Source organism: Camellia sinensis, chromosome 10 (assembly GCF_055761805.1).
Source record: "Camellia sinensis isolate YWXY chromosome 10, ASM5576180v1, whole genome shotgun sequence".
NCBI classification, from domain to species: Eukaryota; Viridiplantae; Streptophyta; class Magnoliopsida; order Ericales; family Theaceae; genus Camellia; species Camellia sinensis.
The window spans coordinates 2,617,999-2,686,556 of record NC_138970.1 but is presented as its reverse complement, the minus strand read 5'-3'; the positions used below and the strand labels follow the sequence as shown (position 1 = coordinate 2,686,556).

The 68,558-nt window shown below is 41.1% G+C and overlaps 2 protein-coding genes and 1 long non-coding RNA gene across 11 annotated transcripts in view; all 3 read left to right on the top strand.

Moving 5' to 3' along the window:
* Window positions 1-30,539: 30,539 nt before the first annotated feature.
* Window positions 30,540-34,181, top strand: LOC145801473 (Chaperone DnaJ-domain superfamily protein). Its single transcript, XM_082893119.1, has 3 exons — window positions 30,540-30,967; window positions 32,063-32,131; window positions 33,398-34,181. Exons 1-3 carry the CDS (start codon window positions 30,698-30,700, stop codon window positions 34,013-34,015), a joined length of 957 nt encoding a protein of 318 aa, XP_082749245.1. The 5' UTR covers window positions 30,540-30,697; the 3' UTR covers window positions 34,016-34,181.
* Window positions 34,182-59,818: 25,637 nt separating this feature from the next.
* Window positions 59,819-60,657, top strand: LOC145801472 (uncharacterized). Its single transcript, XR_014343048.1, has 2 exons — window positions 59,819-59,954; window positions 60,376-60,657. It is a non-coding gene; the product is annotated as an uncharacterized LOC145801472 (long non-coding RNA).
* A 3,323-nt stretch (window positions 60,658-63,980) lies between these two features.
* Window positions 63,981-68,558, top strand: part of GDH1 (glutamate dehydrogenase 1) — a 5,822-nt gene continuing 1,244 nt past the window's right edge. Inside the window, exons 1-7 of one of the 9 annotated variants that reach the window (XM_028254446.2) lie at window positions 63,981-64,245; window positions 64,644-64,758; window positions 66,343-66,468; window positions 67,124-67,237; window positions 67,388-67,609; window positions 67,754-67,828; window positions 68,168-68,284. In XM_028254446.2, coding sequence (XP_028110247.1) covers window positions 66,361-66,468; window positions 67,124-67,237; window positions 67,388-67,609; window positions 67,754-67,828; window positions 68,168-68,284 — 636 coding nt within the window. In that variant the 5' untranslated portion in view covers window positions 63,981-64,245; window positions 64,644-64,758; window positions 66,343-66,360. Of the gene's footprint in view, window positions 64,343-64,643; window positions 64,759-66,264; window positions 66,469-67,123; window positions 67,238-67,387; window positions 67,610-67,753; window positions 67,829-68,167; window positions 68,285-68,558 lie in introns of all 9 variants that reach the window. The other 8 variants (XM_028254450.2, XM_028254453.2, XM_028254448.2 and 5 more) reach the window with 8 other exon arrangements.

Here is a 68,558-nt window from a genome sequence, read left to right as displayed (position 1 = left end):
GCCATTTGCACTTTGGGGTTATAGAACTTCAATCCGGACGTCTACAGGGGCAACTCCTTATTCTCTTGTTTATGGTATGGAAGCTGCTCTGCCAATTGAAATTGAAGTACTATCACTGCGGTTTATGGCTGAGTGTCAAATAGCAGAGGCCGACTGATAACATAGTAGATTTGAGGAGTTAATGCTATTTGATGAAAGAAGGTTGAAGGCATTGCATCATGTACAGGGCTACCAACGTAGAATTGCTAAGGCTTTTAACAAGAAGGTTAAGTCTAGGAATCTCAAGGAAGGAGATCTGGTGCTCAAAGACAACCAAGCTCTCATCCATGACCCTAGGGACAAGTTTAGACCCAATTGGACTGGTCCTTGCATCATCAAGTCTATCTGGTCAGGAAGAGCAATCATTCTCATGGACTTAGATGGTCTGGAATTTTCCCAGCCGATCAATATGGATAAGTTGAAGAAATACTATCCCTGAGAGGCTCGCTAGGCCAAAAATCGGGAAGGGCGACCTAGGCAAAAGTTAGAGTATAAAAAATTAGAACATAAAAAATTAAAAATGAAGAAAAACTGAGCTTGCAAGGTTAAAAACCCTAAAGGGCGACCTTGGCAAAAGTTAGAACGCAAAAGGAGAGAGTTAATACTCGAGTGAACCTGAACCGAACTACGTATGGCCTAATTTCTATCTTCGGGATACGTAGGCAACTTCATCCTGAAGTTCGGTCATAATTAATTCCAGCTCAACTGTCCTGTCCATTTTGTTGATCAAGTCATCTTTATCTGTTATTTACCTGAGGGTTCGGTTGTGATCTTTACTTTGAGAGAAAAGCTGGGTACAATGCAGAGTAGTGGTATTCAATCAAGGGGCAGTTATGATCTTTTGATCCAACATTATATATCTTGAGGATTGATTCCGTACGTGTCAAGTGGTGATCCTTTTCGAAAATGGTTTTTGAGAATTTTTGATAAAAGTTGATTTTGTGCAAATTTTACCTTTTACAATTTAGACCATTTTTGGATCAAAAGAAAAATTTTCAGCACTCACAACTTTAATTTCATTGATTTCAAACTTAAAGTTCTCCAAATCTCTGATACAAATCACAGTTGCTTTTATTACAATCAACAAAAAAAACTTGAAAAGAAAGGTAGAAGCAATAAACTAGTGGCATAGAAGGAGCAGTGCATGATAGCTAGACAGCACTGACCGACCTCTTTTTGAAGCCCAACCGGGTCTAGGTAGTGGGCTAGACCAGTGCAGATGCAACAAAAGCTGGCCCTTTGTCCTGGCATGTTGAGGCTATGTTTTGAGTACTGTTTGTACCAAGTGTCTTTTAGTACTTGCGAGTTGTTTTCATTTTTTTTTCCTGTTATGGAGTTGCATTTTACATATTTGTCCGGTTGTGGGTCGTTATCCGATTCAAGAACAAATGCACGAGCAGGTATTCACAGTTTTAAGTCCTGTACAATGCTACCATTCATCGCATGCCATTCATCACACATTATACGAGGAGATCATCCAAACTGGTGGGTCCAACCCCGATCATTGTTTTACAAAGCAATAAAACAAAAAAAAAGTCTTCTAATACAACAAGTCTATCTGAAGCTAGTGTTTAAACTACAAAGAAAAAAAATAATAAAACCAAAAAAAAGATGAGGAGCTTTGTTTTTTTTTTTGTTCCAATAATTCATAATTTGTTCTGTTATATTGTGTGTTGGTATTCTGTCATATACCCATACTATCGAGTTTTTATCGCTGGAATGCATTTTCGATGAGCGACCGACCAGGTGATCAACTGGTATTGCTTTGTCTTACATCAATTTTGTGTCTATTTTATCAAGTTTTGTCATTTCATCGAGTTTTGATTTGTGCTATGTGGGAGCCAAATAAATAGAAGATTCGAAGGATGCGCGCTCCGAAAATTAGATACAATCCGGCTTCATATTGCGTGACCAGGACGCCGAATACGTGAGTGAAGCCGAATAGATGGAGATCAGTAGCTCCGAATAAAAGAAAGGGCAATGATCAAAAAGTAGGCCTTGGCCCCAAGGATAAAAAAAAACAGGTATAAATACAGGAACAACGGTTATAGAAAGGTATGTAAGAATCACTTCACAAAACTGGTAAATAGGCTATCCTGAGCGTCTGAACTAACTTGTCCGTCGGAGTGCTAATTCCGGCACCCCCGACCGGAGTGCTTGTATCTTTTTAGGTGACTAGCTGAGGATCACTAGCGTCTCCCAGGATCCGAAGAGTATTTCCAAACCACTTCCCCACAACTGGCGCCGTCTGTGGGAATACTCAAACATATCCATGGCAGGCGTGATTGAAGATTCTCCGCTAGCCACTGACGAGACCGCACAGAGAGTTGACCTCATTCCAGCAAACTTGCTTGGACCAAAAACCATCGCGGCAAGACTTGCCTTGGACCTCTGCTTATCTTCAAACCCAACGCAAACGATAATACAAGCGACCATGGCACAAGCTAGGCAAACCCAACAGAGGTTGGCCAATATCATCGCTGAGAACGAACGTCTTCGTCGCGATCTAGCCTCGGAAATAGCAAAATCTAAACAAACGGTGCCCAAGGCTTCTGAGCGACCCCTAAGGGCAGATCATCTCAAGGAGTTGGCAAAGGACGAACGTCTCCACCAATGCGTCCGGAAGAGTATGGTCGAAACACCTGCCCGTCCGGAGGATGCATCTCCGCTTGACACCGTTCATATGATATACAGCTTTCCAGCGGCCCCGGCCGTACATGCAATCTAATCACATCCAGGCCCCCAACAGCAACTCACGCCAGCAAAGCGGCCCCGAGAAATGCCAAGTATCACCTTCGACGATTCTGACTTGATCGGTGTAACACTCCCCCACATCGATTCGTTAGTTGTTGAGCTATGTGTAAACCGGTTCACCGTCGAACGCGTTCTTATCGACCAGGGCAGTACCTCGAAGGTTATGTATTATAAAACCTTCACCAAACTCGGATTCAACGAGTCAGACCTGACTCCATCTCCTTATCCACTATTCGGCTTCAATGCCACTCCAGAGTACCCATTGGGAAAAATCAGCTTGCCCGTTCGAGCAGGTTCCAGAATGGTGGACGTGGAATTCTTGGTCGTCAGGCTGCCATCGCCGTACAATCTCATTATGGGGCGATCGTGGTTGTATACCTTGCAAGCCATCCCAAGCACCTATCATCAACTGCTACGTTTCCCAACAGAACATGGCATTGAGCAAATCCGCGGATCCCAAAAATCGGCACAAGCATGTTATCTCCTTGCCGCCAGAACGCCAAAGGAACTGCAAGTAAACTCCATTGAGGTGCCGAATCGGGAGATCCTGGACGATGTTGGGCAGTATCCAAATGAGAAGGCCACAGAAGATTTAGACCGAGTTGACATTGATGGCAGCCCAGAAAAGTTCTTCATGATCGGCGCCTCTCTGAATCAGGCCGACAGGCAGCAGCTGATCTCTTTCTTGCACAATAACCTTGACGTCTTTGCGTGGACTCCGTATGAAATGCCGGGAATAGATCCGTCAGTTTCACAACACCATTTGAATGTCGATCCGAAATGTAAGCCGATCATTCAGAAAGGCCGACGGTCAGCCGCGGAATACACTGTCGCTGTTGTTGAAGAGGTAGACAGGCTGCTTGATGCTGGGACAATTAGAGAAGTCACTTACCCTACATGGCTCTTCAATACAGTGGTGGTGAAAAAGAAAAATGGGACTTGGCGAGTGTGCGTTGACTTCACGGATCTGAACAAAGCTTGCCCCAAAGACTGTTTTCCTCTACCCAGAATTGACCAGCTCATCGATGCGACGACATGCCACCAACGCATGAGCTTCCTCGATGCTTACAGAGGCTACCATCAAATCGCCATGATGACCAGGATAAAACTGCCTTCCTCACCCCAAGAGGAACCTATTGCTACAAAGTTATGTCCTTTGGGCTGAAGAATACAGGGGCAACCTACCAAAGATTGGTCACCGCCATGTTTAAAGAGCAACTCGGCCACACTATGGAAGTATACATCGACGATATGGTGGTCAAGTCCAAAGAAGAACAGAGTCATATAGCCGATCTAGAAAAGACATTTAGCATCTTACGCAAATACAGAATGAAACTGAACGCTTCCAAGTGTGCGTTCGGAATCGACTCTGGCAAATTCCTGGGTTACATCGTCAATCACCGAGGAATCGAAGCCAACCCAAGGCAAGTCACAGCAATCTTGGAACTCGGCTTCCTCCGCTCAGTAAAAGAAGTCCAAAAGTTGATGGGGATGGCTGCTGCACTCAACAGGTTTATCAGCCGGTCTACGGATCGCTGCCGACAATTCTTTCAGACACTACGGCAGGGGAAGGCTTTTGAATGGTTCACTGAATGCGAAACAGCTTTCAACGGACTCAAGATCTACCTTCGCTCAGTACCTCTCTTGACAACACCCGCAGCTGGTGACCCGCTCATCCTATATCTGGCAGTTTCTGATAGGGCCGTCAGCGTCGTAATGTTAAAAGAATAGAAGGGGGAGCAACGGCCAGTGTATTATGCCAGCAAGGCAATGGTTGACGCCGAAACTCACTACCTTCTACTGGAAAAACTCATCTTAGCCCTAGTCATGGTGGCAAGAAAATTGATGCATTACTTCCAGGAACATAGCATTGGGGTGCTAACAGATTATCCCCTCCGATCAGTACTACGAAGTGCAGAAACATCAGGACATGTTTCAAAATGGGCTCTTGAACTCGGCCAATACGACATTTAATTTTTACCTAAAACTGCAATCAAGGGGCAGGTGTTGGCCGACTTTGTTGCCGAATTCACCGGCGAGCTCGCCAACCTTAAACTTGATGAAGCTCGACCAAAGGCTGAAGTTCTACCAAAGCCGAACTGGAAAATTTATGTCGGGGATATTTGGCAGTTGTACTGTGATAACCAAAGGGGCAGCGGCGCCGTAGTTGTAATCATGTCTCCAGACGGCGCAGTAATTGAGCAGGCCGTCAAGCTTGGCTTCGAAGCATCAAATAACGAAGCCGAATACGAAGCCCTTCTAGCCGGTCTGCTGAATGCGCACCTTCTCGACGCTCGGCGTCTGCTTGTGTTTTGTGATTCAAAATTGGTAATCAATCAGCTAAAGGGGAAATACGTGGCAAGAAACGACCGTATGGCGGCCTACATGAAAACGACCAATTCCTTGTTGGCAAAATTTGACCATCACGAACTGAACCAAATAACACACGACCAGAACACACATGCGGATGCCTTGGCATGCCTAGCCTCCGCCATCAATTCTGAGATCAAGCAGACCATCGAAGTAGGTTTTGTTCCGGAGCCGAGCATTGGCCCTCCGAATGAAATCCATGTCAACATTATAGAATCCGCACCAAGCTGGATGGACTCCATTGCTGCATTCCTCTCCTTTGAACAACTCCCAGAGGACAAAAAAGAAGTACACAAGCTGCGAAATAAAGCCCTGCGATACTATCTGGATCCGCAAGGAGGGCTTTACAAAAAGTCCCTCTCTAGTCCATATTTGGAATGCGTGCACCCCGACAAAGTGGAGGGGCTTCTGACAGAGATACATGAGGGCAGTTGTGGTGCCCATTTTGGCGGACGCTCCCTGGCCCATCGAGCTATAACGCAGGGATACTATTGGCCAATAATGAGAGCTGACGCGGAGAGTTATGTAAAAAAATGCGAACAGTGCCAAAAGTTCTCCCCATTAACCCATCTTCCTGCCGAAGAGTTGAATTCTATCACCAGTCCCTGGCCGTTTGCTCAGTGGGGACTTGATATCATATGACCATTGCCCAGGGCCCCAGGGAACAAGCGATTCTTAATTGTCGCGATAGACTACTTCACAAAATGGGTCGAAGCGGAGGCTTTGACACATATACGAGATGCCGACATTAAACGCTTTGTATGGAGAAACATCATAACACGATTCGGCAGCTCTCATCTCAGACAATGGCACCCAGTTCGATTGTGGCGTATATCGAGAGCTATGCAGCAAATATGGCATTCGACCTTACTTCTCGACACCGGCCTACCCCCAAAGCAATGGTCAAGCCGAAGCCTCTAACAAATCCATCTTGGACGGCATCAAAAAGAGGCTGGAAAAAGCTAAAGGCAAATGGGTGGAAGAATTGCCGAGTGTATTGTGGGCTCATCGTACTACGCCGATGAGATCCACTGAAGAAACGCTGTTTGCTCTATGCTTCGGAACGCAGGCAATCTTACCCCTGGAAATCGGCCTCCCAACTCTGAAATCGCAAGTTTTTGACATGGGCCGAAACGACATGATGCTTGCCCTGGATCTGATCCTCATTGAGGAACGAAGGGACCGCGCCCTTGCATCCATGGCACGGTACTAACAGCAGCTCGCCAAGTCATATAATCAGCGAGTTCAGTTGCGCCGATACACGCCAGGAGAGCTTGTCCTGAAGAAGGTACTTCCAGCCGACCGGAGACCGGTCGATGGGAAATTGGGTCCAAACTGGGACAACCCCTACCAGATAGAATCCATCGCAGGAACAGGGGCATATCAGCTCTCAGACATGTCAGGAAGAATCCTGCCACGGCGTTGGAATTCAACACATTTACGTAAATTCTATCATTGACCCGACTTGTGGGCTTGATACTTGTACATGTTCCACCTTTGCAATACAAAGTTTCTTGCTTTCGCTAGCCTGCTCCCAAGCCTATTAAGGCCGGTTAAAGTCTTCGGATTCGGAGCGCCCTTCGTGGATATCACGATTGGCCAAATTAAAGTCTCTGGGTTCGGAGCCCCTTTCGGTGCATGACATCTTAGGGCCGATTAAGTCTCCGGATTCGGAGCCCCTTTCGGTGCATGACACCTTAGGGCCGACTAAAGCCTCCGGATTCGAGCGCCCTTTGTGGATATCACGATTGGCCAAATTAAAGTCTCCAGATTCGAAGCCCCTTTCGGTGCATGGCACCTTAGGGCCGATTAAGTCTCCGGATTCGGAGCCCTTTTCGGTGCATGACACCTTAGGGCCGATTAAGTCTCCAAATTCGGAGCCCCTTTCGGTGCATGACACCTTAGGGCCGATTAAAGCCTCCGGATTCGGAACGCCCTTCGTAGATATCACGATTGGCCAAATTAAAGTCTCCGAATTCGGAGCCCCTTTCAGTGCATGACACCTTAGGGCCGATTAAGTCTCCGGATTCAGAGCCCCTTTCGGTGCATGACACCATGGGGCCGACTAAGTCTCCGGATTAAGCGCCCTTCGTAGATATCACGATTGGCCAAATTAGTCTCCGGATTCGGAGCCTCTTTCGGTGCATGACACCATAGGGTCAACTAAGTTTCCAGATTCGGAGCGCCCTTCGTGGATATCACGATTGGCCAAATTAAAGTCTCCGGATTCGGAGCCCCTTTCGGTGCATGACACCTTAGGGCCGATTAAAGCCTCCAGATTCGGAACGCCCTTCATGGATATCACGATTGGCCAAATTAAAGTCTCCGGATTCGTGGTTCATGACACTTTAGGGCCGATTAAAGCCTCCGGATTCGGAGCGCCCTTCGTGGATATCACGATTGGCCAAATTAAAGTCTCCGGATTCAGAGTCCCTTTCGGTGCATGACACCTTAGGGCCGATTAAGTCTCTGGATTCGGAGCCCCTTTCGGTGCATGACACCTTAGGGCCGATTAAAGCCTCTGGATTCAAAGCGCCCTTCGTGGATATCACGATTGGCCAAATTAAAGTCTCCGAATTCGGAGCCCCTTACGGTGCATGACACCTTAGGGCCAAATACATATTCACATAATCGTTCTTAATTCAAGCCGGTCAATACATGTTTAAATATTTACGCCACGTAACACAAACCCTGGCAAAAAGTTGAAATAATACGATTAATTAAACAGAACATTTCAAGACCGAATACAAACGTTGAAAATAAAAGAAATTCTATTTATTCGGCGCGAAGTTTATTCATTCGGCGCCCTCATCGTCGCTCTTCTCAATTTCGAAATCGAAATAAGGAAAGTAGTGGCGATGATACAGGGGCGAGGCCGAATCAATGCCCACGGCTTCGAGAGCTTCCTCGGTTTGAAGGGCCTTGATCCAGCCGTGCTTGAATCCACGAATTTCACATCGGCAGACCTCCTCGGCAAGGTCTCATTTGGTCTTCTCTATCCCGACCTTCAGGCCGTCCTGAAACCCCTTTTTATAACTCGAGGTCCGTTGGGTCACTCTCTCAACAACCAATTTAGATTGATTGACTGCCACCGACGCACTCGTTCGAATATTCTTCAGCTCTCGAAGCTTACGCTCAGCCTTTTCTACACGAATCTCCATACTGCGATTCCTTTCGTCCCTTTTCTCACTCTCACGTTGCGCTTCCCACAGAGCATGCTGACTTCGTGAGCAGTATATAGTCCTTTCACGGCCCCATGAATGCCGTCTCAAAATACTTCGAAATCTTGACGTCCAACCATCGATTATTGGACTTCCGGCGGGAAGATCTGTCGAGCGAACTCGACTGCTACACCTGGGTCTTTAATGATAGAATCCGCCTCCGTCATTGGTCTATTCCTCACAAAAACCACAAAACTCAACGGTCGTGGCATCGCATCAGGCTCGATTCTCGATCGCGGGCACGGAGAATTTCCCTGTTGTTGCCTGTCCTTTCGGGGCGATACGCTTCGATGACTAAGGGGCTGCTGTGTTTCCCGATCCTTGGACGTTCTTCTTCCCGTACGCATAGGCTCGTTACTGCGACTCATTGCGGCGTCTAATTCAGCCAATCTTCGTCCCTCCTAAGTTGCCTGAATGGAAATAAGTAGGGCCTCTAGCGTGCACCCGCACCACTTATCCTTCAATGTATGCAGCTCTCCCGAGACAACGCCAGTAATCCCAAACGTCAAAAGTCGGATGACAATTGTCCAGCCCACGAGTTAAGCCATTCGGTTTCTCAAGCTCGCGCCCTAGCTAAGGCAAAGACAGATTTACTAATCTGGTCCGCTATGTTTTCAAGCGCAAGCGCCGATCAATGTGTGCCTCAGCCAGCCCACGAGTTCCGCCATTCGGCTTTCCAACTCCAAAAGCTCGCGCCCTGGCTAAGGCGAGGGCAGATTTACTAATCTAGTCGGCCAAGTTTTCAAGCGCAAGCGCCGATCAATGTGTACCTCAGCCAACCCACGAGTTACGCCATTCGGCTTCTCAAACTCGCGCCCTCGCTAAGACGAGGGCAGATTTACTAATCTGGTTGGCCATGTTTTCAAGCGCAAGCGCCGATCAATGTGTGCCTCAACCAGCCCACGAGTTACGCCATTTGGTTTCCCAAACTCGCGCCCTGGCTAAGGTAAGAACAGATCTGATCGGCCAAATACCTAAGCTAAGCAGCCGATCTAACCATAACCGAAAGCAATAACATTCATCAACAACATCTTCCTTAGCTAGTTGAGCACAACTCTGGAAATTTTATATACTCAAGTTACCAAACAGAAAGCTACAAGATGAAAAATACTAAATTAAAACCGTAAAAATATATTCAAAAACAAACACTGACTGTTGTAAAAGATGAAAAATACTAAATTAAAACTGTAAAAATACAAGTCGGCCGGATCAACCATCGGAATCAGACTCCAATGGCTCAACATCCACTTGCTCATATGGTATTGGCACAATCAATGAAACGTTAGCAGCAGCAAGGGCTTTGTGCTAGCCATGTTTGAATCCCCGATTTTCAAACTTGGGGACTTGGTTCACGTACTCAGCGAGCCCAACATTTTTCCCAGCCTCGAATACTTTGGAAGACTCCGATTCGGCTGATTCCTTTGCCGTCTTCATTTCAACCAACTCAGCCTCCAGTTTGGAGATCGCTTTCTAGGCCAACTTGAGCACATCTTCGCTCACGTCCGCCTTCCTCTCGGTATCCGACCTCAATTGATCCTCGCAACGAGCCTTCTCCATCTCGGCGTCGGCCCTTGAGGCTTCCTTGTCCGCCCTCAACGCTTTGACCTCGGCCCTTCTCCTCTGGCCTTCAACTTCCTTGCGTAAATGACCAATCTGTTTGAAGGCGTCGCGATGGCGACGGCCCATATCGGATATCTATCCGACGGTCTGTAGAACAAGAATTTAGAACCATAACTTCAACAGTATTTGGATTAAGTGAAACTAAGTTCGAATATGTACCAAAAGTGCCGATTGGGCGGCCAGTGCTGTCGCATCTAGATCAGTTTCCACCCAGAAAGCCTCCTTGTCAGATGGCAAAGACACGGACGTAGCCAAGCTAAATGCGACTTCTGGGTTTTTAAGCGCCGAAACATCAGAAGAAACCAGCACGTTTTTTTATGATCGGCTGAATGACAAAAGGAACGATCACGTCCGATCCCTCTAATCGAGGACGTTTGCCATGTTCTTCTACGCCAGCTTCAAACTCGGCGGAGTGCTTCTCTGCCTCGACTTCTTGGTCGGCCTGCACGATCAAGGTAGATTCGGCATCCTGATTTTCCGCCGTCTCCACCTCAATAACGCGGAAGGACTCTGATTCGCTAGCAGGCAGGGAAAATTGAGATGTGATGGCGGGTGGTGCTTTAGACGGAAGGGCCTCCGCTCTTCGCCGCGCGGCCAACCTTTCCACATTCACCTTCTTGGCAAGTTTTGTCAGGCTTAACCCGGTCATGTCTTCGAGGTTTGCAGCGGGAATATCCTTTAAACCGTGAAAAATACCGTCAAGCGAAAGATCTCCTCGGCCCGAAGCAAATGGGAGATCGTCCGAATTCAATACCGCGTCAGATTCGATTTCGGACTGATCTGATTCGGTAACATTAGCTACACCCCGCTCCAAATCTGACCCTCCAAAACCAACCTGCCTCAAGTTTTTGAAGTCGGACAAAATGAGAGCAATGAGAGAATCTTCACCCTCCGGAACCGGGATACTTTCCACCGCCGAGAAGGTCGTATATGTCAGCTCGTAACGAAGCAGAATGTGGGCCGCCCTACCTTGTTTCTGAAGACTTCGACGGCCGAAATATTTGAGCGTGACTTTGATATCCGAAAGAATGGCGCCGTCAGTTGAAAACAGAACTTTCTTCAAATTTCTCCCTACACATGCCAAGCCGTAACATTTCAAAAAAGAGGCTTTACAACTAAAACGAACAAATAATAAAAGCGAGAAAGCAATCAGCCACCTGGCTCGCCCCTCCGTCTGGGAATATGGTCGGTGTCACGACCCCAAACCGCCCCTAGTAGTTTGGTGCCGTGATGGCCAGTAATCCAAGATTACCGAAGGCCAACTTTCAAAATTCACACACAATCAGAGTATAATATGTGGGGCTCACAAGTGCGGAAGCAATAATTCAAAATACAAGTGGTCCATAAGAGCAGTGCATAAGTCAAATGACATGGCATACATCTTTACATAGCTTTAAAACTTGAATACAAATAAAATAAAGTACAAGATACATGTTACATCTTGATAAAAGGCTTCTCAAGCCGACATGTTCAAAATACATAAGCTTCAAAATTGCCGACATAAACAAAAACACTTAAGCCACAAATCATGAAACATAATCTTCAGGATTGCCGACATCCTTACAGCTGACATAACATGCATACAAAACACACATCTCGGCGTAGCCGACTTCTTGCTTGTTACCTACATATACACATAGGGAGGGTGAGCTTGGATACTCAGTGAATGGTACAAGTAATAAAGGGGTTAAATGAATGATTCCCGAGATCTTTTCAAAACAGTACATGGTATATCTTGTCAAAACCATACATAACATAGCTTAGTTGGCTTAAAATAAAACATCATTCAAATCTTGGTCTTTCAAAACTTGCTTACTTATTTAACATGCGTCAAATCTTAAAACAAGGGGTGATGACATTCCGGACCAAACAAACAAAGGTGCCACAAAAGCTTAGAGTCCCCTGGCACGTACGGACTTCACATGTGTGCTATTAATGCTTATAGTCCCTTAGCACGTACGGACTTGTGCCACAAAAGCTTAAAGTCCCCTGGCACGTACGGACTTTCAAAGATTGTCATCAAAACAAAGCTTACTTGATACATTGCCATCCAAAACAGAGTTTATACTTGATGCATAAAATAGGGATATCATTCATGCTTAACAGATACTTTTATCAGAACAAGGCAAAGATTTATCAAAACCTTAAGAACATAACTTTATTAAAAATACCACTCACATAGTTCTTGGGACGTCGGGGTCAAGGCAAAGGTCCAGGTCCTACAAACACATGGCAAAACATACTGAATGCACTTCTCAAAACCAGTCTCACATGCATGCAAATGATCTCGGAAAAACATGTTGGAAGTCAAAACACTGTTTTACATGTCAGGGAGACATGCTGGGTACCAACCAGGTCTTTGCCGAGGTCCCACACCTCCTGGTCGAGGTATGGCTACCTTGGCTTCGGCAAGCGGCTGCATGCAGAGGTGCGCACAAAACAAACTAAAGGTGTAAGTGATCATGCAGGGTAGGCCAAGGTGAGATACGATGCTTGGCCTAAGGGTGACGTCTAGATCAAAGTGATCTCGGCGACTACACCTTGGGAAGTGAGGTCTGGAGATCTGGGTTTCCACCCGTGAAGGACAGGAAGAACATGAACATGAAGATCATGAAGAACATGGATGCTAAAATCATAACTTCTTTATTTACAAAATCTGGGATTTCATGCTATGAGTTCGAAAACATGGACCTGGGTACCCATGCTTGAAAATCATGTGAAAACAAACACAAAAACATGGATCTTGGCATGAGCTTTCGGATCAAAACATAACTTTTCTTGAAGAACACATGAATGCCATTTTCTCTTTCTAAAACCGAACTTTAAAGCAATGCATGGCTTACAAATCATATTCAATCGTGCAATGCAATAACATAAACATGAACAACGACAAGGGCAGACCAAGAATCTAACCTTAGAACACGGATCTAACGGTTCGATCTCTAGGGATCAAGCTTGGAAGTCTACCTCCTCTCAAGAACTCCTCTCCCTCTTCTAGAGCTTCTCTCTCCTCTCCAAAACAAGGATACAACAAATGGTAGGTTTCTCTCTCTATCGGCTGACTTAACTCTCAGCTCGGACACATGCGCGACGGCTGGTTGGTTCTCCTCAAAAAGGTGATAGATTGACAAGACAAGACTATGACAAAGTGTATCTAACAAGCTACTCGGTATGGCACTCCGGCAAGTGATGACATCGGCTAAGGACAAAGCTTCGGCGACTAAGGTGACAATGACCTCGGCTAGGAAGGACGACACTTGACTAAGCTGTGCCACACCTTGGCCTAGATGCGCCACACCTCGGTCTAGGTCATACCACTCCAGGACAAGATCACTCAGGCGCAAAGGTAACATCCCGGCCTAGATAATACACATCTTGGCCTTGGTGATTCACACCTCGGCCTAGATAATGACATTTCGGCCAATATGTCAGGGCGAAGGTGGAGGTCAAACAAAGGGGTTCCAAGATACTTCTAGACTGGAGATGACCTTGGCTTGGAATAATCTAGGCGTAACGCAACCTAGGCTTGGCATAACTTCGGCTAACATAACTTAGCCTTAACATCAAGGAAGGAACAAAGCATGCAAGCAACACATAGGCAAAACACATAAACACAAGGCAAGACAAGATTCATGAATGCAACTTAACAAAATAAAGTTATGTACATGAACTTGAATATGACTACAACATGAATATGGGTTGCTACAGCAATCTTAACATGGCAAAACATATAAATGCATGCAAACATGACTAAGCCATAAATGCAGGTTGTTACAGTTGGTGTGATCCTCCCCTTCGCCAAATTCCCAGTTACCCTGGACAACGACCATAACATCATCAACTCGTTTTCCAAAACTGGAAAGCATAGTTATCAGCTGATGGTCGACATCTTTGGCCCTATGGAAGAAACGCCCGTGCCGACCAAAAGACTTAGCCAAGGCATAACAATGCCGGATGGCTAGAATGTCAAGGTTAATTCTTAGGCGATGGTTGAGCGCTATAACCCCCATTATGACTCTAAAGAATTCACATTAGGTTGGGAAGGGATTAAACCCCAATGGCGAAGCACAGCCCTAAGAAACGGGTGAAGGGGGAAACGGACTCCACCCTCTGCAATTGACAAAATAGGAAAGACAATCGTGGTTTCATCCTCCCTCTCCATATTAAGAGTGCCATCTGCCACAAGCGACAAATGGACATCGTCAGGAATGGAGAAATGGCGTCTAAAGCCAGTAATACGATCTGACGAGAGGAGGTCTTTTAAATGTTTCACCGTATCCTAGTCTATGAGAATATGCCGAGGAAGGAATAAATCAGAAAGAGTCCTCGAAGCAAGGGAGGAGAGAACTTACAAAGGACGAAAAGGATATCGAAGAAGAGTTTCGGGAACGATCCAGAAGGCAATCCAGCGATACGCATCATAAAATACGTACTGGAAAGGACCTCGAAATTTTAAATCGCAACAAATAAACACGTACGAGGGGGCGGGGAGTCGACACGACAACCAAAAGGGGTGCGCTTAGATGTCCGCAAGAGGATGAGGCCAACCGCCGAATTTTGGCTCCGACTTTTAGGAATTCAAAACCAAGCACTCCAGCCAACTGTCGTCAGTGAAATGCTTGGGGGGCAATTGTGGGAGGCGAATAAATAGAAGAGTCGGAGGATGCGCGCTCCGAAAATTAGATACTATCCGGCTTCATATTGCGTGACCAGGACGTCGAATACGTGAGTGAAGCCGAATAGATGGAGATCAGTAGCTCCGAATGAAAGAAAGGGCAATGATCAAAAAGTAGGCCCTGGCCCCGAGGATAAAAAAGAACAGGTATAAATACAGGAACAACAGTTATAGAAAAGTATATAAGAATCACTTCACAAAACTGGTAAATAGGCTATCCTGAGCATCTGAACTAACTTGTCCGTTGGAGTGCTAATTCCGGCACCCCCGACCGGAGTGCTTGTATCTTTTCAGGTGACTAGCTGAGGATCACTAGCGTCTCCCAGGATCCGAAGAGTATTTCCAAACCACTTTCCCACATGCTATAATCAGTGAGAGGCTTAATTTTTAGTTCAGAACTGATTGCCATTCGGATTTGCAAAAAGAGAAAAAAAACAAACAAACAAACAAACAAACTCGTTTTATTTATAGGGATTAATCCCGATCAAATTTGTACAAACATATATACAAAAAAAAAAAGAAAAAAAAATAACAAACAAAAAGAAAATAACAAAAAAAAAAACCAAAAAAAAGAAAGAAAAAAAAAAGAGATCTTTTTCTTCTTTATTCTTCGGCAGCAGCTCGGTGGCGAAGATTACAACCGGCTTCATTTGTACACAGCTTCGTTGCCCGACTTTACCATTAGTTACCTCGCTTCATCTTTACTCCTTCGAAACTCTTGAAGACTCTACCTCGGCCTTGGTAGAGCTTCCGAAGGAGAAACTCCGAATTAAGCCACGGAGGTGACCTGTCGTTTCAGCTCTTTGTTCTGCTTTTTCAATGCACTAATTTCTACTCGAGCGTCTTTGTACATACGTTGGAGGAAAGAGAGTTGTGCATTTAACTGATGTACCTCACATGTCCTGTTCTGCAGTCGACGGGACAAGTTGGAGACCGTAGTCACGGTCTCTACACATGACCTCAACGTATACGAGTTTGCTTCGATGTCAAACTGTGCCTTCATTATTTGTTCAACTAACATTGCTGGAAAGCTGAAAACAAGGGAAGGAAGAGGAGCCCGTAGTTAAGGTTCAAGGGAGTCAAAATCGGTCATCTCTATCGTGGACTCGTTCAGGTCTGAAAAAAGAGTGAGAGAACCGTGTGAAGAAGCCATGGCAAAGGAGAGTAATGCAAAAGAAAGAGGTTGCAAAGTGGTGGCAGAGAAAGTTTACAGGCTTTTACTCTGCCTCTCTTTCTCGCAGGCCTCAACTTAAGAAGAGAACAAAGAAGAAGACAAAGAGGGAGAAAGGACGAGACGATCATTGATAATCAGGGCAGGATTGGATAGCCTGTCGGTCAGGCGCCGCGATTGTTGAAATCACGCGCCGGACACGATGCTCGAAGAAGATGAAGGAAGAAAGAGTGAGACAAAAACAAAGAGAGACGCGAGAGAGTTGTATATGTATATATATATATGTGTATATGTATTGTACATCTATGTATTATATATATTTGTTTGAATATTTAGTCACAAGAGTGGCTTGGGCTCAATGGTTCGACTCAATGGTTAAGAATTGAGGGGCTGAGCTTGTGGTGAGAGGTTCGAGCCCCCATAGCATCGAGTGTTTCTTTTGTTTTGTTTTGGTTTTATGTATATATGTCTCGTATACCTGTATATATATTTATTTGAATATTTTGTCACAAAAGTGGTTTAGCTCAGTGGTTGAGGACTCGAAAAAGCCTGAGTCAGAGGTTCGAACCCCCGTATCCATGCATTTGTGTTTTTCCTTTCTTTTTGCGTGTTTTGCATACGCACGCTGACGTCAGCAAACGAAATATGCCTTCTCAGTAACGGCACATTCCCTGACGGCCACAAACAGAATATTCAAGCAAACAAAATATTCCCTGAATATATATATGTATACCATATGTATATATCTGTGTGTATCTTGTATACGGTATATGGTATTTATAAAAAAAATTCTTTTTGACATTGTTTTGAAAACAAGAAAAAAAAGAAAAAAAGAAAAAAAGAAAAAAAAGAAATCATTCTATTATACCTTCTTCCACTCGCGTGATACGCGTTTGGACTTTAAATTCACCTTCGTTCTCTTTACGTGAAATGTGTTAGGATTTGATATTTACTCGATTAAAATCTTTCCCCTCTCCATATGAGATACGGTTAGATATGCTTGTTGGTTATACCACCTTTGTTCTTTCCACGTGAAATGTGTTAGGATTTGATGTTTACCTGGTTAAAACCCCCTCTCTCCGTGTAAGATACGATTAGGTACGTCTGTTGATTATGTTGCAACCAAACGATATTGTATGTACGGTTAATTCAGAGGAGTTTCGGATAAGTTATTTGTGTCCCGTGTCTTGGTAGGAGAACCTGCACGGCTTTGTAGTTGCGATCACTTTGTGCATCTATCTCACTCGTTCACTTTGTGCATCTATCTCACTCAATCACTTTGTGCGTCTATCGCACTCATTCACTTTGTACATCTATCGCACTCGATCACTTTGTGCGTCTATCGCACTCGTTCACTTTGTGCATCTATCACACTCGTTCACTTTGTGCATCTATCGCACTCGTTCATTTTGTGCATCTATCGCACTCGTTTACTTTGTGTATCTATCGCACTCGATCACTTTATGCATCTATTGTACTCGTTCACTTTGTGCACCTATCGCACTCGACCACTTTGTGCATCTATCACACTCGTTCACTTTGTGCATCTGTCGCACTTGTTCACTTTGTGCTTCTATTGCACACCTCTCTGTTGTTTCTCAAGGCGCGTGAAATGCGGCCCTGGACAGGTTTTATCTCGAGATGTATGAAACACGACCCCGAGTGGTTTTTGTTTCTCAGGACGCGTGAAATACGGTCCTTGGCGGATTTTTTCTCGGGATGTGTGAAACATGATCCCGATCGGTTCTTCTTTTATCTTAGGATGCATAAAACACAGCCTTGGGTATGTTTGCTCTTGGGATACATGAAACGCTATCCCAAACGGTTTTGTTTCTATCTTCGAATGCACGAAGTGTGTCCTTAAGCTGTTTTACTTTCACCTCGAGACTTGTGAAACACGACCCCAAGCGATTTTTGTCTTCTTGTTTCTCAGGATGCGGGAAATTCAGTCCTGAGTGATGTTTTTTTTCCTTGTCCTATGTTTTGGCATAGGTAGAGTGTTATTAGTTCATGTGTTGTTCGCTATCTTGCGTATTGTATTCATTATTGCTTATTGCATCATCTTGCATGATCATTTTCAAAATAGCTGGCTTTGCGAAGCATGTCAGTCCGTCTTTCAAAGCTGCATCGTGCATGTCATTTACATCTTGCCCCTGAACTATGCAGGTTTGAGTCCTCAAAGAAATACGTAGGCAACCTTCAGGTTCAACCAATTGTTTGCACACTTGTTTGTTTACCCAAGTCTTCCGACCTTGTCAAAAGGGTCGTCTTCGGGCTTTGACATTCACTCACGTCATGAAATGACTTTGCGCTCTGTCAAAGAGGGGGGCAACTGTAGACACCCCATTTTGACTGGCACTAAGACTTGGGTGCTTTCTTTTAATTACTCGATGATGACAAGCATAATGTGTTTCTCATACAATCCTCAGTAAGAGAAATGGAATTTGAACTTTAATCCCAACCTTCACCATTATGACCAAATTGTTTTAAAATACTAAATATTTTATTAGTTTAGTATTTTTTGTAATTTTGCATAATTTTATGTGTTTGTTTATATTTTTTGTGTTTTTATATAAATTCGTAGAAATTATATATTTTATATATATAAAATAAAATAATAAAAGTTTATATTATTATATTATATGTTTAATATTATTATATTATATGTTCAGTATTTTATGTATAGTTATAATATTATATAATATGTTTAATATTTTTTATATAGTTATATTATTATATTATATGTTTAGTATTTTGGTATAAATTATATATTTTAGATATTTTATATATTATATTATATTATATATATATATTATAAAAGAAAAATAATAAAAAATTATTTTAATATCGGTTAGCCCTCGGCTGCCGACATCCAAATCTTAGCATAACATATATATAGTATATTAAATATAATTTTTATATAATATCTATATTATTATATTATATGCCTATAGCTTTTTATATTATTATATTTATATTATTGTATTATACTTTGTTGCCTATATAAAGTCAAAGAGGGAGAGGGTCAGGGGGGAAGAAAAAAAGAACATAATAATGCTTCGAGAGAGTTAGAGAGAAAAGAGAGTAAAAGACTATCTACATTTTCAATTTTGAGTCAACACTTCCAAGCTTCTATAGTTATTGAAATTCCTCATTTCCATACACCAAAAACACTCCAAAAATTCTGATATAGACAAGGATCAATTGCCTTGATCATAAGGAAGAGTGTTTAGTGATTGAAAGTGAGAGAAACTAGAGAGTTAGCCACTTTCCATACCATAAACTCCATAAATTCCATAATCTTGAATAGAGGATTTAAGAGCACACTTCCTACACTTGAGGGTAATCAAGTGGGAGTTTGTGAACTAAGGAGTTCATTCTTTTCTTGGAAGGTAAATTTCACAAACCTTTCATTTTCTTGCATTTCTTACTTATTTTGCTTTTTTGCTTTGATTATTGTTATATGGTATATTGTTGTAACCTAATTGAAAGTGGTGAATTGATGTCCCATATATGTTGTTTTTTAGCATGAGGAAGAGACCTTCCATGCTAAATGGTTTAATCTCTTCGGAGGTTCATTATTAGGGCATTACATCTCTCTCATGCAAAGAACAACCCCTTATTTGACGCTTCTTTTCATTTAGAGGACTTAAACTCACTATTGGACTTAATGAATTAAAGATCGGATGGTAATTTAAAATTGAGTAACTAAAATTGAGACTAAAATGATGCAAAATAATAATTTGGTTGTGTTCAATCGGACGTTAATTGAACACATAGAAACTTGAGGTAGTTTATACTCATTAGTGATGAAATGATTCAAGTTTCTAAGGCCACCACTTTCCTTGATCAATTCATGAAAAGGAAGAGGTTAGAGTCATATTTTGTTGCATTTATTGAACTTATACACTTTGATTCACAAGCCATCATGCAATGAAATTGCTTGAGTTAGTGGTTTGTGGCTTACGTTTACTTCTTCTTTGATTCGTTCATGAAAATTAGGAGTGAGTTGTGCAAACAACCCTAGAGAATACCCTATGCATGCTCTGTTTGTCCTCTGTTGCAACAAGGTGAACTGGGCAGCAGTGGCCGGCAAGCCACTTTCCATTGCCAGTAGTGGCCGGCAGACCACCTTTGATGGCCGGCATCCCTCACCAGTGGCTGGCCGGCCAGCCACTAATGCACAATTCAACAGTGTGTTCCTTTGGCAGAGTAGAGCCATTCTAGAAGTGGGCAACAGTGTATGTGTTCTATTGTGCAACAAAGGCTCTCTAAAAGCAAAACCGTGGCTTTTCGGGTGGAAATTGAGCATGCGCATGAACATTTCTCGCTTCCTGAGGCAGAGTAATTAGTTATTTAGCTTACTTACCTCTTTTAATTATACTTGTGTTGTAATTATTTAATTAGCTAAGTAGTTAATTAGTTGTGAGTTAATTTATTTCATTTGGTTTGTAATTAGTTGTAATAATGTGTATGTGTTCTAACCCCACGTCTTTCTCCTTTTTATTTAATTGCTTATGATGGTTAGTATAGGGACATCACGTTTAAATTAGCATTCTTCATATCTACATCCACTTGTATTGCATGCACCGAGGCTCGGTTTATCAGTCTAACTGCATTGTTAGTTTAATACTTATTTGAATACATGCTTAAACCACATGCTATCAATTGATTCATATGCCATGTTAAGTAGCCGAACCTACTTTAGATTGCATATTGCATGTGTTGCATTAGTCATATTGCATAGTTAGGAATCATGTATTTTTTCTAACTCTCTTATGTCTTTTTGGCTTGGAGTACGAGGTGAGCCTTTGCTTGCTTTAGCATATTGCATAAGTGTAATTGTTGCCATGGCTAGCATGTTTACCATGAGGCTAAGTGCTAAATTGATATACCTGCTTGTATGCTTGTGGATGAAGGCTAATTGCTTGAATTGGAATAATTTGAATCATGCACATTTAAGCCCACTTTTCAAGTGGCAAATTCAAACTCTTTTTAGAAAACAAACATCACTCAAGTGTTTCAATTTTTGTAAGTTAGTATATACTTGTATGTGCGCATCACATAGTAATGCTAGATTAATAACCAGAACAAGAATATATAATGCAAAGTAAGATTCATATCATGATTAGTAAAGGCCGATCTTTGATCGGGCGAGCGAAGGTGCTCAATTCATGACCTTTCCCTCTCGTACCTAAGTTCCCGAGCTGAGACAATCTTGGTAATGACGGACACGTGGCCTTTGGCACGAGTCATGGGTTTCATAAACTTTTCCAAAGTAAAACATTTAGGTGGCGACTCTATATTTGGCAAAATAATCTTTTTTGGCAATTTGATTCAAAATCGATTTTCTAAAAGATTCGCTGAATTTAGACTCTTTGGTGTTTATCTATTTCACATTGCACTTGTGGAATTAGATTCGGAACTGTCTCACAATTTACCACTATGCACCTCATCTATCACTACATCATAGTTACAAAAGTATGATCAAGACGCCCATAACAAAAAGACAAAAAGTGGCTGCATCATCCTATAAACACTATGCACTATCTATATATTCTATACCTGTTCATTGTCACACATGTGCACCCCAAAACCATCACTTAGTGCACCATTTATCTGTAACAAACAACCAACCAAAAAAAAATAAACAAACAAAAAAATAATTTAGAGTACATAACTTGCAAAGCAAACAATTTAGAGCACTAACCAAACATTCTCAGGTGAAATACCTCTTCCAGATGATCCTCTGCCTCTGCCTCTCCCGCTTGGAATATCCTGAGTTACAAACAAAAATTAGTCACAAACCAAAATTAGTTAGTGCCATAATAACAATAGGAAAAAAAAATTCAAACGCAAAGAAAACAAAATATGATTACAGATGAAGTGTTTCATCTACTTCTACTTCTCCCAAATGAAGTGCCTCATCTGCTTCTCCCACTTGGAATATCCTGAGTTCTAAGCCAAAACTAGTTAGTACCATAATAACAATAGTAATAAATAAATAAATAAATAAATACAGAGGCAAAGAAAACAAAAGATGCTTACAGATGAACTGTTTCCTCTACCTCTACCTCTCCTAGATGAAGTGCCTCATCTGCTAGATGAAGTGTTGCTTCCTCTACTAACAGATCTACCTCCTCTATAGGATGAAGAACCCATGCCTCTGCCAGATGAAATGTTGCCTCCTTTGCCACTCTTGACTGGACCTCTCTAGCATGTCCTCTTATTGTGCCCAAATTCCTTGCACCAATTGCATTTCAAAGTGAAAGACCTCTTGACCTGACTTGTGCCTGCAAGAGGCTCATGAGCATCCCTCTTCCTAGAATTCTTTGGCCTTTCTACCAATCTTTTCAGAGGTGGTGGCTGCAAAGGCTCCTCATTTATCAGTGTCCACACAGTGGGGTCTGATATTAGATGTTGTGGGGGCCGAATAATTATATACTAAGGAAAGCCAAATTCATCTGAAGATTTATCAGGACAAAGACGATTCGGCTCTGTCCAAAGGCATCCTGAAGCCAAATATTTAAATCGGCCATGCAATCGGCCATATAAGGAGCCGAATAAGAATTGGCATGCGATTGAAACGCCGAATAAGCAATCATGCATTAAATTAAAAGTGGGCCCAACCCCTGGGACTAGATACTAGTATAAATAAAAGAACATCAACCAAAGATAGGTTGGCGAGAATAGATTAAATAACTTGAGAGAGAAGTAAACTTAAGAGCATATAAACTTGTCCGTCAGAGTGCTAATTCCGGCACCCCCGACCGGAGTGTTCATCATTTTTCAGGTGACAATTAGAGGATCAAGAACGTCTTACTAGATCTTGGAGTATTTCCAAATCACCTCTCCACAATTGGTGCCGTCTGTGGGAACACTTAAGCACATCCATGGCGGGCGTAAAAGATGATCCTCTGGTTGTCGCCGATGACATTATGCCAAGAGATGACATCACTCCAAGAAACATGCTTGGACCGGAGAATATCACCGCACGACGGGCCTTGAACTTCGACTCAGTAGCCCAGACCTCACCCTCGACATCAGTGCATGAGACAATGCAGACGATTATGGATTAAGCAAGGCAAAATGAACAGTGGCTGGAAAACATAATGGCTGAGAACGAGCACCTACGCCAGGATTTGGCCCTGGAGGTGGCAAAATCCCAACAGGCTGCGTGCCAAGACCGGGGTTGACCTTCAGGAAAGAAGGATGGTCGACAACGTCGACTTTGGAAACATGATAATGACAGTGATTCTGACTCACCATCCCTAGAACCCAGAAAGAAGGAATGAGTCGATATATCCAGCTCATCCAAAAGGAGTCCGTATGTACGGTACAAGTGAGGGAGAAAAAGTGATGATTGAAGAAGATAAACATGACCCTTTTGTGCGACGAATTGCAAGGGCAGTGCTACCCAAAAAGTTCAAAGCACCGTTGTTTACCCTGTACGACAGAAAATTGGACCCCACTGATCATATTCGTCGTTATAAATAAATGATGACACTGCATGCTGACGATGAAGCCCTCATTGTCCCTAATATCATACTCTTGATCTTCTGCATACTCTATTTTGCACTTTCTGGACTCATACAAGGTCTTATCAAGCTTCTTCTTAATGTTCAAAGTTACATTGGATTGCCATTGCAATGCTTTTGATACTTCATTTGAAACTTACCCATTAACTTACATCTTATGGTCTCTAACATTGTCAAAATTGGTTTACTTCTGGAAATCCCCAACCAATTATTGAATGATTCTGTCATGTTATTTATGATATAATCATTTCTTATCCTACCATCAAATGCAAGCCTAGACCTTGCTTCAACAGGAACTTTTTGCAGCCATACATATGCTTCCTTTGAGATACTTGAATGGCTTGCATAGCCTCATCAAATGCCCTTTGATTCCAAACCATTGCTGCCTTCCAAAAGTTCTTTCTCAAGATCATTCCAGGAAATTTACCTTTGAAGTTGTTAAACAAATGTATGCAACATCTTCTATGGCTAGCCTCAGGTAGGATTTCACCCACAATTATGTCAAGACCCTTTTGTCCATCAGACATGATGGTCCAAGGCCTAGTGGGCAATGCATCACTCAGTATTGTTCTCAAGTGTTGTAAGAAAAATGTCAAACTCTCCTTACATTCCAACTCCACTACTCCTACAGCTAGTGGAAACAACCAATTGTTCCCATCTAAATCAACTGCTGAAATTAGCACTCCACCATAAGGACCCTTCAAGCGACAACCATCTACCCCTATGAAGGGTCTACATCCATTAACAAACCATGTTTTCATTGCCTCAAATGAAATGAACATTCTTTTAAACACTGGGTTAGAACTGATTGTACTTTCTTCATCTAGTGTGGGTTCATCCTTTGATATTGGCTTGGGTGGGTTATAATAATTGATCTTCACAAAACTACCAGGATTTGTCTTCTTAATCTCTGCAGCATACGTTGATAGTAGCACATATTGGCTACCATGATTACCCTACATCTCATCTCTACATCTTTTTTTAGTTTTATGCAACTATATCTTTGAAGCATCAATCCCATACTTCTTATTCAACTTGCCTTGCATTGTATCCAACCCCATGTTTGGATTTTCTTTAAAACTGTCAGCCAATTTTTTTGCTATCTAATCTAAAGTTACCTCAGTATTTTGGTTCAATCTTGCAACAACCCCGACCCATGATTAACGTTAATCCATGATTTAATATGCCTAATAAGTTATTGAGATCAAATCTTGAATTAATTGTATGTATGATGCATTATTTGTACATTTATTTGTCTCTCATAGATCTGTTCATGTTTCCGCTTCGGTTTGCAAATTGAAGCCCTTATCAACATTCGATTCAGAAACCGACTTGACTTATGTGGTTGTTAAAATTTTTAGAATTTTATGATGGGTTCAATTGAAAGTCGATTCGAAACGATTTAATTAGAATAATTTAATGTCTAATTGAGTAATTTGATCAACCACTTAACTAAACCATTATTTTAGCCTATATAAGGCATTAGTAGACCCTCATTCATACTTTTACACTCTCATATCTTCATTCTTAGTGATAAAAACGTGAGAGAGAGAGAGTAGGAAAACTTGGTTCTAAGCTTGAGAATTTTGTGAGACTTGAGTTCAATTCAAAGGAATTGCTAGAAAAAAGAAGGATTTGGAGAGAACTTGGAAATTAAGCTCTTACACTTGAGAATTCAAGGCTTGAGGTAGAAATTCACTCCTTTAGTTGTATATTTGTAGTCTTTAATGCATGAATTCAAGAGAGTTAGCTAATTAAGCCAAGAATCAAGCTTAGGAAGAAGAATTAAGAAGATAATCATACCTGCATGCAAATTCTTTTGCATTTAGAGCTTGATTTTGAGGAAGTCTCACATGCATGCATTGATCATGGCTTGATTTTGGAAGTTCATCACATTTCACATGTTTTTACCTCATTTGATTATGTTTTGGAAGGTTAAAACTCATACCATTACATGCAAGTCATATTTTCAACATTTCAAGTTTGGGTTTTGTATAATTGACAAGCTTTTGAGCTTGATTTTGTGAAATGATTTTGAATTCACCATGGTTTTACCATTTATAAGTGTTTCCTATAGTTTCCTCAAGTTTTTGGCCCGAAAAACCATGTTTTACAACTTTGAATTTGAGTTTTAAGCTGAGAAGAGGAATCTAGAAATTCTAGAATTTTGCTCTCTGCTCGAGCAGAAGAGCCTACGCTCGAGCGAGCATCTTTGTTTTTGCACTTCTGCTCGAGCGACCAAAAGTTCGCTCGAGCGTAAAATGCACGCTCCCAAAAGTTCCATATTTTTGCAGGCTACTCGAGTAGTAAGAGTTGCGCTCAAGCGAGAGCAAAAGTCTTACACTCGAGCGTCCGTCATGCATGAAAATCACATAAACAGTACTTTTCCAAAGTTTGTAGACCACTCAAATGAAGGAAGTTGCATTCAAGCGGCCCTTCATATGTTTTCATGTCCGCTCGAACGGAGGATGTTATGCTTGAGCGGGGACCCATGTTTCCAGCATTTTGACCAAATGTTTTCAAATGCATTTTTACATCCTCATTGCATCCTAGGCATTCTTAGGTCATGTTTAAGACATAATAATGTGGATAAGAAATAGAAACACACCAAGCTAAGAGAAGATTTAGTTAAATGATTGTGGGTATGTAACTCAGTAAATGTTCGTTCTGAAATTGTGTAGATCACACGCCACAAGACGTCTAATTTGCCCATTTTGTTTGTTGCCTTGGAACCATCTGTTAATTGTGAGTAATAACTTTGTAAAGTTATATTCAATTTATAAATATTTTCTAAATGATGTAAGATGATCTGTTTTCTGAAATATTATTTTTTGTATGAATGAATGGTTGTCCAATGTTTCCGAAATGTACTCGTAGCATCATTAGTTTTAGATGACATCTGTTATCTGTTCTATTATGTCCCAATTATGGGCCAACTGTACGTCTCATGAGCCAACTGTTATGAATCCTTTTGTATACGTCCCATTTATGGGCCAACTGTACGTCTCATGAGCCAACTATACTGTCTCCGTACACGTGAGTCAACTGTATGCCTTTATGGCCATCCCTTTATGGGTCAACTGTTTCTAATGCTAATGAATGTATCACGTATGATTAACTGCAAATTCTGATTATGAATATGATTCTGAATCTATATCTGTTATGAACTGTGATTGTTAAACATGATTATGAATCCATTTCTGATAGCTACTGAATTCCGTTTTCTGTAACCATTATGGACAACATTCATTTAAACCCTTTACTTTGTTATTATTCATTGGGCTCCCGCTCACTATTTATATTATGTATGTCGGTAATCAGGCACGTGACCAGGCTCAGAGTTGAGGACCTGGCTTTTCAGTTCTTTTTGTCAGTCAGCTTTTGTGCCTCCCGAAGAGGTTCCGGATTAAGTCAAGTTTAATGGTTGTTTTTGTGAATGTATTAGCCTTTGTTTCTTTTGATTTTCGGACAAAATTTCTGTTAATATGTACATGGAGTGACGTATAAATATTATATCTTTTGGCGTCACTCGTAAGTTTATAAAAGGTTAAGATTATCTATCCCATGTATATCTTCACAGCTTAATGGACTATGTATATTTTATGTATTTGCTTCCGCAGCCCTTAACTATATGTTATTCTATTAAGAGGCCTTTGGTAATCCAAAGATTAGTGGTCGGTTATAACGCTGAACCTATAGGGGCAGGTTTGTGTCATGACAAACCTACCGCATATGTGTTGGAGAACTAGGGTTTTATCTTGTAAGTTATCCATCTAGCAAAAGAGATGCATTAATCCTCCAAGAACATCCCTTAGCAGCATAGTGGGCAGTTACCCTACACTTCTCATTTTTGTCCCTCACAATTTTGAAGCCAGTTTCCACTGTATAATCTTTCAATGCAGCTTTGAAGCTATTTAAAAATCATCCCCTTTTCCAATACCACTTCCCCTTTTGGATTCAAATATGGCTCTTTATCATCATAGGGAGTATGAAATTATTTTCCCTTGAAATCCCTCCTCTTAGGTCTACAAATAGGTTCATCATCTAAGTCATCATGAGTACTAACATCATACATCATTACATCATCTCGTGATTGGTAATCACTAAGTGTACCATCATCTTCACCTAAGCCATCATTTTGACTTAAGACATATTTACTACTTGTGCTATTAGATTCATTTTCAGCATCCACATTTTCATTTCAATCTAAGTCTTCATCACTAAACCCAACAAAATCATCATGTGGTACTCATTATCCCCCTTTACATCACCATCACCATCATGTACTGATTGATCTATTTCTACAGCATCCTCATCTCTAGCATTAACTTTTCCACTCTCAAACCCAATAGAATAAACAACATCTACATACAAGTTAATTGTTCTACTCACACTTTGTATATAAAACATATCTAGTACATCAAGATCATTTTCTAACATTCTTCTCTTATCAGTACCAGGTATGTCACAGTACAAATGAATTGCAATAGCCACAATCAAACCTATGTTACTAAAAACTGAATCATGTACATCCTTTAACAGATCAACATGACAATACATATTAGAATCCACATTGTAATGGATGACTAAATCAAATGAAGGAAATGCAGCCATAGTTGAAATGGTAACTAAATAGATAACAAAATCCTAAATGAATACACATTGAACAAAATCTTTAAAAAAAAACAAAAAAAAAAAAATCCTAATCCAAAACATTACAATATTTTATTAATATAACTAATTTAAACAGATAAACATTTAATTTGAATAGATAAACATTTAATTTCAACAGATAAACAAATTTGAACAGATAAACATTTATTTTGAATAGATGAACAAATTGAACCAATTCAATGAATTTTAGCAAAACAGCTTAAAGTAATTCAAAAGCTACCATGATTCAACTAGATAAACAAATTGATAATAATGAATAATACACAATATTAAGTAATAATGTTTACTAATCCAAAAAAATTACAATTTTTGTATATATTTTTCACAACATTAAACAGATGTAATTTTTCACAAAAAAATTACTAATCCAACATTGCATTAAATAAAATCTATCTACATTGAACAAAATCGAACAAAAACCTTAAATCAAAAATAATTCAATAAAATTTAACAAACATTTTTATATTCCAAATCTAGTAAGTAATAATGTTGAATAATCCAAAAAAATTACAATATTTGATTACAAACTAGAAAAACCCTAAATACCAAAAAATACAACTCTGAAACCATAAAAATTTGTTCAAAATTACACTAACAAAACTCTCAAAAATCCTTCATTCGTAAACCCTAAACCCACATTGCATATATTTTTTTTTTAGAAATTTTGATCTTGAACATAGTTGCTAATGAACTTACTTGGAAGCCGTAAATCATAAAACAAACCGATTAAACTCTTTCACACTTTGCATTGTGAAAGATAATCGAAGCAGATCTTTGAAAAAATCCCTAAGCCATCATCTTCTCCTCCATTCCTTTGTTGCTCACTCTTCTCCTCTTTTCGAATTTCTGATTGTGAACCATAGGCAATGAGATGAATTAGGGGTTTTTTCTATTAAGTGTCACTTGTGTCTTTTCACAAAATGGTTCAAGGGTGTTATGGTCATTTCGGCTGTGACCTTAACGTAGTCCATGTTCTTTTAATGGAAATGGGGAATCTGTATATTATTTTCAAAAGCAGTGGAAGGGCAGTGTTATTTTTTAAACTATAGGGAGTAGGGGTGGGCAACGGTTTATCCGATCCGCAAAATCAGCCCAAACCGACCCTACTCGTACAAATCCGACCCTACCCGCACACATAAAAAAAGGCGGGTGCGGGTCAATTTTTCTGTCCAAATTCGGGTTCAGGTTAAACCTGACCCTACCCGCATAGATCCGTATCCGTCCGCAAGCCATGCTTAAAATTAAATAATAAGAAAAAATCCCCTCCCAATCCTAGATATTTTTGTTTTGAGCAGAACTCGAAATCCTTTCTTTGGTCCTCATCTCTCTCTACCCAGCTAGCTCTCTCTCTCATCTCATCATTGTCTTGCTTTCTCTCTCCTTCTCACCTACCTCTCTCTTCTCTCCTCACCGTCGTCGTGACCACCACCATCTCTCACCTCCTTACTCGTAGTCTCTTTCCTCTCCTCCCCATCGCCATCTCTCTCCTCTCGCCGTGACGCCGTTGTCTCTCACAAATCATCCCTTGCTCCATGGCGGCTCCATCATCAACCCGGCCATGCTGTTGTTTGCTCGTCGTTGTGCACTCCTTTTCTCGCTATAGCCATCACCAATCACAAACCAGATCTGGAGATTTCCAGATCTGGAAGATGTAGAAGCACCCAAAAAAAAAAAAAAATTGTTTCATTGCACAATGAGTCCCAGATCTGAAATCACAAAAAAAATGTTTCATTTATTTATGGTTTGCTGATCTAATTGTAGGTTTGTTGATTATGGGTTTGCTTTGTGCTTCATTATCATGTCGTCTTTTTTTTTTTTTTTTTTTTTGTGCCCAAAAGCATATCTCAGAAAGTGGGAAGGCCCCCAAAGCAAACACCAGAATAAAATTTTCAATTTTTTTTAAAAAAAAAAAATCTATTTTACAAACTGCCCATATCTGCCCGCACGACCCACCCGTGCAACTTGTAACCCCCCTTGCGGTTGGATGCGGTTCCATTTTTTCCCAACCTGTACCCAATCGGGCTGGTCCAAACCGCCACCTGAACCGCGCATAACCGATCCGTGAGCACCCCTAATAGGGAGGTCCCTGTAATTAAGGTAAACCTCAGGGGAAGTCAATGTAATTTATCCTTATTATTATTTTTTTTAATAGTAGTGTTTCTAACTATTGCTAGACTCTCATTTTTTACCTTTATAATTATTTTTAAACTTTAATTGTTGTGGTTTTATGTAATATTTTTTTATGTTTATAATTAATTTTTTGTTGATTAAAAAAAAAATATTGGGTTGAGGTTGGGTTTTTAGGCTCAAACTTGAGCAACTCCCTTGTGTTTTTAAATTTAAAAAATGAGCTTAAACAAAGGCCGAACCAACCCAAACCAAACCCAACAAAGTTGCAGCAGTAAATGAATGAGCAGTCCAAGGCTTGGCCCAAACAAACAACGTACAGATGAGATGGGATGAGATGAGTAAATGTAAAGTAACGAATAAAAGCAGAGTCTAATCGTAATACCTCCGGTGACATTAGCGCACATCTGTCATCTTCATTTCATTTCATTTCATTTCCCATCCCAAACCCACACACACCTCACTCCCTGAGAGAGAGGTGGTTATGAAAGGGAGGGAGTGACCAAGCATGCAGGCGTATCTATTGGTGGGACCCACTTCCACCTCCATCGACGGCGGTGGTAAGATCACTCCTGGATCCAATCGGATTTGGCAGCCGTGGGTCTGGCCTCAAGGCGGTGGACGGAGCCGCAGTTCCCACCGCCGTTGCTGGTCCCCCCCGGTGGTTGTGGCATCAGCCACCATCAACGGCCTCCAGAACCACTACGCCGTCCTCGGCGTCTCTCCCACCGCTTCCTCCGCCGATATCAAGAAGGCCTATCGTCTTCTCGCTCTCAAGGTAAATATGAGCTCTAGGGTTTTATTTTATCTAGGATATGTTGTTGTTGTTGGAAAAACTTGAAATTTCCAGAAAATTAAAAAAAAATTTCAAAAAAAAAGAAAGAAGAGAAGCTTCAACCTTTACAAATGCAAATTTGCATCACAACGTGTATTCACGACTGCTCTCTGAGTAAAATGATTGTGTTCAGGCTAATAATTACTCATTTCGAAGCAATAATTTGGCTGAATGAATAGAGCTTTATAAGTAGAGAACTAATTATAAATCTTATCTTACCGGTAATATTGTTAAAGATAAAGCTAAGCATTTTGGAAAACAAACTTCTAGTATAATTTTTTTCTTTTTTTTTATAAATTAGCAAGTAACCCAATTCAAATTAGCCAATGAGCAGCATGACAACAATGACGAACGCTGAGTATTTTGATTGAGAGTGTTTTCAATTAAATTCTTGATGGATAGTAACAGAAAAGAAAAATAATGTATAAGTTTCATCTAGAGCTCTTTTTTAGCTTAATGGAACCTATGTTAACACTTAACAACATTCCTACTCATCTCTTGCAGCAATAGAACCAATGAGAGTGTCTCTTTCAAATATTGCAGTACAAGAGAGTAATAATAAACTGCTGATTACACATATATGCCTGATTATGGTTCATGTACAAAAACCATGTATGTAGGACTGCCATCACTTGTACTATCATCCATTGTTTATAAGGATCCATGCTTTTTTAAGGGTTCACATGCAATGGCATGAACATCTTTGTGCATGCTTTTAACTAGAAAGTAAAACTCTGGGTTGAGGGTTGAGCCTTATGTAACGGTCCTGAGCACCTTCAGGCTCCGTTGCTTTTCATATCTTAACTTTTTGTGTGTTGTACACATAATCTCTCCTCAATAATTAATGTTCGTCTATTAACAGTATGATATTTGATTATGTTCTCTTCTATCTATATAAAGTTTTGTATGAAATTACTTTTCATTTCATCTGTTTAGGAATGTCTCGGTGAGATTGATTCTATGACCTTTCACAAAAATCTTAATAGGGTGGGTACTGACAGTTTTTTCCATCTATGCGTTGTCACATCATGATTGCAGTATCATCCAGATGTTAGCAAGGATTCAAGAGCTGACGAGGTATTCAAGATGATCCATCTTGCATATGATGTAAGTGAGTCTACTCTTTTTGGTTTGTGACTCGCTCATAACAGCTTTTAATATAAATGAAACATTGAAAGCCTCAATTGTGAAATCTGCAGGTTTTTTATGGATCTGGATCATCTTCAATGACCATCATTTACTTATTTTGTATGCTACATGTGAAATCACATGTTTGGTTAAAGGACCTAATGTTTATACCACTTTTCTCCTTTTTGAACATTCTATGTTTGGGCCATTTTGACCATATTGGACAGAGAACGATGAGCCCCTGGTTTGGTTGTAACTGCCCTAGTATTTGAGGCTTGGTGTTTTGCTTGTATTTAGTTGAATATGTATCCCACTGTATGAGGTGTCCATTTATTATATGTAGGGATGAAGCTTGGGTCACCTTTATAACTTTCAACAATATGATAAAAACATATTTTCTTTGAATTTGATTGTAAGAAACCTAAATGTTAGAGTCTGCAGATGCAACAGAATTTTGGTATGCTTTAGCGGTTAGACTATAGGTCATTGTCCTTTCCTTCATTGCTAAAATGGCATGGTATTGTTGGGAACTTCATAGTTGAATTGCATGTTGACCAAGCCCAAAGGTAAATGATATTCTTGGGCTTGGATCCAATTCTTTAACAGTGGTTCCTAAAAACAGCCACAATAGCATCTCAAAATGAACGTACAATCAGTTAAATGTTTGATACACTACTGAAAGTGTGCAAATTAGCTTAATTAATGTAATTGTTCTATCCATTATCTTTAAATCAAGTACTTTGGATAATGGAAAATATTTGAGAATATTTTGGAAAGAAAGATTGTAGTTAGATACTTTAAGTCACTCATTCACTCTGCTAATCTTGTTTAATTATCTAAACCAAACCAAATCAAACTAAACCTTGTGTCCCAATCAAGTGGGGTCGGCTACATGAATCTTGTGTAATTATCTCTTGATTCAAATTAATGGAACCATAGGATGGTGGGCTATTTTTCTGTAATTTTCTGTTGGAAGATGGCAATAATTAGACCTATTGGCTTTAATGGATTCAAGTCTCCAACATTATTGCATTGATCTTGTTAAACATGGGGATAATATAGATCTCTCTTCTGATATCTCTCAGAATTTCAGAAAGGACTAAGACTATGGGACCATGCTATAGTCGGCTATTTCATGAGCAAAATATTCCCATTTCATTTTGTTAAAGAATTTCCTGGAAGGGTGTAGAAAAATGTGGCTGTGGAAGTGTTAACTCTTGGCAATATTTTTTCTTTTTGTCACAGATATTATCTAATGAAACATCAAGGAATCAATATGATCGAGCACTCAAATTTCAAGAGGATACTGGCAGACCATCGAGAGGAAACTGGGACTTGAACCATGAATTTGAGGATGGAATAAGAATTTATAGGTGGGCTGATCTGAGGCAGAGAATGCAACGTGAGAGATATTGGGAAAAATATAGTGCTAGAGATGAGAATTCCTCCTATTATGATGAAGCAGAGCAGGTATCTAAAGAAGAAACCACAGATGAAGAGAGAGGCTCCTTCGTCGAAGTGCTTAGATCTGCCTTCCTCTCTCTGTTTCTGATGCAGACCATTGGAGCTCGATTATCTCTCACATTTAGTAGCCTAATGGCTTTACTCGACCGTAAATTGGATGCTGGATATAAGGTGGGTTATTTGATTGCATGGGTTTTGGGTGGGAGAGGCGGCATTTTTCTTACCTTGTGCCTCTCTTTTGCAAGTTGGGTTTGTGGCAAAACCAGCAGTAGCATAGTCGCTCTAGTAGTTGTAGCTATGTGGGTTGGCTCAAACCTTGCAAGATATGCCCCAATTCCACAAGGTGCACTCCTTACCCTCTTGTACATGTCTATTAAGCTGCAAACTGATCTAAACTAAAGCTATCGCTGCTACTGCTGCCGTTGCTTTCTGTAATGAATATTTGTTTTGTCTTTCTTAAAGGGCATTTTGTACATATGTTGCCACAAATAAATTTTATGGTTCTGTTTATTGTTGTATTTAAGAGTTTCAGAAATTCAAACAATTTTTTGGTTCATTCTTCAAATGAAACTGTGAGGACCAAAGATTTAAATGCACAAACTTTGGCTTCTAAACATCAGATCAATCTCCATTGCCATGAGATATATATGCGCAAACTTTGGCTTCTAAACATCAGATCAATCTCCATTGCCATGAGATATATGTTGCAGACCTTGTGGTTTCGTGCATTCATGATTTTTTTTATTTGGATATTGCTATAATTTCTGTGTCATTGCTTTGGTGTAGCTTTATCAAGATGTGGTCTATTTGATTTCCCACTCATACATATACATGAATGATAAAATTCACCATTTGTCTTTCCTCTTATTCATTGATGAGAAATTTCCTTGAAGCAAGCATTTCTACTTCATAGAATCCCTAGAAAATACATTCCCACGTCAATTGTTTCTAGCATACATCAAGAGTAGGAGGAAAATAAGAAAAGAAAATCCCACATTTCTGTCAGCTACATTGATTTCTGACAGGAACAGGTTGAATCTAGGAACTCTTGACATTCTCTTCTTTCTTCATCTCTCTAAGATTCCTCCACAAGTACCTCCCGCTGGCCATGTCAACAAATACCCAGAAGCAGTTTTGAATCGTCTGGAATTCAAAGAATTTCAAAGACTTCTTAGAGTTATGTAGGAGATTTAAACCAAAACAAACACAAAGGGAATAAAAATTCTCAAAATAGAAAACGAATGTTTGTCTGTTACCTTTTTCCAATCAAGTTCTTGTTTGTCTTTGGATGATGTTTTCTCCATTGGTGATCCCTCTGAGGTCATGATGTCCATATCTGGCATAGAACGAACAGTCTTCCATGCGAAATATCCGGCCAATATTGCCGAGAAGAAAACCAAGATGAACCTTAGAGGACACATCTCTTCGGGACGAGATGAACACCGAAAAAAATGGTTCTTTTTCAAAGTTTTTGGTTTTGTTTTTTGGAGGGTAGATAGGATGATTATGAGGATTGAGAATTCCTGGAAAATACAAGCAGGGGCAGATGAGCGGTGATGAAGCCTTCTTCTTTAAGGGCTGTTTGGGGCGTAGAAAACATGTTATGTATGAAGGTATATGTTGGGAATGCCAGGGGTTTGTTTTTTGACTTGGTTTTGGTGTTTTACAGAGTCAATGGTTGTGGCCACCAACTCCTTGGCACTTCTATACATAGTCTTCATTATTCTAGAGAATCCTAATTAGGTGATATTTTCAACCTAATCCAACAGCCACCCAACATTGAGGTTTTTTTAATTTTAAAAAAATTATGCTTTTGGTATTTTTATTTATTTATTTATTTATTTTTTTATTTTTGCTGTTGTTGTTGTTGAATGTTTTGAATCTTCAAACTTTTGTTTTTTTTTTTTTTTGTGAGAAATTATCATATTGTCCTTGTAGTTGTTGTGGAGCCTTGATTAACCTAACTAAAGGAACACGATGGATTTTTCAAAATATTGACAGTAAAATTATATTTTATGTATCTGTAGAATTGTGTTAATAAAAAGTTACTTATTTAGTCAAATCAAATAAATTTATTATTTTTGACTTTTTCTTTTTGTCAAAGAGCAATTTATTTGTATATTGCTAATTAAAAAATATGAGGTTGAATTTCAGCCACTTCGGGTTGCGTTGAATAGTCGTCCTAACCATTGCATGTGCCTCATGAATCATGATTCATGATAATAATAATAATTGAAACTGATCTCTCCCCTTTTCTCTCCAACCTAATTTTTGTATTAATTTTTTTTCATCATCTCATATATCATTATAGAATAATACTATATGTATCAATTGATATAGTAATTAGTGTATTAACAGATGATATAATATAGTTTTAAAGGTGTTGAGTATTTGTAATTTGTATAATGGGTAAGGTCATAATTTTAAAATAATAATATTATAATATATGTTGGTACATTGGTATACCAATTAGTGCATGTAGCACTACTGATTATTATATTATTATATTAGACTTTACCTTTCATGTATTGTATTAATACATAAATAACGGGTGCTACGTCAAATATTAAGCAAATTTTGAATAAAAATTTGATCATTCTCAATTTCTCATGTTAAGGTGCTTATGTTTAAAAAGCATTTGATATAATGTTTTATATGATTGCAGTGTAAAATTAAAAAAATAAAATAAAATGTAATGGTAATGGGCACACAAGGGGGAGATAACCTTCTTCGGCTTAAAAGCCCCTAGCATGAATAAACGCCAGATTTGAAAATGCAACCACCAAGAGGCTTTTTCCTGTTGACTTGTATGTAATATAGGTATCTTGAGCTATTGCATCTTAACCTTGATTCATGTTTTGGGTTGAACGTCTCTTACATTCACCACTTTCGACCATAGCCGCTAGCCACTCTTCCGACTTATGTTGTCGGCAATTATCTGTAGCAAGTTCCCTAACCACCTTTAACTAGCATTTTTAACTGTCAGCAATTATTTCTAGACATAACCTCCTTATAACGACTCTCTATAATTATCTTCTCATTTATTTTTAAAACAAGTTTTTAAAGCATGTGTATACTAAACATGTTTTTTAAATTTATCCTTTTAAGCAAATCTTATGAAGTGTATTTGCAATTTATCCTTCTTATATTTTTTTGTATTTTTTGCAAAAATGAGCTTTAAACATTTTTCATATATTTTGATAAATTTTAAACCTTACCAAATGCCCTAAACTGCCCTCTTTAAAATAGGGCTTACGATATAGAGCTCATGGGCTCGTAAGTGCTATCTGTGGATCATTTTTGTGGATCCCAAAGTATTTTGGCCCATTTTTATCCTTATTCAAAAAAGAGCTACGCCAACTACAAGCCCTAACCCCCCCCCCCCCCTCCCCCTTATTTTTTTGGAAAATGATTAGTAAAATTTTTAATAATCCACAATTAATGATGTGATGTGTCTTTGGTTGTGTCATCTTCTTTCTATTATAATTATAATTATATTGCTATTACTATTATTTATTTATTTATTGCTCGAACCATTTGCTATTGCTATTATTTCTATTGGTGTTGATTCTTAAGGCCACTAACATTACCGATTTAACAAGAGAGTACGGTAACATTAATGCTGTGTTTGGTTGGGGGATTTGAGAAGGGATTTAGAAAGGGAAATGAAAAAGGTATGTGAAATATGAATAAAACATACCTAAATTTCACCTAATTTCACACACATTTTCCCTTTCCCTTTCCAAATCCCTCCCTAAATCTTCCAACCAAACACAACATTAATTAATGAGAAAGAATTGGAGCAAGCCCTTCCAAAGAAATTTTTAATTATTTTGTCTTACCAAAATGGATTAAAAAAAAAAAAAAATTGCAAGAAAAACTCTTCGATTTTATATGAATAATCTTTTTCTTTTAATAAAAAATAAAATAAAATTTCCCACATTGATTAGGATCAATCATTGTCACTTTTATATCTTCTTTTTCTTAGGTAATAGGGTGAGATCAGCATTATTCTTTTTCTTACATATCTCCTTCTAATTAATTGTACTCCTTTCTTTTTCTTTTTCTTTTTCTTTTTTTAACATATAGGAGGATTATAGTGCAGCCTAATTTGATGAATCTTTAGTGTTTTTCATTAATTAATGTGTTTTTAAAATAGCAATATCCTAATATGCTCTAAAAGTCCTCACAACCATACCTCTTGCCTATGTTTGGATCTTTTCCCTTTCTTTTTATTTTCTTGTAATTTTTTCTTTTTTATTTTATCCCTTCATTTTTAGTATATGTTTTTAATTATTTTTCCTTTTTTTAACATTTTGCTTCATTAGTTAATCTTCTAACTAATATATTCAATTTTTAATATTTACCTTTTAAGCCCTTGAGTAGTTGCTTCCACATCACTTCCATGGTTATTCTCTCATGTCATGTTGCTTTATGGTTTTCCCACTTAATTTGATCTTCTAGTTTTGGAATATAAGTTTGAATAGTGATAAGATAAAAGAGCTATATATATGTGCTTTATACAATGTTATTCGACCAACTTGCACATTTGTAGGATATTGTAAAAATTATATTGTAAATGGCTCATCCCAACCCACCAAAGTATTCGGAAGTAAAACATCAACTCAATCTTACTCCTTTCCAAGTAATTCAATCTATTATAATGGGATAGAATAATACTCTCTACCATGGTTTTTTGTCTCAAAAATTACTTCGAACGTGAAAAATATGGTCCAGATTTAAAGTTAGTTGAATGTTCAAAATGATTGTAGTCATAGATATAGTTTTCTAAGTATATAGTATTATTGTATCTGAAATCATTTTATTTATTTATTTTTGTAAAAGAAATTAAATTTATAACAAGAGCCAAATTAAGAAGCCTATTGAGAATTGAGAAAAAGTAAAGGAAATTCACTGCCGAATTGTGTAGAAAAGGTTGCTCCTAGTTGTCTTGTTTTATAGGTCAAAAGATTCTCACCCTTTGATTTCTTTTTAGAGAGGTGATTGAAACCTCCTCAAGCCTCCACACCCGTTAGTGATTGGAGGAGAAGAAAAAAAATAATAAAAAAAATTGACCAATCACGTCGCAAAGGGGATCATGGGGGTTACTTTCTTTGAGGATCCGAATCTTTTCCCTTCTTTTTATGGTTGCTCATAAAGTGAATCATGCCCATATCTATTATGAAAAAAGGATTTTTAATTTGAAGTTCATGATATTGAAATGTTATAAGATAAAAAATATGTAATATTTTCATAATAGTTGAAATCTCTTAATATTTTCACAAAGAAATTTGGCATAGAGAGATTTCAGTACAGAGAAATTGTCTTCACAGAGAAATTTCAGTTCTTTAAAGAAAAATTTTAGCTCGTCATAGAAAAATTTATTGAGAAACCTTAACAAATAAAAAAACCATATTAGATCTCTCCTACTATCAAAAATTGGAAAAAGATGCTTCACTAATTTTTTCTATTAAAAAAATGATTCAAACTCAGATATATATATATATATATTTTACAGATTGGAAACTCAGCTTAAAAAAATTATTTTTTAACATTTTTTGAGCTGAAAAATAAATAGAATGAAATTCTAAAAGGTTTTATCCCAAATTGTATTTTATAAGCAAAATTTTCAAAACTTAAAAAAGTTGCAAAACTTGTTTTTGCTAAACAAGAGCTAGTCTACAACACGTAAGCGAGAAGTTTCATAGATAGGAGTTGTAAAAAGAAAATTTTATAAAATTATTTCTATTAATCAATGTGACGTGTAATTGTGGGGATATATTTTCTGAATACCAACACGTGGCAAGGTGACGCCGACGTGTCAGCTGAAGTGTCACGTGTCCTGGTAGTGACGACGAGATTATCTTAGTAAGGCCGAGGTTATCTCCGAAGATATCAGAATCCGAGATAAATGGATAAGGGACAAGAGTCCTAGAATGAAGATGAGACTTAGTCAAGTTAAGGATAAAACTTTTAGGGAATTTATCTTTATCTATTGAGAAATCCAAAGTAAGCACTGAATGGGAGTCCATAGAAGTCAGGCTTCTAGTGGGACTAGGATTGAGTTGGCTATAAAAGAGAGGCACCCTCGTGGGTCTAAGGTACGCAGTTTTATGCTTTGAGTAGTGAGTTTAGCACTTGATTATCTTTGAGAGATATACTGACTTGATCGTTGGAGTGCCCCCGGGTGGAAGAGCCATCGCCGGAGCCTTTTCTTTCTGTTACAGGTTTGCTGAAGCCATCTATTCTGCCGGTGCTCTCCAGCTGGTTACTAAGCGGGCAGTGTGGTCAGAAAATTACCCACACAATTTGGCGCCGTCTGTGGGAATCTTAGAAGAATAGATGGCTAGTAACGGACAGAAGGAAAACATTGGGGGCGATACTCTTGTTGGGAATGGCAGACCAATTGACCTTGATGTTGAAGGAGACAACCACAATGCAGAAACTCATGACCAGGGCCACATCGAGAAAGACGTCGGCCAGGAGGGTGACACTTCGAAGAAGACAGACCAAGGCAAGTACTATAACGAAGATAACCTTCAGGTATGGAGGGATAGGTGCCTACGGAGGGATGAGGAAGTAAAAGACTTGGCAAACAAGTTGGCAGACCTACAGTCAGTGGTCAACTTCATGATGCAAAACAATGTCATGCAGCCACCATACCCGCTGCAGGATACGCCGATACCAGCAACTAACACCTAGAAGGGAGGAAGAAGAACAATCCCCGACGTCCCTCAGCACACCAGGAGCGGAAGGCATTCTCACCGACCTTCCAGGAAAGGCGGACGAGAGGAGCCAAGACGAGAGGAGTCCCGAAGAACGTATCACACGAAGGACCCAGAACCCAAAGAACATCGACATGTTCAAGGGCAGGAGCTTTGCTTTGACACAACACATGGAGAGAGATCAAAACGAGCCCACCACGAAGCCGAAAGTAGTGTGCCGAAGAGATTGAAGTCCAGAGATAGCCGAGCACCAGGAAAGAGTAAAGAAGACTTGAGAGATTACCTGAAGAGGAAACAACAGAATGCTGAAGCCGAGGTAACTTCCCCGATTAAGCCGAAGACACCATTCTCGGTGGAACTGGACAAATTTCAAGCACCAAAGAGATTCAGTATGCTGAGATTCCAAATATATGATGGTAAGTCAGATCCCAACTTCCACGTCGGGCTATACCTGAATTCAATGGCATTATATAATGGGAACGAGCCGTTGCTCTGCAAAGTATTCCCCTCGTCCTTTGGGGAAATTGCATCAGATTGGTTCCATAAACTACCGAACGGAAGCATAAAGACTTGGGAAGGCCTGGCCGAGATGTTTGTGGCCAGGTTTGTGACGAACAAACTGCAGCCATTGAGGGTGGACGCATTGATGGCTCTAAAGATCAGCAAAGACGAAGGCCTTAGGGCCTATGCGAAAAGGTACTATGAGGTGTTCAATCGAATACCAAAATGTAATCAAGAAGTAGCGGTCGTGTCATTCAAGAACGGCCTGAAAGGCAATTGTCCACTATGGAAGTCTTTGGCAAAAAATTTGCCAAAAAGCATGGAAGAGCTCATGGCTAGAATTGAGAAATATGCCAGAGCCGAAGAGGACACATCGGGAAATAAGGAGGTAAAGCAGGAAAAAGGGAACGGCGAGCCGAAGCGAAGCCGAGGTGACAACGGATTTAACAAATTGGAGATAGAATTGAGGGGTAAACAGGCAATGACGACTGTGTTCCGAATCCCAGTACACAAAGTCCTGGAACAAATCCGAAATCAACCTTATTTCAGAGCACCAATAAAGGCCCCAGGGGAATACATGGGAAGGAATGTTGGTAGGCGTTGTGCTTACCACAATGAAGATGGGCACCCAACTCAGGGCTGCAGAGCCCTAAAAGCATACTTAGAGGACTTAGTAAGGCAAGGCCATCTGAGGGACCTTGTCGACGAAGCCAGGACAAGAGAAGAGCAGGCAAGATTGCTTCAAGCACCAGCGGCCCCGCCTCCCCCAGCACAGCAACCACAGGGAGGGGGACCTAGGGTGGTTAATGTAATTCATTCAAAAGTAAATGAAAGCGACATTCGAGGAGAAACCCAAAGAGTAAAACACCTGCAGCACGTAAACCAGGTTGGACATAAAAGACCTCGGCCTAAAGAGTGCTGAGGACCAATGATAGCCTTCACTGAAGTTGACCTAGAGATGGTCCAGCATCCGCATAATGATGCCTTGGTAGTATCCCTCCAGGTTAGGGAGTGCCAAGTGAAACGCATCCTAATAGATCAAGGCAGCTCTTGTGACATCATGTACGTTAGATGTTACAAGGAGCTAGGCCTTCACCCAGACGACATGGAGCAATCGAATGGCCCGATGGTCGGCTTCAATGGAACGCCGATGTGGCCACTAGGCGCAACAAGCTTGGAAGTACAAGCTAGCACTAAGAAGATCAGGACAAAATTCATGGTGATTGACACACCTTCACCATATAATATCATCTTGGGAAGACCATGGTTGCATGCAATGGGGGCAGTTCCCTCAACATTGCATCAACTACTGCGGTTCCCAACAGAGCATGGGATTGAAGAAGTTAGAGGAGATCAACTGCAGGCAAAAAGTTGCTCCATGGCAGCAATGAAGTCTACTTGCAGCGTTCGAGAGCCAAAAGAGGCAGAGATTGAAGACGAGGACATGGAGGTCATAGATGATGTCGGCAAGGAGCCAACCGAAAAGAGTGAAGAGACACTAAAGAAAATCCTCGTCTAGGAGGGCGACGAAGAGCGCTTCTTTCTTCTCAGCTCAGGCTTAACCGAAGAAAATGAAAGAGAACTGGAAGATTTTTTGAGAACAAACATAGAGGTGTTCGCCTGGACACCTTATGAAATGCCTGGCATTGACCCCGAGGTCATGTGTTACAAACTGAACGTCAACAGGTTGACCAAACCTGTAATACAACGAGCCAGAAGACCGACGTTGATACACGTCGAAGCTGTAGAAGAAGAAGTGGACAGACTTCTGGAGGCCAGGGCCATCCGAGAAGTTCATTACCCGACATGGCTATCCAACACAGTAGTGGTAAAGAAGAAGAACGGTAAATGGCGGGTCTGTGTAGATTTTATGAGCCTAAACAAAGCCTGTCCCAAAGACAGCTTTCCTCTGCCCAAGATTGACCAGTTGGTGGATGCCACATCTGGACATGGAAGAATGAGCTTCCTGGATGCTTATAGGGGGTACCACCAGATAGCCATGTACCCCCCAGACGAAGAGAACACAGCGTTTATCACCCCAAATGGCCTGTACTGTTACAGAGTGATGTCTTTTGGGTTGAAAAACGTAGGAGCAACCTACCAAAGGCTGGTAACCAAAATGTTCAAACACCTGATTGGCCAAACAGTAGAAGTCTACATCGATGACATGGTCGTGAAGACCAAGGAGCCTAAGAGTCATCTTGCCGACCTAAAAGAGGTATTCGAGATCCTCAAAAAATATCGGCTCCGACTCAATGCATGAAAGTGCGCGTTTGGAGTTGGATCTGGTAAATTTCTGGGGTACCTGGTAACAAGGAAGGGCATAGAGGCCAGCCCAGATCAGATCAGATCAAGGCCATCCTAGACCTACAAAGCCCAACATCGGCAAAACAGGTACAAATACTTACTGGAAGGGCCACAACCCTAAACAGGTTCATAAGCCGGAGCTCAAACAAATGTAAACCCTTCTTCAACCTGGTAAAGAAGACCACGGACTTCTTATGGACTGAGGAATGTGAGGCCGCTTTGGCCGACCTAAAGAAATATCTGACCACGGCTCCGGTCCTCTCAACACCTGAACCTGGAGAAGAGCTGTTTTTATACTTAGCTGTGTCAGAACACGCAGTAAGTGCAGTGCTAATCCGAGAAGAACAAGGAGAACAAAAGGTTGTTTATTATGTAAGTAAAACCTTGGCCGACGCAGAAACAAGGTATCTACCACTAGAGAAATTAATGCTGGCCTTAGTAATGGCCTTAAAAAAATTGAACCATTACTTTCAGGCACACAAGATTGTGGTACTCACAGAGCACCCACTGAAGTCCCTGTTGCAACAAGGAGACTTAACAGGAAGAATAGCAAGATGGGCAGTTGCCTTGGGCCAGTATGACCTGGAGTTTAGGCCCAGAACAGCAATAAAGGGCCAAGTTTTGGCCGACTTCGTGGCAGAATTCACGCTTGAAACCATCGAACATCGGGCTCCGTTGAGCCAGGATGAGCATTGTCCCAGCAAACAAGGAGAATCCCAGCCTAAGGGAAAAGAGCAAATGAAGGAAAAACTCAGACCCTGCAGCATCTACATCGGCGACTCATTCAGACTGTTTGTCGATGAAAGTTCGAACCGACAAGGAGCGGAGGCAGGAGTACTGCTGATATCTCCAGATGGAGAAATAATAGAACAGTCCATCCGTTTGGGGTTCAAGGCCTCAAACAATGAAGCAGAATACGAGCATTAATTGCAGGACTAAAACTGGCAGTAGCAGCAGAAGCAGATGAGGTAATAGTTTTTTGTGATTCACAACTTATTGTTAATCAGTCAACAGGAGAATTTGCAGCTAAAGACGAAAGGATGTCGGCACATGCAAAAGAGGTCATCAGATTGGCAGCCCTATTTCAGAACTGCCGACTACTCCAAGTTAGCCGATATGACAACACCCACGCCGACGCGTTGGCTAACCTGGCAAGTTCAATGCAGACTGGAAAAACAAGGACAATTATGATCGACTATATATTGGGCCCGAGCGTAGAACCACAGAGCACAGAACAGGAAACAATGTGTGTGGACATGGGGCCAACCTGGATGGATGCAATTGTTGCATTCCTGAAAGAAGAAAAGCTGCCAGAAGATCGTAAGGAGGCATACAAAGTCAGATTGAAATCAGTAAGATTCTGTCTGACAACAGATGGACACCTCTACAGAAGGTCCTTCACTGGACCCCTTTTAAGGTGCGTACACCCTTTGCAGGTTGAAGATTTCCTATATGAAATTCATGAAGGAATTTGTGGAAGCCATGCTGGGGGCAGATCATTAGCCCACAGGGCCATTACCCAGGGGTATTGGTGGCCCTACATGCAAAAGGATGCTGAAGCCTACGTGAAGAAGTGTGAACAATGCCAAAAGTTTGCACCTTTGATACATCAGCCAGCTGCTGACCTAAACCCAGTATCCAGCCCTTGGCCGTTTGCCCAATGCGGCATGGATCTTGTTGGGCAACTTCCCCAGGCAACTGCGCAGAGAAAATACTTGCTGGTGGCAACAGATTACTTTACGAAGTGGATAGAGGCAGAACGTCTTGCCAAAATCCGAAATGTGGACGTCAAGAACTTTATATGGAGAAACATCATCACCAGATTTGGCATTCCAAGAGCAATAGTTGCCGACAACGGAACGCAGTTTGACAGCAAACTCATCAAGAACTTTTGCGCGAAATTCAAGGTAAAAAATTACTTTTCAACACCAAGTTTTTTCCAAAGTAATGGGCAAGCAGAAGCATCCAACAAAGTAATTTTGGATGGGATAAAGAAGAGGCTGCAGGCAGCAAAAGGAAAGTGGGTAGACGAATTGCCCAACGTGCTTTGGGCATATCGGACTACGCCGAGAAGATTAACAGGGGAATCCCCCTTTGCCATGGCTTATGGCACAGAAGCAGTCATTCCACTGGAAGTCAGCATCCTAGGGATCCGAACCCAGGGAGTTAAGAATGGGACAAATGACATACTCTTAGCCCGAGATCTGGATCTTTTGGAAGAACGAAGAGAGAAAGCTGCAATTTAGCTTGCAGTATACCAGCAACAGCTTGCCAGAGCTTACAACAAGAAGGTCAATCCAAGAGATTTTCAAGTCGGCGACCTAGTCCTGAGAAAAGTCGTCGGCAACAAGAAGGATCCCAGAGAGGGCAAGCTTGGCCCAAACTGGGAAGGACCCTACAGAATTACTTCGGTATTAGGCAATGGAGCTTATCGGCTTGAAGATAACGAGCGCAAAGCACTGCCAAGACCTTGGAACACTTGTAATTTGAAATTCTTCTATCATTAGATGTACATTATTTTTGGCCGAGGTCATCAATAAAATCTTTTCCCTTTTCTTTAAACACATATGATTGATAAAGTTACATATTGGTGTTTTTGGAGACATGAATAATGAGAACCCAAGTAGAACTCAGGTTCACATTGGGGGCAGAGAGAAGACAGAGACACTTAATTCACTTGTTGAAATTTGTAGCAATTTACAAGTTGAAGTTAAGCTGAGATGGTTCCTTATCTTCACTTGTTGAAATTTGTAGCAATTTACAAGTTGAAGTTAAGCCGAGATGGTTCCTTATCTTCACTTGTTGAAATTTGTAGCAATTTACAAGTTGAAGTTAAGCCGAGATGGTTCCTTATCTTCACTTGTTGAAATTTGTAGCAATTTACAAGTTGAAGTTAAGCCAAGATTACTGTTTCTCTTCGCTTGTTTAAATTCATAGCAATTTACGAATTGAAGCAAAGCCGAGGTTATTGCTAAACACTTGTAGCAATCTACAAGTTGGTTAAACCAAAGAAAATGCTTAACACTCGTTGAAATTTGTAGCAATTTACAAGATAACGTTAAGCCGACGTATGATCATCTGTTGAAATTTGCAGCAATTTACAGGCTGAGGAAAAAGCTAAGTATGTTGTTTAAACACTCATTGAAACTTGAGAAAAAGTTTGCAAAGTTAACATTGAGTAGTATATGTTTCACACTTGTTAGAATTTATGAAAAGTTTGCAAGTCAGTATCTTGCCGAAGTAAAAGTTTTGTAGCTATTATACCCGAGGTATGTAACCCCGAGAAGATTGCACAAAGGAGGCAAAGTACGAAAGGCATACAAAACAATTCTAAGTATAGAATCATACAGAGGCAGTCAAAGAAAAGGCAAAAAAAAAAATGCAGTCATTCAAAGAAAGATAGTTATGTTAAAATATCCAACACAAACAGAAGGCACATCGGCCGTACAGAGAAGCTTCTACTGAAATAAAAAAGTACAAAAGACAAGAAAAGAGGGACATCAAAGTTATGATTCTTCAACTTCAGGCGCAATTTCAGACTGGACCTCGGCCGATTCTTGAAGAACTACCTCGGCTGATTCCTGGAGAGATACTTCGACAATATTTCCCACCTCGATTTCGGCGTCAATCTGCGCAAGGGTTTCATCAAGACTTTTTTCGGCTGGAGAAACGTCAGATGAGGCCTGTTCAGGAGTAGTTTCCTTGGCAACTGCATCACCATCATCATCTTGAGTCAGGTCCAAGACCTGCTCATTCAGAGAATGAGACTTAGGCCCACAGCGTCCTTGGATTTCCTTACTAAAGCCTCATCCTCACTTTCCTCCTCATCTTCAGACTCAGATTCAGATTCTTCTTCAGCTTGACTTGGAAGTGGAGGAGGAGGAGGGAATGGGAGAGGAATAGCTTCGGCCTTGCGCAGAGGTGAATCTTTAGGAATATTGAGCTTTTTGGCCAAGGACATCCAACTAAGGGAAAAGCCCCTGTTGCATGCCTGCCTAACTTGTAATTTGTATTCCTCTGTAACATCGGCCATTCCTTGGGCATAGGCTTTTTCGTCGGCCGCTTTGATTTCAGCATCTTTAGTAGCCAAGGCCTCCTAAAGTTCCTTTTCGGCTTGGGCCTTTTTGTCCTCGACTTCTCTCTTCTCGGCCTCGGTAACTTTCTTGATGGCCTCAGCAGATTCGGCCTTTTCTTCGGCAAGGGTTTGGGCTTTGGTGGCAGCCTCAGCCTGGTCTTCCAGTTTTTTCATTTTTAATTGAAGAGTTTTGTTCTCCTTTTTAAGGGCAGAAACCTCCCTCTTCATGTCGACCAACTTTGCCCTGTTTTTAAAAGCTTGCATAGAGAAAGAGTGGGCATGTTGAATGGCCTGCAAGAGCACAGGGCAAAAATTATTACAAAATTTTACAAAGTAAAAGAGAAGACAAGTTTCCATGTAAAGACACTTACTTGGACAGAACGTTGGAGCATAAAGGCATTGTTCTCGTACTCACTCATCTTGGCATTCCGTTCAAGATCACCTGGGAGAAGTAGGGCGGTACTGAGTGCTACACCGACATTTATGTCGTCGGCACTATCGCTGGCAAGAACAGGCTTATCTTCTAAAGTAATTCCAGGCGTCCAGGGGACTTTTGGTATTCTGGACCCCGAGGTCGTCGCAGACGATGACCTCGGCTTCTTTGATTGTGTGGACTCTGATGGCTGTGTCTCAGCAGACCTTTTTTTGGGAACGGAAGCCGTCCTCTCACTCCCTGCCAATTGTGAAATTGTCAAGGTATCCTCAGCCTCAACTTCAGTGGCTTTAGCCTTTGACTGGGCTTTCTTGGTTCGTTTCGGCTTTGGTGGGGGCATGGCTTGCGTCGGCTGAGCATCAACGTCAACAGGGAGATCGGTAAAGAGATCTTGAGCAACGGGCTTTGGGCGACCCATCTCAGCAGTTTTGACAAGTCTTCGCCGACGTTTTCGTTCTTGTATTGGGACCAAGTATGGGGCCGAAGTAGATGGTTGATTGGTTGGGTTAGATGTTGACTCTTGATTTGTTCGTGATGTAGAAGCGGTTTGAGTTGTGGCAGTAGGAGGAGAAAGGCTTTTCTTCTTTCTTTTGGGAACGTCGGGCAAAATCGATTTGTATGTAGGAATAAAGTTGAGAAGAAGAGGTGCTTTTCTTTTGTGAACTGGCAAGTCCAGGAGTTTTTTCAGGTCCTTACTAGGAACGTAAGATTGACGAAAGTCTTTCGCTGGCTTGCGAACGTCTGCAAGAAGAAACAGACATTAGAAACAGATAAAATATTAAAGACTTGAACAGAAACAACTAAGTATTGATATTGGGCTCTTACCCTTGCCCTCTTTAACTGATCGGGGAAGAGGGTAGAGAAGGGCGTCCTCGTCTGCGCCAAACTCCCAGTTTCCCGAAGCAATAACATAATCATCTCCAGCCTCCTTGTTGGAGTCTGGGAGGTCGGCTACGATTTTGAATTCAGTGGACCTCGGCTTAAGATAATAAACGAAGCCTTTTTCTTTCAGATTAAGGGCACACATGGTATAACAGTATTGGATGTCGGCAAGGGTGATCATAACGTTCTCTTGCCTAGCTAAGGCGATAATACCAAAAATCACTCGATAAGAGTTGATTGCCAGTTGCATGGGGTTCAACTTATAATAATGAAGGATCTCGCGAAAAAGAATGTTAAGTGGGAGCCGGAGTCCGCACTCAGTAAAAGCTACAATGGAAAGGGGCATGGCGTTTTCTGTAGGCATAATGGAGTCATCATCCCCAGCAAGTCTCAGATGGACATCGGCAGGGATGGAGAACTCCTGCTTAAAGTACTCAAGTTTGGTCGGGGTATCTACCCTGTGCTTCCACATACCCATAACGTCGGTCTAAAATCAGAGGGCTAGGTCTCAGAAAAAATTGCTCTTAAGGGGTTATCAGGACCTCAGCGAAACCCTAGGTATATGCTGGTAAGGATTGTTTCAGTTTTTTCCTAAGAATTGATAGGTTCTATAAACAAATCCCAAACCTAAATCTATGAAGGCAAAGATTGAAAGCAAAAATTGAAGGCAGAGATCTGGAAAACAATACAGGAAACAAGAAACCAGAACGCAGTTTCAGAATGAAGAACAGAAGTGGGGTTCTCAAAAGCATAAAGAAAACAAGAACTACAAGGCCAAGAACAGTGGCAAAAATGTAGGGAGTAGTGAACAATAAATACGATTCACGGAATTAACAGTTTAAACAGAACAGCAATGGCAGAAAGAAGATAGAAGAACATCAGTAAACTGAATACATAAAGAATAGTGGCTTACCAACGAAATTAAAGCCGGAATAAAGTTCGCCGGAGACAGACGACGGTTACAGAAGTAAAAAAATAGCGAGAGCCTCAACAAAAAGACGAATGAAGTTGCAGAGCCTGGAGCTTGAAATAATGGCGGATTCGAGAGAAAGAGTTTTAGAGAGAGAAAAAGCAAGAGAGCTCAGATGCAAAAGTGAAGAGATGAAAGAAAAGGGGAAAGATTTTGTCAAAAAAAATGAAAACGGCGGCAAAAGCAATCAATACACCTAAAAGAGCGCATACGTCAGACGGCGCATATGAAGAAGAGATGACTTATTGGCGCGTCACAGGCACGAGCCAGAAAGAAAGAAACGCGTGTCTAAAACAGTTGAGTTGAAATGCATGACAGCTCATACGCGTAAAAAGTTCCTTAAAAATCTTTGATTTTTTAGGGAAAGCATGTCGGCCAGAAATGAATGATCTCGGCTGTCAAGTCTTAAGCCGATTTACTGGAAGAAAATACAGATATAGGTTCCATCATCTCAGAATGCCGAGGTAATAGAACCTAGGGGATAGTTGTGGGGATGTATTTTCTGAATACCAACACGTGGCAAGGTGACGCCGATGTGTCAGTCGAAGTGCCACGTGTCCTGGTAGTGACGCCGAGGTTATCTCGGCAAGGCCGAGGTTATCTCCGAAGATATCGGAATCCGAGATAAATGGATAAGGGACAAGAGTCCTAGAATGAAGATGAGACTTAGTCAAGATAAGGATAAAACTCTTAGGGAGTTTATCTTTATCTCTTGAGAAATCCAAAGTAAGCACTGAATGGGAGTCCATAGAAGTCAGGCTTCTAGTGGGACTAGGATTGAGTTGGCTATAAAAGAGAGGCACTCCCGTGGGTCTAAGTACGCAGTTTTATACTTTGAGTAGTGAGTTTAGCACTTGATTATCTTTGAGAGACATACTGACTTGATCGTCGGAGTGCCCCCGGGTGGAAGAGCCACCGCCGGAGCCTTTTCTTTCTGTTACAGATTTGCTGAAGCCATCTATTCTGCCGGTGCTCTCCAGCTGGTTACTAAGCGGGTAATATAGTCGAAAAATTACCCATACAGTAATATTAAAATTTTAAATTATAAAATATATATGATATATGATATATTTTAATAATATAATAAATATCATATCAACAAATGTTAAAAAAATTTATTAATTTATGTAACCATTACTCACTATTGAATGGTGTAAGGAAACACTGGGGGAAGTGGTGATGGGTGTAGTGTTTGTAGTGGACGGCCACTTTGTTGACTGACCCTCAACCTCCATTGGCTTATTATTGTCATTTTCTTGAAGAAAACAACAGCAAGTTTTGAAGCTTTTGGGGAAGTGAAATTTTGTGTGTGAATGAAACTCTATCCCATTGGCTCTTTGAATAAATTAGGTTTACTTTACCATATTTTTTTTAAAAAAAATTTATATATCAGATTTACCATATTCATATCACAATAGATTTCACTCTTATTTTTCCCTCAAAGGTGTGTGAGTAAAACATATTTTGGCTATCACTTCCCTTTTGACAATTTATTGAACATATGTTTTTTACTTTGGTTTGGAATGTTTTAAATAAATATATTTTTTAACTTTTTATAAAATATGAATTGAATTTGAAGTGATATGATAAAAATGTAATATAACTTAAGTAGAATAATAATTTTTTAACTTTTTGACTTTTTTAATACGTGACAAACAAGACTTTTTCTTTCCAATTCTCTTTTGACTCTTTGGCTCTGTTACTACAAGTGGGGAATGGAACATCTACATAATTGTGAGTGACAATATTGTATTGTATTGTCACTTTTTCCTTGACAATGAATGGGACAATTTATCGTCTACTATGTCCACTAGATGTTTGATTAATCATAATGTTATCTGACTTACAAAAGCATCCCTAAAAGAATCTCTTTATCTTTTTTTTTTTTTTTTTTTTTATCTTCCTCTTTTGAATGCTCACAGGAGGAACACCATCCGCGCAAGATTCTCTATTTACAAAATTTATATTTTCCCATCTCAATTATTTTTTAGTTTCGTAAGCATGTTTATAAATTTTTTAAAATATTTTTATCATATTATAAAATTAAAAAGATGCAGTGAAATAAAAATAAAGATATTAAGAACAGAGAATCTCTCATTTTAATTGAAATTTTATATGAGTCAAATCTATAACACACTAAAAATAAATAATAATAAAAATAAAAATTTGATTAAGACATTTTGTATAATATGGTACACTTAAAATAAATAAATAAAATGCGTATCAAAACATTATCCTTTTAAAATAATTTATTTTAAAAAAAAATTAATAATAGTAATGGCACAATCCCGTGGGTACAAGCCTGGCGCAAGTGTGCAATGATTTTTTATTCCCTAAATAACTTGTTAGAGACCGCAAATATTCTATCAAAAATTTTACCAAATATTTTACATGGGTGTGGGACCCACACAATGTTGTGTGGATCCCATGTGGTTTTCACACCCATGTGAGACATTTGGTAAAATTTTTGGTAGAATTTTTGGGGCCTCTAGTATTTTTGATTTATTTATCAACGAGGCCACTAATTTTGAAACTCTAAAAAGATCACTAATGATATGACACTCAATAAAAAAAGAAAAAAAATACAACACCAAGGCCAAAACATCAAATCATTCATGGTGGGGCCCACTGCCACATCATTAGTGGTAGCACTAATTAGTGCTCTCACTCATTTTCCTTTATTTATAATTATCGGATATGTCTTGAAATTTTCACATTTTAAAATTCTTATATATTCCAATAATTATGAATGAATTGAGACAAGAAAAGAGAATTATTTGAACATAGAGAATCTTGCACGGCATAAGTAATGGGAGGCAGAGGAGCCGAGCCGAGGTCCCCGTACCATTTGAAAAAATGCAACAGCAAATAGCACGACTTTGATCATTAATCTGTCGTGATCGAAAACGATGAGGAGATTCCTGCCAAATCCTATTTCCCAAATATATTTTTCTCGATTTTTTTTGGCTTTCGTTTTTGGATTTTCTTTATTAAAATTGATGTTACTGCAAGCTCCAGAGGGAACAGGCCGGGTCGATCCACGCTTCTCAAGTCGTCGTCCGATTGATGGTGCCCACGGTGAAACTTGCAAAAGAGTTCAACGGGGAACGGGGAGTCCCCCAGAGAACCCTCCGACCGACGAACTAGTTAGAGAGGTGAGAGTAGTGAAGATGTAGAGAGAGGATGGAGATAGAGAACTTAACCTTCTCCTTGTTGTCAAAGCTTGTTTATATCATTTGCTCATCATTTCCTTGTCCACTCCGAGCTGTCACGTTGGCCGAAAGTCTATGTTCTAGCTTGCCTTGTTCATGGTGAGGCTGTTCTGTTCTGACGTGAAAGGTTATCGTAATAAATGCTGTAGGGAAACTCATTAATGGCTGATGTGTGGTGCAATAACTCTGCAGGATCTTTGTCTACTGATGTGGTTGGTTCTTCACTTGCCAAGTGTTTAGATGTCATTGGTGTTTGGTGTGACGTTGGGTTTTCAAGAATGTTGGGTTTTAGTATTTGAATCATGGACTGGACCTTGAGTGGTGGGTCATGTCCTTTATGGGTCTATCCATGTCAGTAGTCCCCCATTATTGAGTGCAGCTTTAGTCCAACGAAGGGAATAAGAAAAAAAATAGGGGTTGTGAGAGGTTGACGGGGAGAAGATCGACTAGGAGGTGGGCCGACCACGCGGGGTGGCCGAATGGAGGGACCGACCGCGAGGGGTGACTGAGTGGAGGGACCGACCGGGAGGAGGGCCGACCGCGAGGGTGGCCGACCGCGAAGGGTAATCGAGTGGAGGGGGGAAAGTGGCGGTGCGCGAGGCTTGATGAGCGGCAGGGCACGTGGTGAAGTGAAGTGGAATAGACGGGGAAGAGGAACGGAGTAGCGGATTGTGGTCGTACACATAGCCAAATCCTTTAATGGTGGAGGTGACGCGTTACCAAGAAGTGAAGGGACAGGGTGATATAGGGCAGTGAAAAGGCAGGGGCGAGATTTTTTCGAAATTTTTCAAACTGGCGGAATTGAATCTTGACCCTTGGAATATAAGCAAGTCGTGGGCCTTTGGGGTTATTCGCTTTACCTACTTTATCGCAAAGAACCAACACATCCCTGAAGTGAACTCGTTTGTTTCGTGTGATACGCCTCTGCGACACTTTGTGAACTTCCTTATGCCAGCGTCCGAAGCTATACGCAGACACGTAGGAGGAATGGTGCGAGATGAGGTGCCAACCATGAGACTAGACGCTCTGGGGGAAGATGACGCAGTAGAGTTGGCGGAACAATATCGGGTGGAACGGAGAGAGGAGAGGGAAGCCGCACCAGGGGCGCGGACTCGCCTGACTACGATGATCGCGGCCGCGAGGCCGATTAGCCAAGTGGAGCCGGATCACTAGCACACAAAGGCAGATAGAGCTATATTTATAGCGAGGGAGTTGGATGAGGTACGGAGGAAGTACCAGATTCCTGAGGAGATAGAGTTGAGGCTACCCACATCAAAGGAGAGGGCGTCAGATATATGGGCAGGAGAGTTTTCCTTATACAAGGAAACACTGCGGGGAGGTCTAAGGCTGTCACTCCCTCAAATTGTGGTGGAGGTACTTAGGAAGTTGGAGGTGGCGCCAGGACAGTTGATGCCGAACACTTGGAAGATACTGATGGCCTGCACGAGCGTTTGGCCACAGGCTACCGGAAGGACGACAATGACGGTGGAGGAGTTCTTCTTCTGCTACAAGGCCTCCGATTAGCAGGAGACGTGGGTGACTCTGCAGGCAGTGGCGGACCGAGGTCTGGTGGCGGGCTTGCCATCTTCAGTGAAAGGGTAGAGACCGAGATGGTCCTTTGTGTCGGAGAACGGAAGGACAGGAGTTCGCACATCATGGAAAGTCACCACAAAATCAGTTGAGCCAAAGTTGGATGTGGTGGCTGAAGACCTGGTGAAGAAGGTAAGGGAGTGGAAGGAGGAGAAGGGGTTGAAGTGGGACGAGCTGGTCCTTCATTCGACGTTGTTTGCCCTGAACTTAGGACTGCAGCCATCGGAGGAGGATCCGGCGAGGGAGGAACTGGAGGTACGTAGGAAGGCGAAGGAGAAGGAGGAGGGAAGATTGTTCGCCAGAGCGGACAAATACAAGAAGGCACAATTTGGGCCTGCCCCAAAGCTGGTGATGAAGGAGCGAGTCCGACCGCGTTCTAAGCCACTGGGCGACAAAGACTTAGCTGGCTTTGCCCCACTGCCGCCCCCAATAGACCCATTGAAGAAGAGGGGTAAGCAGGAGGTGGAGGTAGTTGTGAAGAAGCTAAGAAAGAAGAGGAGGGGCGCAGAGGGGGGGAAAGAGGCCCCTGCCTTGAAAAAGATAAAGGTTGGGGGCGAGGGTGGCTCTTTGATGGGAGAGATGAAGAAGGGGAGGGTAGAGGTAGCGCTAGAAAAGGCGAAGGAGACCGCCCAAGTAACTAAGGAAGACCTGGGCCTAAGTGCCCCTATGGTGCCGATGGTGGCAGCTGCACCCAAAGTAACCTTAAGCCCTGGGGAGGGGAAGGCGGGGATCAGCAAGCCAGCGACAAGTGTCGCGCTAGCGACCGCCTTGTACCAAGCTCGCACGCTGGCAGGTTGCTCGACAGAAGGGGAGAAAGCCAGGGTCGCAACCGACCGCTTTGTTGGAGTAGTGGAAAATGCGGCGGTGCGCTCCATGGCGCGTTTGTCAGAGGCCGATTTGGTGGGAGGGTTTTATTTGGCTCAGATGGGGGCAGCGACTCTGGTGACCACCTTGATGAATAAGGCGGCGCGTGCTAGGGTAGAAGTAAAGCCGCTAAGGGCCCAATTGGAAGGGGCGAGATCGGAGCTCCAGAGTCTAAGGGCGGAGACAGCGGGGTGGAGGAAGGCCGCCAGGAGTGCGTGCGCCAAGGGCTTGGAGTATGCGCAGAGGGCAAAGATCATGAAGGTGTTGCGCGGTAGTGCAGAGCAATTCGGCCGGGCAAGCTGGTACCGAGCTCGTCACAACCAAGTCTGAGCTTGAAGCGGATCACCACAATGTGATATCGCTTGAGTTCCAGTTGGCGAGCGAGCAGAAGAAACTCGAGGAAGTCCAGAAAGCCTGCACCACCGCTAACGAAACGTGGGAGGAGGCCATGACCAGTAACGAAGATCTGCGGGACCAGGCGATCAAGGACAAGGAAGAAGCAGATCAGCGGATCGCTGAGTTGGAGAGGGCCCTAGTGGAAGAAAGGGCCTGATTGGCGTCTGAGAGAGCGGTGTACCTAGACTTGTGCAAGACGGCGGTGGAGCAATTCAAGGAGTCTGCCGAATTCTAGATAGCCATCGATGCCGCAGTCGCCAGGAGCTTGGCGAGAGAGGGTGATGGGGGGGCTAGGCCGTCGGTAGCGGCCGTTAAAAATAGGAGTGAAGAGGAGGTGATCGTCCTTGGCATTGAATTCCCCCGTGATTTGTCCGAAGATCAGTTGGGAATCACTGAACACTCTGAGATGGCTTACACCAATGTTTCGGGCTAGGCGAAGACCTGCTATCAGGGCCTCATACTCGGCCTCGTTATTGCTTGTGTCAAACAAGAAGCGGAGAGCACACTTAAAATAGCCACCCTCGGGGGCGGTGAGGATAAGTCCAGCCCCACTGCCTTCTTTGCGGGATGAACCATCGATATTGAAGGTCCAAGAGTAGGGATCTTCTGCCTTAGTGTTGAATTGCCTGGACGGGGGGGCTGTGGTTGGAGTGGGGTTAGTGAATTCCAGAATAAAATCGGCGACAGCCTGCCCTTTGATCACTATTCGAGGTCGATAAGAGATTTCAAATTGGCTGAGCTCGACTGACCATTACATAAGTCTACCGGACAACTCTGGTTGTTGCATTATCTTCTTCAAAGGTTGGTCAGTGAGGACCACTATGGAGTGGGCTTGGAAGTAAGGTCCGAGTCGTCTTGAGGCTATCACCAAGGCCAAGGCCATTTTTTCCAACAATAGGTAGTTTTGTTCTGCTCCTCTGAGAGCCCGACTAAAGTAATAAATCGGACGCTGTACTGAGCCGTCCTCCCTAATAAAGGCTGTGCTGACTGTGGTGTTTAATACGGCTAAGTAGAAAAAAAGGGGCTCACCCGTGAGCGCCTGAAAGAGTAAGGGGGTTGGCCATGCACTGCTTCAATTGTTGGAAGGCTTCTTCGGATTCGGTTATCCACTCAAAAGCCTGCCGAAGGACTTTGAAGAAGGGAAGGCACTTGTCTGTTACGCGAGAAATAAAACGGTTAAGGGCAGCGACACAGCCAGTAAGCCTTTGAACTTCTTTAACCGTTCTGGAAGACTGCATTTCTACCAGGGCCTTGATCTTTTCGGGGTTGGCCTTAATACCTCGCTGACTGACCATGAAATTGAGGAATTTCCCAGATCCAACGCTGAAGGCACATTTCTCTGGATTCAGCTTCATTTGATACTTACGTAGGGTGCCAAAGGTCTCCCGCAGGTTTGTCAGATGATCAGAGGAGAGTTTGCTCTTGACTAGCATGTCATCGACGTACACTTCCATGTTCCGACCTATCTGTTGATGAAAAACAGCATTGACTAACCGTTGGTAAGTTGCTCCGGCATTTTTCAACCTAAATGGCATGACCCGATAGTGGTAGGTTTCCCGGTCAGTGATGAAGGAGATATGTTCTTGGTCAGACGGGTGCATCAGAATTTGATTGTAGCCAGAAAAGGCATCCATAAAACTGAGCATTTGATGTCCGACCGTAATGTTGACAAGCAGATCTATGCGAGAAAGGGGATAACTATCTTTGGGGCAAGCTCGATTGAGGTCAGAGTAATCAACACAGAGTCGCCATTTACTGTTGTTTTTTCAGACCAAGACCACATTTGACAGCATCTAGGGTAGTCTACGTTCTTGACAAATTGTGCCTCCAGTAGCTTATCTATCTCAGAAGCAATAAGAACGTTGCGTTCTGGGTGAAAGATATGCTGCTTTTGGCGAAAGGGTCAAAAATGGGGCTCGATGCTTAGATGATGAGTGATGAAGGAGGGATCAATACCTGACATGTCGGAATGGGTCCAGGCAAACACATCATTATGCTCGGTCAGGAGGGTTATAAGGTCGGCCTTGGCTTGGGGGGGATAGTTGGCTATTTTTGTTGGGTTGGTGGGATCGATGGGGACTTCAACAAGTTCTTCCACTGGTTTCTCTCTGATTAACTCGTCTTCGTCTCTAACGTCGAGTCCTTCGATAATCATGGCCTCCTTCAGCATAACCTCTTTGAGTGAAGCGACGTCGCATTCTCTAGCCACAGTCTGCTCTCCCCTTACAGTGCCGACTTCGAGGTCGGTAGGAAATTTCATGGCCAGGTGATACGTGGATGTGACAGCTTGAAAAGCGATAAGAGCGGTGCGACCAAGGATGATGTTATAAACAGAGGGACAGTCAATGACGAGAAAAGTGAGCAACTTAGTGGTCTGTCGTGGGTATTCTCCAATGGTGATGGAAGATCGATGGAGCCTATGGAGGTCACACCGATCTCCAGTGAAGCCAACCAGTGGGGTTTAGAGAGGGGACAAACTTTCTTCCCCGACCTTGAGCTAGCAGTAGGCGTTTAGGAAGATGATGTCTGAAGAGCTACCGTTGTCGACAAGCACCAGTCTGACTTTGTAATTGGAGAGGAGGGCAGAGATGACGAGGGGGTCGTCATGGGGGTAACGGATGCCCGTGCAATCGGCCTTCGTAAAGGTGATGGGCTTCATCCACTGCATGGGGTGTTTGAAGGGGCGATCCAATGTTGTAATTTCTTTATCTGAGCCCTATCTTATTTTTCTGAGTTCTGCCCGTTGGGCCGAACGGGATGGTCCTCCACAAGCAAGCCCGCTAACAATAACTCTGATCTCTCCAACCAGGAGGGCAGATGTAACAACCCTCATACTGTTTACCGACTTATGACTGATTGATTACCGATAACCATCGATTATCGTTAAAACTGAACTGATCGTGACTGATAATGGGACGGGTAAAAGTACTGAACTGACTGACTAAAATTGGAAACCGAATTGATGGAGTATATGTTAGCTGAATTGCATTCTATCTGTTTGATTGTATGATTATCTGTTCATGCTTATATGTTTAAACTGCTAATTGAAGGCCTTATCGGCGGCCGAACTGGGAATTGATTAATGTTTTATGATCTTCGTAATTAATGTGATTTTATGGTGTATTTACCTGAAAACTGATTAGGTATGATTAAATTAGATTAAATTAAGCTAATTAAAGAGTTGGACTTAATTACCATTTTGCCACCCTTAGTGGCCCACTCAATATAACATATTTGAGCCTCAATATACACTTAGGCAACATTTTGCTCAGCCATTTTCTTGCTCTAGCCGACCAAGAGAGGGAGAGAGTGAGAGAACTTGGAATTCATCTTGAAGAATTGCTTGGATTGAAGTGTAGATTCCACATTGAGCTTCCCTATCCTAAATACAAGACTTAAGGTAGCTCCATTGTCTTCTTGTTCATGTTTTGAGTGGATTCTTGCATGGTTCATGTCATATTGATGGAGTTTAGAGCCAATCATGGGTTAGATGTTGAATTGAAGCTTGATTGTTGCATGCATGTTGCCATTCTTGAGTTTTGAGGTTGTAAGTTCATGTTTCCTCACATGCATGTTCATAATTTTGTAATGGTCCATGATTTCATCATGTTTTGAAAAGAATTGGCTCTTTAGAACATCAAATCGAAGCTTCAAAGTGGTTTGAATTCATGCATGTTGCATGTTCATATTGTTCTTGAAATGGATTTGAAATTGGGTTTGAATAAAACACCCTTGGGCTTTGATCTCTCAAATTGAGTTTTGAACCATGTTTAACTATGAGTTCACATGTGTTTTCTGGAAATTTAGCCCAAGAGGTCGAGTTTTGATGCTTTTGAACTTGGTTTTGAGCTTGGAGGTGCAATCTGGGTTTTCCAGATTTCGCATTTCCGCTCGAGCGGGGGAAATGCCGCTCGAGCGTGGAATCCGAGCATCCAGCATCTTGCACTGTTTTACAGTCCGCTCGAGCGGAAGATTGGGCGCTCGAGCGGAGTCATGTCTCAAGCTCGAGCGGGCGTCGAGCGGGGATTTCACCCATCCAGTACTTTTACAATACGCTCGAGCGGGAAAGTTTACGCTCGAGCGTGTACCTTTGTTTGCCTGTACGCTCGAGCGGGGAAACCTGCGCTCGAGCGGGACTCTGTTTTTCTGAAAATCCTGAAAATGCTTTTAAATGTGCATCTTTGCATCCTCATCCCATTCTAGGCATTCTTAGGCCTAGTTTAAGACATCTAGATGAGGATATCGTTGTAGAACACACCAAGGCAATTTAGGGATTAAGTTATGATATTTCCCAACTGTGTAGCTTAGTGTGTGTTCAATCTGTTCACTGTGTAGGGTTGGCGACTGGGGAGACACGCTCTAGCTTACTGTAGCCCAAACTCTGTGAGTAACAATTGTGTAAAGATATGTTCAACTGATTATCTTTTGAATACTGAACTGAACTGTTTACTGAACTGGTATTATTTACTGAATGAATGTATGTCCTTTATTTCTGAACTGTACTGTGGCATCCTTAGTACCTACTGTTTACTGTTACTGTTACTGCGACAGAATTCTCTGTCGGTTCCCTCGTGGAACCACTACTGTTTACTGACTGATGGCCATCATTACTGTTCGGTCTTTTAAGACCTACTGTCACTGTTATGCTAATGGATGTACCACATATGACTGTTTACTGTACTGAACAACTGAAATACTGATTGAATTGAACTGTTTTTCATTACTGTAAGGACATTCATTCTAAACCCCTTTACGCTTTATGTTATTCACTGGGCTTTAGCTCACTGCTCATATATATATGTAGGTGTACAGGCACCAGATCGGAGCTAGGAGCGTCAGGGTAACTCCAGTTTTGTCAAGCCAGCCTTTGTGCCTCACCGCGAGGTTCCGAGTTGCCATGCTATGGCTTTGGGGGTGTTTTGTTTGTTTCCCCCGTCTGTCTCCATACTGTTTGGATTACTGTATAGACTGACAGTTGCTAACTGTACTGTTATCAAGGGATTAGGTCCCTGTACTGTGTAACTGTAAATTTTGTACAGACTGTACTGTTTGTATATGTATGAATGCATGAAAAATCTTTTTGGCATACAGACTGTCACAGCTCATTGGACATTGTTTAATTACTGTATTGGCTTCCGCCAGGCCCTGTACTCTGTTTTACTGTATTTACTGTTAAGCAGGCCTTCGGTAATCTCGGATTACTGGCCGGTTACGGTGCTAAACCCATAGGGCCGGGTTTGGGTCGTGACAGCAGGGTTGCCTTGTCCCCGAGTTGCTGTGGGGGCCAATCATGGCCTTGGTTAGGTTGTGTGGGTTGTCGATGAGGGGTGCGCTGGTGGTTGTTTCTGGCAAGTTCGGTCCTTGGCCGTTGTTGAGGGCGGGCTGTCGTGAACCGATTGAGACGCCCCTGATGTATCAAGCCCTCGACTTGGTCTTTAAGGTTAACACACTCCTCGGTATTATGATCGTGGTCCTGATGGAAGCGGTAGTATTTGGACTGGTCTCGACGGTTGAAAGGAGACCGCGACGGTTGGGGCCATTTCAAGGGATAATCTCGTTGGATCTGATTCAAGACTTGTTCCATGGGGGAATTGAAGGGTGTGTACCGTTCGAATCGGCCGGACGGTCGGATAGGTGCCGACTGGTCGGCTCGAGCAGGTCGGTCGATATACTGAGGTGTTTGCTGTGTGTACTTGGTGCTTCTGGTTACAGGGTCTTTTCTTTTCTCTCTGGGGGTCGGATTTTTGGTCGTCGAATCTTATCGGGCGGCTAGGGAATCTTCGGCGCTCATGTATTTTTGGACTTTAAGAGGAGAGTTGCCATGGAGGTTGGAGGGTTTTTAGAGAGGGAGAAAAGAAAATCGGATGATTGTAGATCGGCCATGAAAACAGTGAGAATGACCTTGTCATCGTTCTCCGCCACCTGCAAGGCTTCGATATTGAAACGGGTGATGAAGCTGCGTAGGGACTCCCCCTCTGTCTGATAGATATTGAGGAGTTGGGTTGCCGGACGCCGCTGGCGTTGGGCACCAATGAAGTGGCTGAGAAAGGAATCACTTAGGTGCTAAAAAACAGAGACAAAGTCTGTCGGCAGCTGACTAACCAGAGTCGGGCCGATCCCTTACGTGTTATGGGGAAAGTCCGACACATGATCTCATCAGGGAATGCATGGAGGACCATGAGGGTCCTGTAAGTCTCCAGATGGTCGATTGGGTCCGTTGTACCGTCGAAAGAGTCAATCGAGGGCATTTTGAACTTGGAAGGTAGGGATTTGTCCGTAATGGAAGCAACAAATTGTGAGTTGGCTATGGTGGAGGGTTTATTCTGTATGTTCTGCATGACTCCTTGAAGCTGGAGTTTCATGGCTCGAAGCTCAGCATCCCAAAGGGAAACGTTGTCACTGTTGAAATGCACTGGAGGCTGGACACTAATGGCCTCTCCCTCGGGGGCAGGCGCTGGGAACGATAGGTATGGGGGCCGAGGTGGCAAGTTCATTTCTGGATGAAGAGGTCGTAAGCCCTCCAAGTCAGATAGTTAGGATTGTTGGATAGGGTGGCTCGGGGCTCGTTCTCGATTTGGTGGTATATCTTGAGGTGGTGGTGGAGGTATGAGGAGGTCTCTTTGAAGCAAAGCATCGATCAAGGCTTGGTTTTGCTCGGCCAAGCGGTTAATGTTGTTGGTGTGTTTTGTGAAATACGGTGGTGGGCTATTTGGGTTAGGAGGGTCGACTTGGGGGTCGACAATGTTGTATTGAGAAGGTATGGATCTAGTTGTGACTATCCACCTAAATGGGTGGCAGGTAGGGATTATCGGGAATGGGTCTCCGGTGATAATGAGCACAGTTGCCACACGAAGCAAAGGATTCCCACAGACGGCGCCAACTGATGTTACTGTGAGCTCCAGAGGGAACAGGCCGGGTCGTTCCACATTTCTCAAGCCGTCGTCCGATTGATGGTTCCCACGGAGAAAACTTGCAAAAGAGTTCAACGGAGAACGGGGAGTCCCCCAGCGAACCTTCCGACGAACTAGTTAGAGAGATGAGAGTAGTGAAGATGTAGAGAGAGGATAGAGATAGAGAACTTAACCTTCTCATTGTCGTCGAAGTTTGCTTATATCCTTTGCTCATCATTTCCTTGTCCACTCCGAGCTGTCATGTTGGCCGAAAGTCTATGTTTTAGCTTGCCTTGTTCATGGTGAGACTGTTCTGTTCCGACGTGAAGGGTTATCGTAATAAATGCTACAGGAAAACTCATTAATGGCTGAGGCATAGTGCAATAACTCTGCAGGATCTTTGTCTGTTGATGTGGCTGGTTTTTCACTTGCCAAGTGTTTAGATATTATTGGTGCTTGGTGTGACGTTGGGCTTCAAGAATGTTGGGTTTTAATATTTGAATCATAAACTAGGCCTTGAGTGGTGAGCTATGTCCTTTATGGGTTCACCCATGTCAAAAATTATGATAAAAATGGAAAATCCATCTTTTAGTTAGGCTAGTCCAAAAATGAATAATGAGAAGAAAATGTACCCTCTGTGGAAGAGAATTACTATTGCTATTGCTATGTTATGCTACAATGCTCTCAAAAACTTCATAAATAAATAAATAAATACATCATTCCATTGTTAATTAAAAGTATCTTTGTTAACTAAAAGTATCTTTAATGATTGTTACTATAATATTATTATTATTGTTATAATTTGATAATAAATAGTATTATTTTGTCAAATTATAGTAATAGTGTTCTAATGGTTATTTATTATTTTGATAATTTATAACCAACTTTTCCTCCTAGTTTGTAAATGTTGTTTGGATATAGATTTTTTTGTGATTTTATTTTTATTTATTTTTTTTCTTTTATGACCTTTTTTTAATTATTTGTTAAAAAAAATTATACATTTATATTATTCCCGACTAGACAAATATAAAAAATTTAAAAAAATTAAAAAATTTGAAGAAAAAAATTAAGGGGTTATTTGGGGTGTCCTAAATAAGTGTATTTTTTTGTCTTTTTAGACTAAAAAATTGAGGAAAGAAATATGGATGTTTGGATTAACTTTTTGACTTTTATAGAAAAATGTGTATTAAAAAATTGTATAAATTAGTGTGTAGGAAAAAATTAAGATTGAAAGTTGTGCAATCGTAATTGTTGACTTTTGGTGAATAGTATTAACTTTTTAACTTTTTGAGTAACTTTTTGACTTTTTATGAACTTGACAAATTTGGCTTAAATATAATTTAATTTGAAAAATTAAATAAAAAAATTAAATTTAATAAATTATTTGATTTTCTACTGTTTCAATTCTATTTTTTCAACTAAATTTAAAATCACAAATATATTTATATTTAATGATATGACATATTTGACAATTATTATATTATTTATTAAATTTAAGAACAGACCCGACATATAACATATGTCATATTTAACAAATAAAAAAACAAGTTATTAGAGACGCACTTTTTGTTACTACTACTATTATAGCTTTAGTAAGCATTTTGCGAGCTCGATTGAAGAAACTCTAACTTGTATCGAAATTTTGTGAAAGCCTAGGGTTTCAATCTCCATAATAATAATAATAATAATAATAAGAACAAGAAGAAGAAGAAGGAGGTGGAAGTGGCGTTGGATTCCCGTAGAGCTAACAAAGGAGGACTTGACTTTCCGTTTTGTGCTTCCACGTATGATTCTACCTACTCTCTCTCTCTCTCTCTCTCTCTGTAGATGGAAATGGAAATGGAAGGTGAATGGAAGTCGCGTTGATTCTGTCGCTTTTAGGTAACAGAAGAGGGTAGTGTAGTGTAGGAATCATATTCATATTCCTCTCAGCAAATTCAGACATTGATTGATTCACTTTGCACGCAATTGGAATGCGTGCGTGCGTGCGTGCGTGTGCGTGTGTGTGTGTGTGAGAGAGAGAGAGAGAGAGAGAGAGAGAGAGAGTGTTTGTGTGTATATATATCCACGAATGTTGGGGGGATTTGGATTTGAGGAGAAGATAATAAGAGAATTGATTGTGGATTCCTGAGGAACTTATTCTGATTCTGATTCTGTTTTTTCTTGTCATCCATATATGTAGAGTACAGTGGTAGATTGGACTTGGATTTACTTAAAGCTAGCTCTACTCCTGCTCCCCAACACCAACACCAATCAGTTGCTGTGATCAATCCATCTCTATTCTCCATCTTTTTCTGGTATGATATGTCCCAAACCCACTCTCTCTCTTTCTCTCTGTTTCATAGTTCTCTGTTTTTAATACTTCATCCAAACTGGTTATTAGTTTTGAAAAATTTTGAATTTTTTTAGCTCTTATACCCTCCGTATATGCACTCACACATACATATTTTGAGAGAGAGAGAGAATGGCTCGGTTTCTTTGGCTATTCGCTTGTGAAAGCGATGACTGATAAGCGTTAAGAATAATATGCGATACAACAGTAGAAAGAAAGAAAGTAAAGCCAGAGAGAGAGAGAGAGAGTCCTCTGAGAGAGAAAACTCCAGAATAGGGGGCCATACGGCAAGGGTCGTGGTCCTCCATACTTTGACTGTTGCTAGTAATGGGTCACAGTTTCTTCTTGTATCACAATCGATTTCGAGTACGCCATTACTCATTTAGTGACAAGCTATTGCAAAGAAAAAAATTTAAATGCATAAAAAAATTTGTTGGGAAATTTCATTTGATATAAAATTATGAATCATTTTTTATGAGTCAGCTAAGCGCAGAAGAGGCCAGAAGGAACATTGGTCATTGAGGACTGAAAGGATGGGAGAGATCTAGCCTTGAACACTATCTTATTAGCATAAGGTCAAATATAATATTATTAGAGGCAAAACTTGTACCAGAAAGATATTATCAAATGCAAAATCGCCTGCCTCTTCTCATGCTTGACCTTTTCTAATTCTAAGGTGGGATTTGGTTCAATTGGGATGGCCTGACTGGTGAAGGCTAGGCTATGTTAGGTTCAATTAATAATGTATAAAATAAAGAGTAATGTTGAATATTGGGTAACATGGATCAGGTATTTTTTATCGGATAAAATCACATAGTAATAAACTATTCAAACTTCAATGCATGATTATCATCAATGGTTCAATTTACTATATAATCCAACTTGGTAAATACAATGTTTAAAATGAGGAAAGAGGACAGAAAGTTATTGGGACAAAGGCCAAAATAACTTATTCCCACATCATGAAATGCCAATACTAGCTTGGTAGTAGTAGCAGCAAGTTTTTGTCAGGCTATTCCTGCTCAAGCTGCCCTATGGGTTGATGGAAAAGCTTCGAGTTAACCCCTTCTTGACATTTGAGTTTAGCAGCTGATTTTAAGCCTAAGTGACATTGCCAAAATTTGTGATAAATGTCATGGTCCATGTTTCAAAGAATGTTATATGCCATATTATAAGTTAATCTAGTTTTATAATGGTGAAAGTATACATTTTTGCATGTGGTATTTTCCTGCAAATAACAAGATAATGTGGTTATAAGTAATTAATAAGGTAATGTGGTTGTAAGCAATTAACTAGTATATCTTTTCTGCTTGGATCTTAGAAGAATATGTTTAATACCTTTGTTTTTACCTACTCTTGTAGTGCAAAATGTTATTTGCCCTGTGCTTCCCTTATATAGTTCATCAGTTCCTTTCACATTGACTAATAATTGTTATCTACGTCTAACTTCGAATTGATTTCTCATATGCAGAGTCATTGAGGTTGATTTATTTCCTCACTTGTTGCAATTGAAATTGAGAGATCTGATCTTCTCTGATTGGCTTCTCAGGTAGTTATCCGAGCAATCATGAATGCATTAGCTGCAACCAACAGAAATTTTAAGCTGGCAGCTCGGCTTTTGGGCCTGGACTCAAAGCTTGAAAAGAGTTTGCTCATTCCATTTAGGGAAATCAAGGTTGTAAATGTTTTTTCTCATGGATGCTTGTTTTAATGTCGATGAGTTTATCGACGTAAAATGTTAGCAACCTAATCCATTGCTCATTTAGCCAAACATTTCCCTCTCAATTAGTTGTCAACATCTCGTGCTTTATTTGTTTCTTTTCTTTCAGTAGGATATCATTGCCTGGAATGTTTCACTTTATTTTTTTGTTTTTATGGATTAACTATGATTTTCCTTCAGAAACGCTTCTTATTTACTTGCATTAGGTTATCCATGTTGATCTTTATGCATCACAATTCCATAACTCTAGAATTTACAATTCCACATATTTTTAGCCTTTCAAAAAATTTATTCCATTTTATAATATATAAGTGTTGATGTCCTGATTATATGGCTCTTCATAATCCATTCAGACAAGCTTGAGTTAGTGACTTCTGAGCCCAGAATTATATCTTCATTCCCTGTCAATTCATTATTGTGCCATCATTCATGAAAATACCGAACTTCCTTTATTTTCTCCCTTATTACCTCTCTTGATAATTTTTGAGCAACTGAAGGCATTCTGGCCCAAATAAGTTCTAGTTTCTTATGAGCTTTCACGATTTTGTTTACTTCAAACCTTATTTGTTTTTACTCTGCTAACTGCGCTGCTTTTTTACGAAAAATGAAGGTTGAGTGTACCATACCAAAAGATGATGGCAATTTGGCTTCTTTTGTTGGGTTCAGGGTTCAGCATGACAATGCCAGAGGCCCCATGAAGGGAGGAATCAGATACCACCCAGAGGTTTGTTCATGACCTATTAACTGAAACCTTTGCTGACAGGGTAGAAATTGGGTTTCTAAGATTATACCACCCAGAGGTGATGATTATGTTTTTTCTGGATTTTAAAGATTATTTTGGGTTTCTGTTGAAATAGTTACCTGGAAACTGTAGGTTGACCCAGATGAGGTGAATGCTTTAGCACAACTAATGACGTGGAAGACCGCAGTAGCCAATATACCATACGGTGGAGCTAAAGGAGGGATAGGATGCAATCCAGGGGAATTAAGCATCTCTGAGCTAGAACGACTCACCAGAGTTTTCACCCAAAAGATACACGATCTTGTTGGAGTGCACACTGATGTTCCAGCACCTGATATGGGAACAAATCCACAGGTTTACAAAAGATCTACTTTAGTTCACAGAATTTTAATGGTTGTTTAGGTTAATAACTAATGCTGTTGAGTAGTTTCCATGTATATACTTTCTAATGTTTGCTGAAATTCTGAACTGATTTTTGATTGTTGTGTGTTTAAACAGACAATGGCATGGATATTAGATGAGTACGCAAAATTTCATGGCTACTCACCTGCTGTAGTGACTGGTAAACCTATTGTAAGTAAACATAGACTGGTCACAAAACCAGGTCTCGTAATTGTGGTTTTTCTTGTAAATATTTTGATTCTCCTAGTAACACTGATGCAGTATTTTGCAAAATGGCATTAACTTTTTGATTTTTTCTTCTCATGGTTGCTGATGCTTTTGCTCTATGTTATATTAATGGCTGTTTGATGAAACCAAACTTTCAAAGTACACATATTGTGAATACAATGTATAAATAAAAAAGTTTTCATTCTACATGCACTTGGGAATCGTTACAACATTATAGTTTGTTATGTTTTCACAGTACTTCCTCATTTCTGTAATTTGACAGACTCAAATTCTTTATATCAGGATCTTGGTGGATCCCTTGGTAGAGATGCCGCCACTGGAAGGGGAGTCTTATTTGCAACAGAGGCCCTGCTCAACGAGTATGGGAAGAGCATTGCTGGACAACGATTTGTTGTACAGGTGAACCTTTTATGTGACTTACTAGAATATTTGAAATTACTGTGGAGTAGTCCACACGGAACAAAATAGCATAGCGAATAATAACTAAAGAGTAGGTTCACATAAAATAACAGATGAGGTTATTATTCCAAAAAATTGCAGAATGAGTGTTGAAGAAGCACAGCACGAATGTGCCAGGGATTTGAGGGAGGACAGTTGACAAAAGAAAGCTAAATATCTCATTTATACTCCTTTTTCTTCAATCAATTATGTTGTGATGATTGGTTCTGATCTC

Excerpts from the sequence above, each read along its gene's own strand:
- LOC145801473 (XM_082893119.1), top strand. The coding sequence starts at position 30,698 with ATGCAGGCGTATCTATTGGTGGGACCCACTTCCACCTCCATCGACGGC. Across the intron at positions 30,968-32,062 it reads ATCGTCTTCTCGCTCTCAAG|TATCATCCAGATGTTAGCAA; the intron begins GTAAATATGAGC and ends TCATGATTGCAG. Across the intron at positions 32,132-33,397 it reads TGATCCATCTTGCATATGAT|ATATTATCTAATGAAACATC; the intron begins GTAAGTGAGTCT and ends TTTTTGTCACAG.